Source organism: Pinus tabuliformis, chromosome 5_2 (assembly GCF_031772625.1).
Source record: "Pinus tabuliformis cultivar Carrire ecotype Pingquan chromosome 5_2, CPIR1, whole genome shotgun sequence".
NCBI classification, from domain to species: Eukaryota; Viridiplantae; Streptophyta; class Pinopsida; order Pinales; family Pinaceae; genus Pinus; species Pinus tabuliformis.
Genome location: NC_142306.1, coordinates 560725309 through 560797397, shown reverse-complemented (window position 1 = coordinate 560797397; position 72089 = coordinate 560725309). Strand labels below are relative to the sequence as shown.

Below are 72089 nucleotides of genomic sequence, written 5' to 3'. Positions count from 1 at the left end.
GTTGTCAAAGCAGGCCAACTCCTTCAGCAGGGAAAGTGGCTCACCAGGGAACAAGTTCAGCAGAAGTTTCCTCATCTCATGGAGGAGCTCAACGCAATGGGGACCATTGCTTCCTAAGGGGGGAGGAATGATCCAGGTGGATATTGGTGGCCACCTACCAAGTCCACCTGGACCCCCACCATTGTCTTTCTCAGCATTTTCAGTTTCCTTAATTGTAGCACAACTTACTATTTTTAGCAGTTTTTCGGGTCCTGAACTTCCGGAGCCGTTTTGAGGCCCTAAACGACGTTTTTTGGGGAATCCATGGGCAACATCGGTCCATGGAATGGACCGATGTTGCCCATTCCAACAATGATAGTGCTCGGATAGATCTTTCTAATGAGCTATTGTACGCGTCAAACGGAGATCATATGCCAAAGTTACGACCCCGGGAAGTTGATGTACCAACTTACCCCCAAACGGGGCCCATAGTTTGGCGTTTCATCTCCTAGGGTTAGGTTTTGGAATGTTAAGGGTTTTCCATTGTTTCTCAACAATAAATAGGCCTTCGAGCCTCATTGTAACACAGTTCAGAGGCATGTAGCCACCACATCTCTTCTCAGAGATAAGCTACCATCGCCCTAGCTGGTTTATTTCCATTTCTGGTTGTAAGCATATTTCAGTATTTTCCATTAATGAAATGAAGTATTATTTCCGCTGCATCTTTGTGTATATGGTTATCTCTGTAATTTGTTGCGTTCCTGTTTAAATCCGGATCATTCTCCCTCAAGAACTCATCCACCTTCTCCTCTGTTTTTGCCTTGATTGCCTTGGTTTTAGCCCACTTAGTCAGATAGTCAGTGCACACAATGATATACTACTTTTGCTTGGAAGGAGGGTCAATAGGCCCAATGAAATCCATGCCCCACTTGTCAAATGGCTCGAAGGTCACTTGAGGTTGCAAAGGCATTTCATCCTTTGGAGTAGGCTTTCCCATCCTTTGGCACCAATCACACTGACTAGTATATCTTTTCACATCCTGATGAAGAGTGGGCCAATAATAACCAGCTTGTAACACCTTGAATGTTGTCCTCTTTGCTGCAAAGTGACCCCCACAAGGCCCATCATGACAGGTCAGAAGGATGTCAAAGACTTCCTCCTCCCTGACACATCTTCTCAGAATTTGATCCAGACCTAGTTTGAAGAGGTTGCCCCCAATCCAAGTGAATGGGGTGCTCTTCCTCACAATCTTTCTTTTCTCTTTGGAAGACAAGTTCGGTGGGAACTATGCAGATATAAAATAATTTGCTATGTCAGCGAACCATGGAGATATAATTGAAATGGCGAATAAGTGTTCGTTCAATAACTGATCATCAACCATTCCTTCCTCACCTACAGGAAAAGTTAATCTAGACAAAAAATCTGCAACAACATTTTCCTTGCCAGGCTTATCTACAATAGTTAGATCAAACTGTTGTAATAAAAGTAACCATCTAATAATCCAGGCATTCACATCAGGTTTATTCATTAAATATTTGATTGTAACATGGTCAGTATGTACAAATGTTTGATAACCTGTAATGTAATGCCTAAATTTGTTTAATGAATGCACAACAGCCAGGAGCTCCTTTTCGGTCACTGTGTAGTTCAGTTCAACCTTTGACAAATTCTTATTGATAAAGTAAATAACATAAGGCAATTTTTCATCTATCTGGCCTAGAGCTGCTCCTATGGCTTTGTGTGAGGCATCAACATGTATATGAAAAGGAAGGGCCCAATTTGGGCCTCAGAGAATCGGTGCAGTGGTTAACTTGTCCTTTAGGGTGTCCAGGGCCTCTTAACAGCTTTTTGACCATACAAACTCAGATTCTTTGGCCAACAACCCAAATAAAGGAGAAGCTAACTTGCTGAAGTATTTTATAAACCTTCGATAGTATCCAGCTAATCCTAGGAAACTTCTGACATCTCTCTGCTTTTGTGGAGGTGGGACCCTTTGGATGATAGCTATTTTGTTTGGGTCCACCTGCAGTCCTTGCTGGGATATTGAATGACCTAGCATAGTCCCTTCAGTCATCAAGAACTCACATTTTTCGGGACTAAGGGACAGGTTCATTTCAATGCATTTGTTCAGCACCTTACCTAAGTTGGATAGAGCCTCCTGGAAATCACATCCATAAGGTGTAAAATCATCCATATAGATCTATATTGCATCATGGACTAACTCAGCAAAGATACTAAGGAATGCTCTCTGGAAAGTGGCTAGAGCATTGCATATACCAAAAGGAAGGACCCTATAGGAAAAAGTACCCCAGGGACAAGTGAAGCTGGTTTTATCCTCGTCTTCTAAGCTGATCTGGATTTGATTGTACCCGCTGAATCCATCTAGGAAAGAGAAAAACTTTTTCCCTGCCAAGCCATCTAGCACTTGGTCGATGAAGGGTAGAGGGAAATGGTCCTTCTTTGTGGCTTTGTTTAACTCTTTGTAATCGACACAAATCCTCCACTTACCATTTTTATTTGGGACCAACACCAATGGACATACACACTCACTGTTGGAGAGAGGGTAAATGAATCATGCATCTAGTAGCTTTTGCAGTTTTTCTCTGACTATATCTCTGAGAGTTGGATTCATCCTCCTTTGGGGTTACCGGACTGGTTTGCAACCCTCTTTGATATAAATGTGGTGAGTACGCACTGAGGGGTGCACTCCCTTCATTTCCTTGTAACTCCAATCAAAGGCATCGAGGTGTTCCTTTAGCAGGTTGCACAACTTTTCTTCTTGGTGAACAGAAAGAGATAGGTCGATTTTCAAAGTCCTCTCAGGGCCGAATTCTATGGTTTTGACATGGATAGGGGTGGAATTGACTAAGCGTAGATCAATTTGATGGTTGTTCTGGGTTTCCTTTACTACTTTTTCTAAGGATAATGTACTGGGATTTGAACTTTGGAGTATGTGTTCAATAAAATCATCTTCATTCAGTTGTCCCCCTCCCATGGTTGTTTCTAAGGTATAGAGTTGGGCAGAATAAACTTCATCTTCTTCTTCCTTTTCCAGCCATAAAGGTAAGTCATGTTCTAGAGATGGTTGGGTAGGAGGATATAGGACTAACTGCTTGGACATATGCCCATTCTTGATAGTGATATTCCTAGCCCTGCAGCTAATGTAGGCATCAACAGTGGCTAGCCAGGGTCTCCCAAGGATGATAGGGTAGCCAGTAAGCTTGGCCTTAGGCTGGAGAACTAGGAAATCTGCAGGGTATTCCCAAGAGCATGGTGTCCTTGGTCATAACATTAATGGCAGCCCCAAGATCAATCAAAGTGTGTGGGACAATGATGCCATTTAAGTGCACATCTACTACAGGGCTTCCAGTGTCCAAATACTTTGGACAAATTACCTACCCTAGCATTAAGTTGGACAGTTGTCCAATGACATTAATGGTAGAGGCATCTCTTCTTTGCCTCCGTAGATGCTTGAAGCACTTCTCCTTGATCAACTTGTTGTAAATAGGTACATCTTTTATAGCTTGGCGTAGTGGAATTCTAATAGAGAGGTTTTTAAATTCTCCCAGAAATTCAGTCTCTTCTGGCTTAGGCTGGAGTGGTTGGGTTAATATCTCAGGAAAGGGTGGTGGATTTACTTTAATAATTCTTTCCTCTCTTTATTCCTCAACCTCTCTAGGTGGAGGTAGAGGTTGGTTGTCTGGGAGTACCCTCCCAGATCTCAGGTTTATTTCCTGAATCTCCACAACATAAGCAAGATAGGATGTCTCTCCATTGTATACTTGTTGTGCATGTCTGTTGTTCGGGTTCGGATTTGGCTGGGCAGGCATTTGGGGTTGTTTAGGTGGAGCAAGGTGTAAAAGTTGTGGTTGAGCAAGTGGTGAAGGTAATAAAGCTGGAGCATTGTTGTATGGGGGCCTCCACCCCTGGGATGGTGCATTCCACTGAGGTTGTGGTAGAGCATATGGTTGAAATGATTGGTTGGTTGGCTAGGAATGATACTGAGGTGCAAAGGACCAAGGAGAATGTGTAGACCAGGAAGGATGAGCAGGGGGGGGCCCAATAAGGTATGGATGTGGTCTGGTTGGGGTTGTAATATGCATGGGATGACCCTTGCATGCCCTGCTGGTATGGCCTAGGCCCATGAGGTCTCCTTTGGTTTATGTAGCAGAGTTGTTCAGTTACCCCTTCAGCTCCTTGATATACAGCTTTTAGTCCAGGGAGAGAAGGGCACTTGTCTGTGGAGTGGTTTTCTTCACAGACTAAGCATATTTCAATATAATTCAATGGGCATTCATTCCTAGGGTGCCTCCTAGTGCATCTAGGGCAGAAAATGGCTAAGGCTCTCTCTGCTTCCTCCTGTTTTCTCTTAATGTGCATAGTGTCCATTTGTAGGGCAAGGGTTTGCAGCATCTCACTCTTGAAATCCTCCAGCATGTTTCCAATTTCACCTTTAATGGATGTATTGGAAGAGGATGGACTGACCATAGGTTTACTATCCCTACCATTTTTCCTAGTTGCCCTAGAATGGTTTCTAAAGACATTCTTGATATCCTCATAGGGTAACTGGTAGATGTCCCCTCCTGCTAACAAGTTTAGGGTATCTAGAAGATCTTCCCTTACTCCTCTAAGAAGGACTAGCTTTAGTGACTCAGGGTCAAGTGTACACTTGGCCCTTTTGTAGCTAAGCTGGAATCTTTCTTCATAATCTTCTAGGGATTCATCATGCCCTAAGGTCATCCTAAAAATTTCCTCTTTAGTGTATTTAGACCTACAGTAGTCTCGATACTTGTTGTTGAAGGCTTGCTGCATCTGAGCCCAAGTTTTGATGCTATCCCCAGGTAAACCCATGAACCAGCGCAAAGCTGCATCCTTGAGAGTGGATGGAAATAGTTTCAACTTCTGCTCATCATTGGTGTAGTCATAGGTTCGGCATATGACAAAAAATTCAAACAAGAAAGTGTTTGGGTGATCCAGGTGGATAATGGTGGCCACCTGCCAAGTCCACCTGGACCCCCACCATTGTCTTTCTCAGCATTTTCAGTTTCCTTAATTGTAGCACAACTTACTATTTTTAGCAGTTTTTCGGGTCCTGAACTTCCGGAGCCGTTTTGAGGCCCTAAACGACGTTTTTTGGGGAATCTGGGCCATGGAATGGACCAATGTTGCCCGTTCCAACAATGATAGTGCTCGGATAGATCTTTCTAATGAGCTATTGTACGCGTCAAACGGAGATCATATGCCAAAGTTACGACCCCGGGAAGTTGATGTACCAACTTACCCCCAAACGGGGCCCACAGTTTGGCGTTTCATCTCCTAGGGTTAGGTTTTGGAATGTTAAGGGTTTTCCATTGTTTCTCAACAATAAATAGGCCTTCGAGCCTCATTGTAACACAGTTCAGAGGCATGTAGCCATCACATCTCTTCTCAGAGATAAGCTACCATCGCCCTAGCTAGTTTATTTCCATTTCTGGTTGTAAGCATATTTCAGTATTTTCCATTAATGAAATGAAGTATTATTTCCACTGCATCTTTGTGTATATGGTTATCTCTGTAATTTGTTGCGTTCCTGTTTAAATCTGGATCAGTGGTATCAGAGCGGTCTGTTTTTTCTCTGTTTTTCTTTGCATGTCCCCAACAAGGTCGGGATATAAGGAGTTAGGGCTTGAACTGGTTGAACCTTTGCAAGACCGGCCTCGCAAATCCCGACGGCCTCCCATGGCGGACGAGAAGAAAGACGAGGGGGCAGGAGATCCCATCAAAATCTTGCTCGAAGAAGCCCTCGAGCGACAACGGAACGCGATGATGGACAGCTTTGCCCAGATCCTTCAGTGGCTACCCAGAAGCAACGCATCGGCTTCCAGCAGCTACTCTGGAAACGCCACACCCTTTAAGGTACAAGTTAATTTTGAAATCCCCATATTCGAGGGTCAGATAGACGCAGATGCCGTAGATAAATGGTTAAATCTGTTAGAGGGTTATTTTTCTGTTCATGAATTTTCGAGTCGGGAAAAGATTGTTTTTGCTCTCCTCAAAGCAGCCCCCCACGTCAAGGACTGGTGGGAAACCTACTGCGAGCAGAAGGATGAAAGTACTGGCTCACTATTTTCAGCCGCACCCACCTGGGATTCGTTCCGGGATTCCATCAAGGAGCAGTACTACCCTGTCGGGAGCTATGAGGATGAATACATAAAGTGGACCACGCTGCGGCAGGGAAGGGACCAAGACGTGCCGGAGTTCACCAATCTTTTCCATACCCTTCGCACAAAGTTGGGTATCAAGGATTCGGAGCAACATTTGATACTCAAATACCGTGGCTGCCTGCACAAGTACATCCAGGAAGAAATACAATTCCTAAACATCCCCTCGCTCGGCGCAGCATACCGGTATGCCGTCAAGGTCGAGCAGAAGTTTAAACAAAAGAAGCGAGACTTTGGATCTGCGAATCCAAAGCAGGGGAAAGGTGCCCCTAAACCACAGAACAAAGGACAAAGCCAAGGCGGGACAGCCCAAGACAACCAGCCGAAGCTGCAAGCAAAGAACAGCGCCGCGAAGCCGAGAAAGGACACTGGAAAATGGTGCGAGTTCCATAAGAGCTCCACTCACAACACAAGTGAGTGTCGGGCCAAGCAGTCACTGGTGGCTGAGCTAAAGGTTTCGGAATCAGATGCATGTTCCGACTCTGAGTCAGAACCCGATAAGGGGTATGAAAAAGGGAAGCAGATCATTGATGCGGACCCCAGCGCCACTGTTGCTACCGCAAAGATCCAGAAAAATGAACCCGAAGATCCAGAGGAGGAGGAGCGTCTCTTCCACTCCCAGATGTGGGTAAAGGGCTCCCCGATACAGTTCATTGTTGATAGCGGGAGTCAAAAGAACCTCATTTCGGCAGAGGTCGTGAAGCGGTTGGGCTTACCGACCACAGCACATCCACAACCATACACCATTGGGTGGCTTCACCAAGGACGAGATCTTCGCGTGAGCCAGCAGTGTCGCCTTCCATACAACATCAAGCCCTTCACGGATGAGGTATTGTGTGACATTGCTCCCCTTGAAGTTTGTGATGTATTACTAGGACAACCATACTTGTGGAAGCGACATGCTGTGTATGAATCAAGGCCCCGTGCTGTTATTATTACATTGGGAAATAAGTTTTTCAGGATACCAGAGGTAGCACCACCTGCCGCCCTCTCTTTGATTACTGCAAAACAATGCAGTAAGATCATTTCCAAAACCAGGAAATTTGTTTTCCTGATGATACGCCCTCAAGGAAAGAAGAAGACAGTGGCTGCGGCCTCCAAACGGGGCCCCTCTGCACGACAACTACAGATGGACAAGATTGTGGAGGAGTACGAGGACATCTTCACCTCCCCGGCAGGGGTTCCTCTGCACTGTCAAGTCAAGCACTCCATCGATCTGACCCCAGGTGCGCCGCTACCCAATGGACCAATTTATCGCCGCTCCGTTCTGGAGAACGATGAAATCAAGAGGCAGATTCAGGAGCTCCTGCAGAAAGGTCACATCCGTCCGAGTTCATCGCCCTGTGGGAGCCCGATCGTGTTGGTACAGAAGAAGGATGGGACGTGGAGACTCTGTATTGACTATCGGGCGCTGAACAAGATCACTGTCCGTAATAGGTACCCGATCCCGCGGATTGATGACCTCCTAGACCAACTAAAGGGGGCGAAATATTTCAGCAAGATCGACCTGAAGTCGAGATATCACCAGGTACCAATCGAACCCTCCGATGTGTGGAAGACTGCCTTCAAATCCAAGGAGGGCCTCTTCGAATGGTTGGTCATGCCTTTCGGATTGACGAATGCTCCTGCAACCTTTATGAGGCTAATGGATGACATCTTGCGTCCATTCACCAACTCCTTTGTAGTAGAATACTTGGATGACATTCTGATCTTCAGCCAGAGTTGGGAAGAGCACCTCCACCACATCCGACAGGTTCTCCAAACACTGCGGCAACACAAGCTATGTGCCAATTTGGAGAAATGCACTTTTGGCATGACCCAGGTTCAGTATCTGGGATACATCATTGATGAACAGGGGGTGCATGTCGATCCAGCCAAGATCCAAGTCATTCGGGATTGGCCCTCTCCAACCACTCTAACAGAGCTCCGCAGCTTTCTAGGTCTTGCCAACTTCTACCGCAGGTTTGTGTTGGGGTTTTCTCATATTTCTTGGCCCTTGAGTCAAGTCACCAAGGGCGGGGCGAAAGCAAAATTCTTTTGGTATGAATCTCAACAGAAGGCATTCAGGGAGTTGAAGGATCGCCTTTGCACGGCACCAGTGCTCGCGTTACCAGATTTACAACAACCATTTGAGGTCGAGACAGATGCCTCTGACTATGCTATTGGGGCAGTCCTTACTCAACATGGACATCCAGTGGCATATCACAGTGAAACACTTTCAGACACAGTCCGGAAGTACCCCACTTATGATAAAGAGATGTATTCCATTGTACAGGCCTGCCGACAATGGAAGCATTACATTCTGGGGAAGGAAACGGTCATCCACACAGACCACCGACCTCTGCAGTTCATACAGGCCCAAGGGAAATTGCAGAATGATCGCCATCAGAAGTGGTCTACATACCTGCAACAGTTTCACTTGAATATCAAGTATAAAAAGGGCAGCACCAATAATGTTGCAGATTGCCTCAGTCGACCACCGATCATGGCGCTAACCACCGTGCTCAACTCTTGTGGGCACGAGACTTCTGATTGGCCACTTCTCTACAAAAGCGACCCAGAATTCGGCCACACATACCAGACACTCTTGGAGGGTCGGCAGGTTGCAGATTTTCACCTCCAGGATGCCCTATTATGCCACCTCGGTCACCTTTGTGTTCCTTCAAGCGAGCGTGCCAAGATGATTTGGGAAGCACACTACAGTCGGGCTGCTGGGCATTTCGGGGTCGAGAAATCAGTGGCAGTACTGCAAAATTATTTCTATTGGCCGAATCTTCGACAGGATGTTGGGAAGTACATCCGATCATGTACTGCCTGTGCCATTGCCAAACCGGCCATTAAGAAGCACAGCCTCTATACCCCGTTGCCTACCCCTAGTCGACCTTGGGAATCCATCTCCATGGATTACATGTCAGGCCTTCCTTCCACTAAGCATGGAAATGACTGTGTTTTTGTGGTCGTCGACAGGTTCTCGAAGATGGCCATTATGGTGGCCTGCAAGAAGAATATCACAGCAGAAGCCACTGCTAAACTCTTCTTTGAATGAGTGTGGGTGCACTTTGGGATCCCACAGTCTATCATCTCAGATCGGACAGTCGGTTTCTCAGCACATTTTGGTCCAGTCTCTGGTCAATGCTGGACACCAAACTCACGAAGTCCACAGCCTTCCATCCTCAAACTGATGGCCAAACAGAGGTTGTCAATAGGATGATTGTGCACATTCTGCGCATGTATAACTCAAAGCATCCACGCACATGGGACGAGAGCCTCCCCTATGTTCAGCACAGCTACAACCGAGCTCTTCACAGCTCCACTGGCCATAGCCCTTTTCAGGTGGGTTTGGGATTCCAGCCACTATGCCCCATTGATGTGGCCATGCCACTTGCAGCTACTCACATGAATTCAGCTCATGTCCAGTCCGAAACAGATAAGGCCACCAGCTTCATTGAGCGCATCCAACATATTCGCCAGCAGGTCCATGACATTCTTGAGAAATCAAATGCCAAGTACAAGCAGCGACATGATCAACATCGGGTGCCACACAAGTTTCAGGTGGGCGACAAAGTCTGGTTGCATTTGCAAAAGGAACGCCTGACTGGAGCCTATCGGAAATTGAGACCACTCCGATATGGTCCTTACACCATTACTAAGGCTATGGGAGACAATGCATTTGAGCTCAGCATTCCCCCATTCCTTGGCCTGCACCCATTGTTCAATGTGGACCGCCTTCGGCCATACTTTCCACCATTGCTAGACACATCCGACATTGCAGAACAGCTCAAACCCACAGAATTAAATCCAGATTGCATGGAACAAGCTGCAACTGATCGGATCATGGACACACAGATCAAGAACACTCGCCAACAGAATATCCAACTGTATCAAGTTGTCAAAGCAGGCCAACTCCTTCAGCAGGGCAAGTGGCTCACCAGGGAACAAGTTCAGCAGAAGTTTCCTCATCTCATGGGGGAGCTCAACGCAATGGGGACCATTGCTTCCTAAGGGGGGAGGAATGATCTAGGTGGATATTGGTGGCCACCTGCCAAGTCCACCTGGACCCCCACCATTGTCTTTCTCAGCATTTTCAGTTTTTTTAATTGTAGCACAACTTACTATTTTTAGCAATTTTTCGGGTCCTGAACTTCCGGAGCCGTTTTGAGGCCCTAAACGACGTTTTTTGGGGAATCCGGGCCATGGAATGGACCAATGTTGCCCGTTCCAACAATGATAGTGCTCGGATAGATCTTTCTAATGAGCTATTGTACGCGTCAAACGGAGATCATATGCCAAAGTTACGACCCCGGGAAGTTGATGTACCAACTTACCCCCAAACGGGGCCCACAGTTTGGCGTTTCATCTCCTAGGGTTAGGTTTTGGAATGTTAAGGGTTTTCCATTGTTTCTCAACAATAAATAGGCCTTCGAGCCTCATTGTAACACAGTTCAGAGGCATGTAGCCATCACATCTCTTCTCAGAGATAAGCTACCATCGCCCTAGCTGGTTTATTTCCATTTCTGGTTGTAAGCATATTTCAGTATTTTCCATTAATGAAATGAAGTATTATTTCCGCTGCATCTTTGTGTATATGGTTATCTCTGTAATTTGTTGCGTTCCTGTTTAAATCCGGATCATTGGGTCTTCTGAGGTCAGGCCATGGAAATGAGGAAGGGTAGAGGGGCGTATATTCTTCATCTTAGTATCCCCATTGGTTTCCCTAATGGGGAAGGCACCCTCAACTCTTCTATTCCCTCTGTAATTTCTATTTTTAGCCATTGGATCAGTAGGAATGGGTTCTTCTTCTTCTTTTTCCCTTGTAGGTTCTTCAAATATTTCAGGTTGCTCACTTAAGGGTTCCTCCAATTCACAGCCACCGAAGAAGAGGGGAGGTTGGTTGTTTGAAGCAGTGGGGGTATTTGGTAAAAAATTGCCTAAGTTATCCCTATTCCTATGAGGCATGAAAAAATGTTTTTGTTTTGTATTGAGTTTTTTCAAACTTTGAAAGTGATTGCAGAATTGAAATTGCAGACTGAATGAAAACAAACTAATTGCATGAAACCTTACTTGCAGAATGGAAAGGAAAGTAAAGAATGAAGAATGGAAAATAAAGCAACTAAATTACTTGCAGAAACGAAACTACTAGCAGAATATCATAAACAAGAAATGGAAGAAAGAAAGCAGTAATCACATCTTACTCAGACACCTCCCTGGCAACTGCGCCAAAAAGTGATAAGCACCATTATTGTAGCAAGAATGATGCAACTCCTGGGGCTACCAACTTTACTTTATCAACCTGGAGTTCGTACAAGCTTGTAGGTGACAGTGTTGTATACACAAGTAAAAGTGATGGTTCTGCCTTTTGTCACTGTTCAGTTGGCGAGAGACCACTAGGGTTTTTCAAGCCAGAATTCTATGGATTCAGAAGAAGCTTGATTACTAATGAGGGAAAGATAAATCTATTCTAAGAGGAAGCTTGTCTACTGCGGTAAGGAAAAAGACTGAAATCCAATGCTAAAACACACCATTTCCTACCTAATTGCTAAGAGACTATGTTTAATAAATAATGCTAGATTAACATGGATGAAATTCAACTATCTTAAGCATGTAAATTCAAAGCATCAACATTCTACTACTGTGCATGTAAATAGCTACAACAAATCTATTTTTTTCTTTTTTTTCTTTTTATGGAAAAACAAGTGAAAGCTAATCTCTTTCGGTGATGTGGCAAGTGGCTTACAGATGTTGGTGGATGGTTGGAAGGTTTGTGAGACCTTTAGGTGACCTTGTGTGTCTTTCTAGAGGTTTTCCCTCAATTCGGCCTCAACACAGGCCACTACAGGGAAGCCTACAGGATGTCGTAAAACCCACAAAATTCCCTGTATTTCTACAGGATACAGCCGAGAGAAAAATTATGGGTGCTGAAGGTGATGGAAGGCTTAAGGAAGGTGGTTGGTGGATGGAATGGAGTGAGAAAATTCCTAGGATCACTCAGAAATTAAAACCAAGGTTGGGAGATGGTTGGATTTGCTCGACATGCTTGGAGAAGTTTCCTTGAAGAATGATGAAGTTGGTGAGGGCCTTAGTGAAAGTGAGGAATGATCATGGATGGATGAAGTTGGAAGGAGGTTGCTTGCTATGAGGTCTCTCTCTACTTTTGAAACACCTGAACTACATTAAATAATGATATTTGCCCAAAAATCATGTAAACAAGAAGAATTTCAATAAGCTATAAAAACATTGTTTTAATGAGCTAGCTGTCTACTTCATGCATGAGGAAAATTTGCAGAATAAGACGAAGTCATTTATGAGATCTACTGTAAGACTAAAGAGGTGAGAAATGATGGCTAAATCCTACACTTGCAAACTGATCAAATGTTGGCTTAAGCACAATAAACTCTAAATTCTATAAGAAAGTAGAATTTTGTCTTTTTGGGGCTGCATGGGGGTCCTTTCCTCAAATCATGATCCCTGAAGGAAGAAGTGAGGTAAAAAAACCTACTGACAGCTTTTTGATGCTCCTTTTATACCTTCTAACCTATTGCTGAAGTAAAGCACCAATGGAAGCAAACTAATAAACAAACTAATCAAATTTACACTACTTGCAATGAAATACTTCTAAGGACAATTTAACCATGAATATATGAAATTAATCTAAGCATACAGATACAATAAGAGGAGCCTTTGCTGCTAGGATTGGGCCCTAACCCAAGAGCTTCATCCCTCTAAGTTAACTCAGTATTGGATCAAGAAAAAGCTCATTCTCATTATCGCAATAGAAAATTACATAACAATGTCTTCCACAAGTCTGGAGCTCAAAAATAACTAGTGTTTTTACAACAAAAATTTGAATCCTAATGAGGCTCTAGGACTCTTTATTTATACAACTGAAGTCTCCAACGACTTCCTTAAATATAGGGAGGCTCGGCTCCCAAACTCGAGATGAACTAACTCTTTGACTATCACTTGCTCAGCTGCCTTTTGATCTTCATGACTTGGTTGCTTGTACTCCGAGCTAGTGTGATTGATGGAGGAATATTCAAATGAGGGAGGAGTAAATGAGGAGGATTTACCTCCTACAATCTCTCTTCCTTGTCCCATTCGAGTTTCAGCCTTTAATCTTGCCAAAATTCCCTGATTTTCTCTCACAAACCTGCATTTAATGCACATTAGTCCACTAGGCATAATATCTCACTTTGACTCATCTCATTAAACAAAATATAATCAAAACATGTAATAAATTGTGAGAAGAGTTGATTTGACTAAGATAGGAGGTGAATTAAGGTCCATATAGTTACCCAATGATGAGGCTCATCATCACCCCCCTACTGAAAGTGTTGCTCATCCTCTGAGCAACTCAATCAATATCCATATCTTTCATAGCTCTAGTGGCTTCCCTGACATCCCATGCTTTTGCTGTGGGTTCTTCTTCTTGTGCATAGAATCTTGCCTTCCTTTCTATCTCCTCCCACTACTTTCTTTCTTCCTCTTCCTTCCTTCCTTCTAACATCCCCAAGAGTAGTGGTGGATTGAGTCTCAAGCCAATCCAATTGACTTTGAGCCTTTGGATGGTTTGCTTGTACATGGGTGTCCTGTTTAGTGCCTCTCTCATTCTTTGAGGAGAATGGTACTATCTGATTTTAAAACTATATGGCAGAGTATTCCATCTCCTTTGGCAAGCTTGCATGCTGTCATACCCTAACAGCCTAAACATATCCTCAAAATGTGTAATTTCTTGCTCTTGGGCAGAAAGATACCTGGGTGCAAGTTGAGGATCATTTGCAGTTAAAGTGTGTTGATGATAACCATTGGGTTTGACTACTCAGCTCTTATCATGAGAGGTTGTGTTTGTTCCCTTGTCAATATCTTCTTCATTTTTGTAGCCCTTGCTTCCTCACAGTTCATCCATGATGCCAAGGCCATCCATGGTTTGTAGAGGTGGGACCCTTTGGATGATAGTTATTTTGTTTAGGTCCACCTGCAGTCCTTGTTGGGATATTGAATGACCTAGCACAGTCCCTTCAGTCATCAAAAAATCACATTTTTCAGGAATAATGAACAGTTTCATTTCAATGCATTTGTTCAGCACCTTACCTAAGTTGGACAGAGCCTCCTGGAAATCACATCCATAAGGTGTAAAATCATCCATATAGATCTCTACTACATCATGGACTAACTCGGCAAAGATACTTAAGATTGCTCTCTAGAAAGTGGCATGAGCATTGCATATGCAAAAACGAAGGACCTTATAGACGAAAGTACCCCAGGGACAAGTGAAGGTGGTTTTATCCTGGTCTTCCAGGCTGATCTAGATTTGATTGTACCCGCTGAATCCATCTAGGAAAGAGAAAAACTTTTTCCCTTCCAAGCCATCTAGCACTTCATTGATGAAGGGTAGAGGGAAATGGCCCTTATTTGTGGTTTTGTTTAACTCTCTGTAATCGACACAAATCCTCCACTTACCATTTTTATTTGGGACCAACACCAACGGACATACCCACTCACTGTTGGAGAGAGGGTAAATGAATCATGCATCTAGAAGCTTTTGCAGTTCTTCTTTGACTATATCTTTGAGAGTTGGATTCATCCTCCTTTGGAAAGGTTATTTGCTATAATTGCAGGACACCAGGGCACTACGCGTGGGAGTGTCAGAATCAGACGCGCCTATCATGCCAATATTGCACTCAGTTTGACCATACGATATAAGAATGCCTTGTGTTGATAGCCAAGATGTATGAGAAGAAGGCACAGCGTCAACACCCTACATAGAACTTACAAATGATGAGGATTGAGCCCCGCGAGGAGGATCCAAATGTTAATATAGTGATAAGAAGCGAAGTAACGACTAGGGACGACCAGGGAAAACAGCGTGAAGAGAATGGATGGGTCCGTAAGGACCCAGAAAAGGAAGTCGACTTCGATCTAGAACGCGTGAAGGAAACATTTATGGAAGTGAAGAAAAGCTTCATTGAGGCATCTACCTCATGAAGTTAGGACAAACTACTAGAAACCAATGCGCCTAGAGAGATTGATCCCTCTGTACTCACCACGTTCTTGGAAACCTGCTTGAAACTTCTGTGCAATAGTAAGGCTGTGAAGGGCTTACAGGAGTTGATAAACAAGTGTGCTGGTAAAGAAAATGCTCTTGATGGACACCGCATAGTAAAAAATATTGGCAAACATAAGGCAAGGATAGGGCATGAGATGAGGCTCACCGTGAAAATCAGAGATTATGAGATGGACCAGGTTATTTTGGATCTGGGGTCTGACACGAATGTTTTGCCTAAACAGATATGGGAGAGAATGGGGAGACCTACACTGCAGTGGTTTCTGTTTCAACTGAGGGTGGGGAATCAAGAGAAGATTATCCTTGTGGGACGTTTGCATGGAGTCACCGTAGATATAGAAGGTGCGAGTGCGCTAGCTGATTTTAAAGTGATAGAAATTGTTGATGACAACAATCCATGCCCCGTGCTCCTTGGAATTTATTAGGCTATTGATATGAATGGTGTCATCAACTTGAAGAAGTGGACAATGTCATCTGAAAGGAAATCGCTTCGCGTTGTAATACCATTGAACCCTGTAGAAGGGCCGCGCTATACTGAACCAGTCCGTGACTATTAAGAAAGTGATGATGACTTGGATCAGATTTACAAAATAATAGTGTGAGACCAAGACTAGATTAATCCAACAGTTGATGGATAGATCATGTGGGACCGCGAAAGTTCCTGTACATCGGATTCAGATGAGGAATTGGAACACTGGAAGAATAGGCTGCATGAAGTATCTACACTATGTTGCAACATGATGACTAAATTGTTGCATTGTGTGTCATCGGAGGTAAGAAATTTACCCTATTATGATGGTTTAACTGATGTAGATAAGTTTTTGGATGCCTTTGAAAGAGAAGTACCTGAGGATCATCGCTTTCAAGCACTGGATTTGGCGTTGCGCGCTACGCCTGCACGATGGTGGGGTACGCACAAGGACAACTTTGATGAATGGCGCGATTACAAGAGAATGATGAGGTTGCAATTTGGTCGTCCAAAAGTACGATTAACTGAGAAATATGATGGGAGAAATGATCCGCGCAATCATTTGGCAAGATGGACTAAATTCTACATAACAGAGTCACAACCAAAGTGGGTGCACTTATTCTGTCATACTCTAGATATAATCCCCATGAATTGGTACCTGGAAATGGAGCTCTGCCATGGCACTTTGGAGTGGGATATATTAAGGGAAGGATTTTTGATGACCTTCAGTTTTGAGGATGGGTTTGAAAGCATTGATGAAGCTTTGTAGGAGGTTAAGGTGACGATCTTTAGAATTCCACAGGATCCTTTGGAGTTGGTTCAACTAGATTGGAGCACCCAACTGCGCCATGCACTAGAATGCTATAATGTGACTGTTGAGGGGGAGGATGAAGATCCAAGTAGTATTAAAATCCTCAAGGTAGAAGGCCATCGCGAGGTCGAAGGTCCACAAATAGAAAATCCGGACATCACTGCGCCACTGAAAACCAGGCAAGTGAACATTGGTACTGAAGCAGAACCAAAATTTGCGAAGATCAGAGATTACTAGGATGATGCCACAGTGGATAAAGTTGTTGAGTTACTCCGCGAGTACCAGGATCTTTTTCCTACAAAATTTTCGGACTTAAAAGGCATCATAGGTGACTTGGGTGTGATGAAAATTACCTTAAAGCTGGATGTGAAGCCTATTAAGCAGAGGCCATATCGCCTTAATCCCAAATACAAGGAAAAGGTCCACTTGGAGTTAGACAAGATGCTTGAGGCAGACATTATCAAACCTGTGGAGGAATCTGATTGGGTGAGCCCAATGGTGGTTCAAGAAAAGAAACAGAAGGGAGAAATAAGGATTTGCGTAGATCTAAGGAAGCTTAACGATGCCTGCGTCCATGATCCTTTTCTAACACCGTTTACAGATGAGGTACTGGATAATGTTGGAGGGTAGGAGGCCTACTCATTCACTGATGGATTCTCTGGATATCATCAGATCAAGATCGTGCAAGAAGATAGGAGCAAAACAACCTTTACAACTGAATGGGGTTGTTTCCAGTATACGGTGATGCCATTTGGACTCAAGAATGCGCTAGCGATATTCTCTCACGTAATCATCGTGAAATTCAAGGAATTTATTAACAAGTTCTTGGAGGTGTATTTTGATGACTGGATAATGTTTGGGTTAGTAAAGCGCCATGTAGCTAGTCTATGCCTAATGTTGGATACGTGCCGAAGATATCAGATCGCGTTGAACCTGAAGAAGTGCTTATTTTGTGTCCCCTTTGGGATTTTGCTGGGTCATGTGGTGTGCAAGCAAGGGTTGATGGTGGACCCTACCAAGATCGTGGTGAAAGTAATTTTGGAGGCCCAGAGGAGTGTCAAACAACTACGTGTAACGCTGGGCCATTCTAGATATTATCAAAAGTTCATCAAGGCTTATGCTCAGATTACTGTGCCTATGGAGAAGCTATTGAAGAAGGACGCTACATTCCATTGCGATGAAGAATGTCACTGCAGTCTGGATGTATTGAAAGAAAAGATGGTTACCACGCCAATTTTGGTCTTCTCGGATTGGAAGAAGGAATTCCACGTGCACATTGATGCCTCGTGTATTGCGTTGGGAGCAAGGCTAACACAGGTCGATGAAGGAGAGATGGACCACCCTATAGCATTTCTGAGTAGGAAATTATCCAAGGCTGAGAATAATTACTCAACGACAAAGCACGAGGGATTGGTTATGGTGTACGCGCTTCAAATGTTCAGGCATTATTTGTTGGGTGGACATTTCAAAATGTACATCGACCATTCCGCATTGAAATACCTGGTCAATAATCTTGTGTTGGGGGGGAAGATTTGTCGATGGTTGTTGCTATTTCAATAATATGACTTTGAAGTAATTGTGAAGCCAAGAAGGTTGAATGCAAGACCTGACCATCTGTCGCAAATTGAAACGGGGAAGGAGCCTACTAATTTGGAGGAGGGATTGCCCGACGCACCGATCTTCGTGGTGCGCATAGCGGATAATCATTTTGCGGATATTATCCACTTCTTGACTACCAGAGCGGCTCCAGAAGGATATACCAGCCAACAAAATAAGGAACTAGTGGTGCTCGCGACCGATTTTTTGGTGATCTCCAGCCATTTGTTTAAGATGGGTGCTAATGAGATATTGCGAAGATATGTGTCTGATTTTGAACGAAGTAGCATCCTAGTTGAAGCTCATGGCGGGGTTGTAGGAGGACATTATGTAGGAAAGGCGACAACACAAAAGATCTTGCACGCAAGGTTGTGGTGGCCTACGTTGCATAAGGATAACAAAGTGTATTATAAAGCATGTGATGCATGTCAGAGAACAGGCAGACCATCGCGGAGGGACGAGTTTCCCCTTAAGTCCTCAGGTATCATTGCAGCCATTTGAAAAATGAGCAATTAACTTTATGGTGCCAATCCAGCGTCCAAGAAAGAAGACATGTGTGTGCTATATCATCACCGCGACAGAGTATCTGACCAAATGGGCAGAGGCACAGCCTGTGAAGTATTGAATAAGAGCCACAATAGCTAAATTCTTGTTTGAGTACGTGTTTACCAGGTTTGGCTGCCCAAAAGTGTTGATAAGTGATCGGGGAACACACTTGCTCAATGAAACGATCAGTGCACTAACTAAGGAACTCCAGGTTTATCATCAAAAGAGCACACCATATCATCCTCAGGCTAACGAAACAGTTGAGGCCTTCAATAAAATCTTGGAGAACGCACTGATAAAGATTTTCAATGCGCAACAAAATGAGTAGCATGTGCGCGTACCTGCAGTGTTATGGGTGGATAGGACTACTTGCAAAAAGCTAACATGTCAGATACCTTTTAGATTGGTCTATGGTGTAGAAGTTGTGAGGCCTATGGAATATATTGTGCCCAGTCTACACATAGCAACTTTCACGGGAATGGCGAACCGCGGAGCCTTGGAAGAGTGGATCACGCAGCTGATGGAGGTCGAAGAAGATATATTCTTAACTGGATTCCATCAAGAAGTGCAGAAGGAGCGTGAAAAAGCATGGCACGATCGACACATCAAGTTGCGCACGTTCAATGTAAATGATTTGGTTTTATTATATGATAGTAAGTTCGCTAAGTTTCCAGGGAAGTTTCATATGCATTGGCTGGGGACATATGTCATCAAAGAAATCACAAATCGGGGCGTGGTTCAGATCGCAAAGTTGAACAGAGAACCTTTTCCGGAAAGGGTGAATGGAAGCAAATTGAAGCCATATATAGGAGATCTAGCTCAATGACTATATGACGACAGGATAGTCTTAGTGCTCTGAGCAACTACAATAGAGCATGGGACTATAAACTACACTACCAGGTTTGAGGAACTACGCGACAGGGGGGCTGCGCGCAAAAGGGTGATGTTACACTATTAGACGTTGCACGAAGGGATCTGCACTATGAAAAGAGACACCACACAACGCAACCAAAAAGTGACCATTAGAGTCATTGTTCATGATTTGACAACCAGGAGACAGTTAAGAGGAGAGGGCATCTGACATTTAAGGCCAAAATCTTTGAAGATCTGCCACCAAAACAACATTAATGGATGAATTTTGGGGGGAACAGTCGGATTTGAATTCAAAATTCCCTATAAATTATGGGTGTCGATTCGACAGAGGACACTTTACACCCTTAGAGTTTTTGAGTTGTGTTGCCTGTCACTTATGAATCATGAGTTCTTCAAGGATTTGGTCGTAAGCCCTGCATTCGATAATTTTCCAGAGTTAACCTGGAAATTCATCTGTGATACCATGTTAGGACAAGGCCCCATTGAGACTACAAGCACTCGAGGAACTGTCGCCTCCAAAGGAGCTGTTCCAAAGGTAGTGAGCATTGAAGCTTTGGTTCCTGTGCCTACTGCGTCGAGGTCACCTAGGCTAAAACCTAGACATGTGCGAGAAACCCAAAAGAAAAAGAAAGACAAGCAGAAGAGGTCTGTGCCAATGCACGAGCCACCTAGGAAACATACTACCACTCAGACGCAGAAGAAGGACAAGTAGCCCGAGAAGGTGGTGGATTTGGAAGCTAAACAGGGCACTGAGGATATAGATGCTGAGGGAGAGGAGCCCATCACCAAGTTGCTTGAATATATCCCTCCGCATAAAGGGAAGGCGAAGGTCCCCAAGGACCCAGACTTGGACAAGTTCCTCATTCACACGCCCCTATTGCTAGAGAAGATAACTTTTGAAGGTCCACGCCTTGCACGAGTTCCCCTGTTAAAAATGGAGGATTGGGACCTGGCTGACCATGAGCGGTTCCCTCACTTAGCGACAGACAATTACATGAGGCGCGTGTATTACCCAAACTCAGGTGTCACTGAGTTGGAGAGAGTTGAATGGATCCGCGGAGTGGAGAACTCTGGGTTGCTGAACCTGTTGTGGGTGCCCCACTACCACCAAACTAATACTAACACCACCTGTGTGCAGAAACTACTTAAACTAGTCCATGATGGTTTCTTATGGCTTGGCACAACTGCATGTACTGTTGCTCGAATTGCTGCAACAGTTCGATTGTAGTGTTGCGCACCTTGTCACCGATCTCGTCAAGATCGCCCTCTATCAGGGTGATGGGATCCATCTACGCTTTAGCTGACTTCGTCTTCTTTCAGGAACCCTCCTACTGCTACTGTTCTCTCCGCTTCCTTAGCCTAAATGAGGTGTTATTCCCCTTATTGCTGCCACCACCCTGTGCAGACAGCTCTTCCTCCTCGGTTTCGAGTGAAGGGGATTTGTCACTTTGCTCAGAGTCATGTTGTTCTTGTTCAACCTGTTCCTTTGCAACATGCTTCTTTTCCATTCGAGCCTTCTCTTCGGCTTCCTTCTTCCGCTGCACGGCCAACTTTGTGTCCCTTGTTTTGCTATATCCTTCTATTTCTTCTCAGCTAAGCTCCCCGTGCCTTTACTGGTACCTGCATCTAAGTCGGATGGGGTGTGCCAATCTGCCGGCCAACGCTTGATCACTTCCTGTATGGCATCATTGGTGACCAAATATAGAAAATCGAACCACTTCTGTTGCGGGTCCTTCTGCGCCTGAATCTAAACGCACTGGAAATCTACCTTGAACTTAGCATCCGTAGATAGGTACTCATACAAGGTTGGGGACAACCTTAGGCGCTGGTTGATGGCCATGTAGAAGCTCGCTTCCATCAACACCCAAAAAATCTTCGTTTCTGTGACCCGTGCGGGGTCCTTCGTGGCCCAGAGGGAGGTGAATTGCGCGACCACCGGTAATCCTTCCTTCAACGGAGGAAAATGACTGTCCTCCAGCAGATTCCATGCGACCAGAACGATGGAGAGCAGTAGCCATGCATAGTGGAAGGGCTTGCTCTCATCCTAGACCTCATGGAAATTTGTAAGAAATTCACTACATAAATACCGCGACCAATTAAACTGCACGCCCTTCGTGCATTCTGCAACTAACGATATCCAGGCGCTGGAATGTCATCCGCGTGGCACTTCCTCATAACCTTTCTGACCAATATCTAGGTAGCAATCTTCACCGCAGGATCGTTGATGGATGTGATGGAATAGACGCACAACTTTTTGATAAGCTCAAATTTCTTTTTCATCTTCTCTGCCAAGTCTCTTTCGCCTGCCTTTCGGCCAAACTCCTTGGCCCGATTCAAACCCTCATGCGCCAGGTGCATGATCTTGTGGATGAGCATATACGTGATGGGTATAGGCACGCCAAACCATAAGCACCCATCATGCACTAGAGTAAGTAGTTGTCGCACACAAGTGGTGTTAATATTAGTGCTGTGGTAGTGGGGCACCCACAACAGGTTCAACAACCCAGAGTTCTCCACTCCGTAGATCCATTCAACTGTCTCCAACTCAATAACACTTGAGTCTGGGTAATACATGTGCCTCATGTAATTGTCTGTCACTAAGTGAGGGAACCTCTCATGGTTAGCCAGGTCCCAATCCTCCATTTTTAACAAGGGAACCTGTGCAAGGTGTGGAGCTTCAAAAGTTATCTTCTCTGGAAATAGGGGCATGTGAATGAGGAACTGTCTGAGTATGGGTCCTTGGGGACCTTCGCCTTCCCTTTACGTAGAGGGATATATTCAGGCAACTTGGTGATGGCCTTCGCTCCCTCAGCGTCTATATCCTTAGTGCCTTGTTCAGCTTCCAAATCCACCACCTTCTCGAGCTGCTTGTCCTTCTTCTGCGTCTGAGTGACAGTATGTTTCCTAGGCGACTCGCGCACTAGCACCAACCTCTTTTGCTTGTCTTTCTTTGTCTTCTAGGTTTGTTGCGTAGGTGTAGGCTTCGACCTAGGTGACATCGACACCATAGGCACATGAGTCAGAGCTTTCACGCTCACTAACTCTAGAACATCTCCTTAGGAGGCGACAATTTAGAACATCTCCTTAGGAGGCGACAATTCCTCGAGTGCTTGCAGTCTCAGCGGGGCCTGGTCCTAACATGGTATCGCAGATGAATTTCTGGGTTAACTCTGGAAAATTATCGAATGCAAGGCTTGCGACCAAATCCTCGAACAACACACGATTCATAAGTGACAAACAGCACAACTCAAAAACTCTAAGGATGCAAAGTGTTCTCTACTGAACCGGCACACGTAATTTATAGGGAATTTTGAATTCAGATTTGACCGTTCCCCCCAAAATTCATCCATTAATGTTGTTTTGGTGGCAGATCTTCAAATATTTTGACCTTAAATGCCATCCACCCGGTTCATCCTAACCATCTCATGGCTGTCAAATCATCAACTGTGACTCTAACGGTCACTTTCTGGTTGCGTTGCGCGATGTCCCTTTTCATAGCGCAGCTCCCTTCGTGCAATGTCTGATAGTGTAAGATCACCCTTTTACGCGCAACCCCCCTGTCGCGTAGTTCCTTAAACCTGGAAGTGTAGTTATAGTCCCATGCTCTCTTGCAGCTGCTCGGAGCACTAAGATTGTCCTGCCATCATATAGTCATTGAGCCGGATCTCCTGTATATGGTTTCAATTGACTTCCATTCACCCTTCCCGAAAAAGTTTCTTCGTTCAACTTTGCGAGATGAACAGCTCCCCCATCTGTGATTTTGTTGATGACATATGGCCCCAGCCAGTGCATCTGAAACTTCCCTGGAAACTTAGTGAACTTACTATCATATAATAAAACAAAATCATTTACCTTGAACGTGCACAACTTGATGTGTCGATCGCGCCATGCTTTTTCATGCTCCTTCTGCACTTGTTGATGGAATCCAACTAAGAATCTATCCTCTTCGAGCTCCATCAGTTGTGCAAGATGCTCTTCCAAGGCTCCGCGGTCCACCATTCCTGTGAAAGCTTCCATGCATAGACTAAGCACGATATATTCCATAGGCATCGCAACTTCTATGCCATAGACCAATCTAAAAGGTGTCTGGCCTATTAGCCTTTTGCAAGTAGTCTTGTACACCCATAACACTGTAGGTACGCGCACGTCCTAGTCATTTCGATCCACATTGCAAATCTTTGTCAATGCGTTCTCTAAGATTTTATTGAAGGCTTCAACTGTTCCATTAGCCTGAGGATGATACAGTATTCTCTTTTGATGATAAACCTGGAATTCCTCAGTCAGTGCGCTGACCGTTTCATTGAGGTAATGCGTTCCCCGATAACTCATCAACACTTTTGGGCCACCAAACCTAGTTAACACGTACTCAAACAAGAATTTAGTTGTTGTGGCTCCTGTAAAATCCTTCACGGGTTGTGCCTCTGCCCATTTGGTCAGATACTCTGTCACAGTGATGATATAACGTGCACCTGTCTTCTTTCCTGGAGGCTGGATTGGCCCCACAAAGTCAATTGCCCATTTTTCAAATGGTTGCAATGATACCTGAGGATTTAGGGGCAACTCGTCCCTCCACGATGGTCTGCCCATTCTCTGACATGCATCACATGCTTTACAATACACTTTGGTATCCTTATGCAACGTAGGCCACCACAACCCTGCGCGCAAGATCTTCTACGATGTTGCCTTTCCTGCATAATGTCCTCCTGCAGCCCTGCCATGAGCTTCAACTAGGATGCTACTTCGTTCAAAATCAGGCACATATCTTCGCAATATCTCATCAACACCCATCTTATACAAATGGCCGACGATCACTGAAAAATCGGTCGCGCGCACCACTAGTTCCTTCTTTTGCTGACTGGTATATCCTTCTGGAGTCGCTCTGGTAGTCAAGAAGTGGATAATATCCACAAAATGATTATCCGCTACGTGCATCGTGAAGAGTTGCGCGTTAGGCAATCCCTCCTCCAAATTAGTAGGCTCCTCCCCCGTTTCAATTTACGACAGATGGTCAGGTCTTGCATTCAACCTTCCTAGCTTCACAATTACTTCAAAGTCATATTCTTGAAATAGCAATAGCCATCGGCAGATCTTCCCCCCAAACATAGGCTTATTGACTAGGTATTTGAAGGCAGAATGGTTGGTGTACATTTTGAAATGTCCACCCAGCAGATAATGCCTGAACTTTTGAAGCGCGTACATTATAGCCAATCCCTTGCACTCTGTCATTGAGTAATTATTCTCGGCCTTGGATAATTTCTTGCTCGCAAATGCTATAGGGTGGTCCATCTCTCCTTCACCGGCTTGTGTTAGCACTGCCCCAACGCAATACACAAGGCATCAACGTGCACGTGGAATGCCTTCTTCCAATCCAGGAAGACCAAAATCAACGCGGTAACCATCTTTTCTTTCAGTACTTCTAGAATGCGCTGACATTCTTCATCCTAATAGAATGTATCGTCCTTCTCCAATATCTTCTCCATAGGCGTAGTAATCTGAGCATAATCCTTGATGAACTTCTGATAATATCCAGTATGGTCTGGCATTGTGCACAACTATTTGACACTCCTCAGGGCCTCCAAATTTACTATCACCGCGATCTTGGCAGGGTCCACCATCATCCCTTGCTTGCACACCACATGACCCAACAAAATACTAAAGGGGACACAAAATAAGCACTTATTCAGGTTCAGCGCGATCTGATATCTTCGGTATGTATCCAACATTAGGCATAGACTAGCTACATAGCACTTTACATCAAAATACACCTCCAATAACTTGTGAATAAATTCCTTGAATGTCGCAATGACTACGCAAGATAATATCATCGGCGCATTCTTGAGTCCAAATGGCATCACCGTATACTGGAAACAACCCCATTCTATTGCAAAGGTTGTTTTTCTCCTATCTTCTGGTGCAATCTTAGTTTGATGATATCCAGAGAATCCATCAGTGAATGAGTAGGCCTCCTGCCCTCCAACATTATCGAGTACCTCATATGTAAACAGTGTTGGAAAAGGATCATGGACGCAAGCATCGTTAAGCTTCCTTAGATCTACACAAATCCTTATTTCTCCCTTCTATTTCCTTTCATGGACCACCATTGGGCTCACCTAATCAGATTCCTCCACAGGTTCGATAATGCCCGCCTCAAGCATCTTGTCTAACTCCAAGCAGACCCTTTCTTTGTATTTGGGATTAAGACAATATTGCCTCTGCTCAATAGGCTTCGCATCCGGCTTTAAGGTAATTTTCATCACACCCAAGTCACCTATGATGCCTTTTAAGTCCGAAAATTTTGTAGGAAAAAGATCTTGGTACTCGCGGAGTAAATCAACAAATTTATACATTGTGGCATCATCCTAGTAATCTCCGATCTTCACAAATTTTGGTTCTTCTTCAGTACCAATGTTCACTTGCCTCGTTTTCAGTGGCACGGTGATTTCCATATTTTCTATATACGGACCTTCGACCTCACGGTGGCCTTTTTCCTCGGGGATATTCATATTTCTTGGATCTTCATTCTCCCCCTCAGCAACCACATTATAACATTCTAGCACATGGCGGAGCTGGGTGCACCAATTTGGTTGAACCAACTCCAAAGGATCCTATGGAATTCTAAAGATCATCGCCTTAACCTCCTATAGAGCTTCATCAATTCTTTCAAACCCATCCTCAAAACTCAAAGTCATTAAAAATCCTTCCCTTAATATATCCCACTCCACATTACCATGGCAGAGCTCTGTTTCCAGGTACCAATTCATGGGGATTATATCCAGAGTATGACAGAATAAGTGCACCATCTCTGGGTGTGGCTCTGTTCCATAAACTTTAGTCCATCTTGCCAAATGATTGTGCGGATCATTTCTCCCATCATATTTCTCAGTTAATCGTACTTTCGGACGACCAAATCGCAACCTCTTCATCCTCCTGTAATAGCACCATTCATCAAAGTTGTCCTTGTGCGTACCCCACCACCGTGCGAGCATAGCGTGCAACGCCAAATCCAGTGCTTGAAAGCGATTATACTGAGGTACTTCTCTTTCAAAGGCATCCAAAAACTTATCTACATCAGTTAAACCATCATAATAGGGTAAATTTCTTAGCTCCGATGACACGCAACGTGATGATTTAGTCATCATGTTGCAGCGCAGTGTAGATACTTCATGCATCCTATTCTGCCAGTGTTCCAATTCCTCATCTGAATTTGATGTACAGGAACTTTCGTGGTCCCATGCGATCCATCCATCAACTGTTGGATTAATCCAGTCTTGGTCTCACGCTGTTATTTTGTAAATTTGATCCAAGTCATCATCACTTTCTTCATAGTCACAGACCAGTTCAGTATAGCACAACCCTTCTGCAAGGTCCAATGGTATTACAATGTGGAGCGATTTCCTTTCAAACGACATTGTCCGCTTCTTCAAGTTGATGACCCCATTCATATCAATAGTCTAATCAATTCCAAGGAGCACGAGGTATGGATTTTTGTCATCAACAATTTCTATCACTTCAAAATCAGCCAACACGCTCGCACCTTCTATATCTACGGTGACTCCATGCAGTCATCCCATAGGGATAATCATCTGCCAGTTCACCATCCTCAATTGAATCAGAGACCAATGTAGTGTAAGTCTCCCCATTCTCTCCCATATCTGTTTAGGCAAAACGTTTGCATCAGACCCCAGAGCCAAAATAACTTGGTCCGTCTCATAATCCCTAATCTGCTCGGTGAGCCTCATCTCATGCCCTGTGCTTGCCTTATCTTTGCCAATCTTTCTGACTACGCGGTGTCCATTAGAAGAATTTTCTTTACCATCACACTTTTTTATCAACTCTTGTAAGCCCTTCACAGCCTTACTATCACGCAGAAGTTTCATGCAAGTTTCCAGGAACGTGGTGAGTACAGAGGGATCAATCTCTGTGGGCACGCTGGTTTTTAGTAGTTTGTCCTGACTTCCTGAGGTAGATGCCTCAGTGAAGCTTTTCTTCACTTCCATAAATGTCTCCTTCGTGCGTTCTAGATCGAAGTCGACTTCCTTTTCTGGGGCCTTATGGACCCATCCATTCTCTTTAGGTTGTTTTCCCTTGTCATCCCCAATCGTTACTTCGCTTCTCAGCACTATATTCACATTTGGATCCTCCTTGCGGGGCTCAGCCCTCATCATCTGTAAGTTCTATGTAGGGTGCTAAGGCTGTGCCTTCTTCTCTTGCATCTTGGCTATTAGCATAGGGCATTCTTCTATCATATGGTCAAACTGAGTGCAGTATTGGCATGATGGGCGTGTTTGATTCTGACACTCTCGTGCGTAGTGCACTGGCATCCTGCAATTATAGCAAATAACATGTCCATGACCTCTACCAGGTCCTCCTCCTCCTCGGCCTCGTTTGCACCCCTGATATCCTCCACGCGCTCCCCCAACGCCTTGATCCAGAGGCCGAGTTTCTGCTTGCATTCGATAGGTAGGTGTTCTTTCCATCATAAATTCATAGCTACGACAGTGGCGCTCATCATGGCCCATCGATTTGCAGAAATCACAGAACAATTTATGTGGTGTTTGAATGAACTTTTGCAGCAAATGACAATTATCTGTTACATGTTTTCCAGCCACCTAACAAATAGCGCACCATAGCACGGGCCCCATACTTGGTCCTGTTGGAGCTTCTTGCCTGAGGGGGATTGGTCCCCGCCGCGATATAAATCGCAAAGACAGGGCAATGATCTTTATCATGCCCCTGGTTCTTACACTTGAGGCACCAGACTTCCTCGCGTACCTCCGACCTAGCCTCCTTTTCTTTTTTCAAGCTCTGCAATTCCAAGTAGAGGTTCTGCAACTATGAGTGAATTTGTTGAACTCCCAAAGACGTGTCCTGAATAGGCATTTCATGCAATCTCATCGTGATTTCTAGGGCTTCCGCCTAAGTCCCTATCTTCTACTGCGATAAAGAAATCCTTAGGTGGGGCAGGAGTGAGGCTATAAACCACTCGCGGTGCTAACTATTTGTGAGTTGCATATTAGCTTCACGGATCACACATTTCAATCTTTGATCTAACTCCCAGGGTGTTTCACTAGCCCTCATCATGATTTCCTTGAACCCAACTACTGATTGTGAGTCAGACTTAGGTTTACTGAATTCTTTGTTCAAAGCGGCCTTAGTGTCTGCTAACGATGCCAAAGGGTTATTAGTGCAGTACTTAATGTACCAGGTCAGCGCGCGATCTTGCAGAGTGGTAACCAACTGCACTTTCTTTATACTGTCATCAGTGATCTGCTGCGCGACCCATATAACAGTCACGACGAACTAGAATTGATATGTATCTTCACTCCCTATACCTTTGAAAATCAACAGCTTTAATGAGTTTGACATGTTGAACAACGATGGTGGTGGTGGTGTGGGCGAAGGTGTATGCTGTGGAGGTGAAGGTGGTAGTGGAGTGGATGGATGATGTATCCGTGGAAAACCTTGTCTTATCAGCTAGACCGCACTCCATGGTGAGGCCTGTACCGCTCCTTTGTCGTCACTCGAAGGAGGTCCAATCAACGGGCTATATTCAGGACTTGTTTTCCCTCGATCCCTGAAGAGTTTTCCACTTCGCGTAGCTCCGAACATCAAGGCAATGACATAACCCATTTTTCACACAACAACATCTTAATCCAAGTATTCAAAGATTTTAGGTACTTACCTCGCGGTCCTTTGAAGAAGCACCACTCTGCTTCGCTGTAGCTGACTGAGGTATCAACTGCGAATTTTGTAACAAATCCTCCTATAACACGATCAAGCCAATGATCAACAGCGCAAGTGACCTTATCTTCAGAAGCTTCCAACCTCTACACTAGCTCTGGAGTCCACACTATTGGTTCGTCAAGCCTCCACATTCCTTAGTCGTCTATCAAATTAGTTATCCACTCGTATAGCTCGATCTGGAAGTTGCAGAACAAAAGTTTGTGTATTTCTGCGTACAAATATCTATCCAACCACTGCTCTTTTGATAGGTATGGATTTCTATTCTCTTGCATCACAAATTCGTGGATCTTCCTATCCAACCAGTTCTCAATTTCCTTCTTTGTCGGATTCTAATGATGCGACTTCACACATCTCTTTATGCATCCTGGTCCGAGAAACAGAACCATTTGTTGGCTTAGTGGGTCCTGACCCAAGTTCAAAGTTAGTTGCGCCAAACAAAACCCTACACTACTGGCCCTTTCGACATCAACCTGCTTAGCATGGACTGAAGTCTCACTCAAAGCAGTATGGGGGGATGCTGGAACCAAGTTTCCACATCCAGAGATTAGTGTGATGTCTTTTTATGCCCTAGATCTACCTCTGCGTAGATCTATAAGCCCTTAGGGCTTGGTACTGTAACTCCCTTCGGACGGCCCCTAGACCTCCGCAAAGGTCGACGATCAGCTTTTGCGGACCCTGAACAGATGAATTACCTACTTACACACACCATAAATTATCCTTAGATCAGAATCTACTCAGATCTACTTAAGTGCTTGATAAACGTAACATAATGTATTATGATCTTCGTGTAATTACTTAACATGAATTGCATTAAGTTAATAAGACTTATCCAATAGTTTCGTGCATCAATATATCATTGTTTCATAAAGACATTATCTCATCACAACATATATCACAAACATAAACAACAGAAGGAAACAGATAAAACATATGAATTTCTCCAACAGTCTTCTTTATTGATCTTCAGTATAAGGTTACAGACTCAAAACTTCCCTGCGCACTCAGCTGTAGGGGTCCGCGCACTCAGCTGCGGACACTATTCTAGGCCTCTGCACACTCAGCTACAAAGCCTTTTCCCCCTCTAAGACTTAGTTTCCTGTGCTAACTCTCTAAGACTCCATTCGTCCTACCCATAGACATAGACATAGATATGCCTTAGACTCTCTAAGACACACCTATTTATACGATAGATCTCAAAAACTGACTCAACTTTACATAAACGAGGGTGAAAACCCTTTTTGACTGCTAACTAACTACGCACTCCGCATCCATAATTCGTGGAGACTTTACATCTTTTTATCAACCTTTTCATCAAAACTTGGGTTTTTAACCCAAAAATGACCCAGGGGACCCCATCCCAACAAACATGCATTGTGAGGTTATAGTATGCATTTTAGGTCATCATAATGCTATTGGTATGTTATGAGGCTAATGTGTTGGCTGAGATAGAGCAAGAGACGCAAATGATTAGAATGAGGTTGATGCATTAGACCTTGGGTTAAGTACATGTATTGTACGTTGGCATGCATGTATGTTAGTTAATGGATTGTTATACACATTAGGGTTATATACATGTTTGTCGTCTATTGTTATTATGGTTACATGTATGATAAATGCTAGTTGATTAGTGTAGTCATATGCACATGTGTAGGATAAACATGAATGATAGTAACTTGTTGTTATATGAATTGTTGTTGTTGTTGTTTTATGTTAGTTAACTTGATGATTATGCTATATGTTGTTGATGAGCATGATATATAACTTGTTGTTGTTATATGCTAGTAACTTGATGATTATGGTTATTACATTAAGATCTTGATGTTATATGTATCATACTGATTTGGATTAGTCTATGCAAATGGTTAGGGTTATGACGTTCATGTATGAGTTAATATAATTGTGATATTGTGTTTTACTAATCTAGATTGATTGTATATAAGCGATTGTTATGCATGCACAACAAATGTTTATGAGCTTATGATGTGAACATGTTAGTTAGTTACTGTTATGGATATCATGATCTTATTTGTGTTTGAGTTGATGTGTTGTGAAGTTATATCATGCTAACTAGATTGATTGTGCAAACAAGATAGCCTCCCCTTATATACATTAAGGTATGGGCTTGCTTATGTCATCTAATTTGTGCTTGAATGTTTGACTATGTTGTCTATTTAATGTTTGAGTGTTGGTGTCTGTTATTTCGTCTATTTGTTGTTGAATATTTGATTATGTTGTCTATTTGATGTTTGAGTGTTGGTGTCTATTATGTCATCTATTTGTTGTTGAATGTTTGATTAGTCGCGTGATATGAGTATGTGTCTATAAGATTACATCAAGAAATGATCTTGTTTTAATATGGTTTTACTCACATGTGTTGAGATAGCTGACATGTACTTGAGTGTAATAGGTGACAGTTGTAGCATTATGTCTAACGACTATAAGTTGACTATGGATTATGGCATGATTGTTAGTCATGGTAAAAGTTGATTTCAAATTGATAGATATGATTGTCTTGATATTTGGAACATGTGGTTAACATGTGTGAGTAGTGGAAGGGTAACATGCTTGGCATTAGTATGACAAGGTAAGGCAACTAGTATGTTGTTATGTTTACTTATGCACTGACAGTTATGTGTTTATAATAGTATGATGCAGGGGATTGCATGGAAAGAGAGATTGCCATGAAATCTTGAAGAAGGCTCGGGTTGAGCTTTCTTTGGGAACCATGGGGATTGAGTCATGGTGTCTATTGTTAGTCATGTGCTTTTGGTATTTTATGATTTGTTGAGCTTGATTTGAGTTTTTATTTATGTCTAGTGCAAGGCCTTTCCACTTCGTTTGCGGTGTCATATTGTTATTGCTTTTCATGGTTTTCTTCTTGTTGTTTCTTGTTTGGACTTTTATGTTTTGAGCCTTGGGAATTGGTTTAGGAAAGAGGAAAGTTAATGGAGTTTGGGGAGATTTGTGTGGTACCCAAAAGGTGATGTAAGGCTTGGTTGAAGCTCAGTCCATGTATAAGGGCAACTGAAGGCAAGCGTATGACCACTAGTTGGATTGGTTGGGTCCATTGAGGTAAATGGACGGTGACAGGGAAATCATAAGAAAGGTAACAAGAAAGGTAAAGTAAATGGGCTTACGGTAAGAAATGCCTTGGCTATGTTGGGACATTTTTTCTCAATATTGTGCATGTTGTGCACAAATGAAGGAAGTTCTCTTAACCTTGACCTTGAGATCTAGTAAATATGTTGTGACCATGATTGATTTATGCTAATGTTTACATGCATATATGTATGTATGTACATTGTTATCTGACAGGGACATCAGAGATCATGATTATGTTGATGTTTATATATGTAAGTATGTGTGTATGTATTTCATCTGACATAATCATGATTGTTTTATGCTAATGTTTATGTATATGTATCTATGTATCTAAGTCACTGTCCGACAGGGTTGTCAGGGATCATTCTCGTGGAGGAATGATTGCTTATGAAAGTGAATGGATTGAAGAGGTTCCTGGTCTTACAGGGAATCAAGGGGAGAGTATTCAAGACAAATATATGAGGTCAATACCATGTGGATATGAATTGATGTTGTATGCTTGTATTATGTCGATGTTATATTATGACAGGTAACTCTGAGGGATACATCAGCTGAATGAAAGCAATGAGATCCGTGACATGCTAGGATAAGCATGGATGGCAGAGAGACACTAGACGCAAGGTTGCTTGGTAGAGACAGTGTGGTTTTGGGTGTGCAGTGCTATTGTTGTGCATATCTTGTATAGGTTGTATAGGTGCATCTTTGATGTTGTGCGCATGCGCTGTTGTGTATATATAGTGTGTGTACATGTTGTTCATGCAATGTTATGTACAGGGTGGTACATATAATGTTGTGTGAATATTGCATATACAATGTTGGGTATAGATGGTGCTATGTACATGTTGGATATGTGGTGATGTGTACATATTGTATTGATCTCACAATGGATATATAGTGTAGTGTGCATATGGTGTTGTGCGCATGTTGGACATGCAGTACGGTGTACAGATGATGCTATGTACATGTGGTGATATGTACATATGGTGTTGTGCGCATGATTGTACAAGTGGTGTTGTGTACATGTTGTACAAGTATGTTGTGTGCAGGTGGTGTTGTGTACATGTTGTGCATGTGGCACTGTGTATATGTGGTGTCATGTACATGTTGTGCAGGTGGTACTGTGTACATGTGGTATTGTGTACACTTTGTACATGTGGTGTAGTGTACATATGGCGTTGTGTACACATTGTGCATGTGGCGTTGTGTACATGTGATGTTGTGCACACGTCGTGTAGGAGTACAAGTGGTATTGTGTACATGTTGTACCTATGGTGCTGGTGTACATGTGGTATTGTGTGCATGTAGTATATGTTGTGTTGCAGGCATGCAATAATATGTATGTGCATTGTGTAGTTGTGGTATCGTGACATGTGTAATCATTGTGTTGTACTCTGTGTGGTACATGTATTGTGTTGTGTTGTACACCAAGTGTGGGTACATGTATTGTGTTGTGTTGTACACCAAGTGTAGGTACATGTATTGTGTGGTGTTGTACATTGGGTATAAATGTATTGTGTTGCATTGTACGCCACGTGTAGGTACATGTATTGTGTGGCATTGTACATTGGGTATAGATTTATGTGTTGTGTTGTATATCAGGTGTAGGTGTATGAATTATGGGGTGTCGTACATTGTATGTGGATGTATGTGTTGTGATGTACATTGTGTATGTGTATGTGATTGAAGAAAATAAAAAGGCATTGGGTGTTTGTTGGGTGTGGCAATTGATCTGGTGTGCGTACAGAAAGAACAAAGGCGGAAGTAAGGGTCGATGAAGGATAAGTAGCAGTATTTTATTTCAATTTTATTATATATGTGATCTATGATTCTGACTTATGATGGTTACATGTGATTTATGATTATGGTTTATGATGATTTCATGCAATTCATGATTTTAATTTATTATGGTTGAGTTTGAGCTAACTGGTTGTGATATGTTTATTCGTGATGATGTGATCAAAGATGATAGTTTGACTTGTTGTGACAGGAAATAAACAATATTGCAAGTGTACCTTATTGACGGGCCACTAATGTGGTTTGATTTGAAGATTTTAATTTATTTTGAATCTAATTGGAGTTATGTGCTTGGTACAAGAAGCACATAAATGCTCGGTTGGGTGGTTGAAATTGACTGCATGAATTAGAAACAACAAAAGGAATTATAACAAACAGTAGTATGCTGGTAAAGTACTTAAGGAATAAGGACATTATGGAACTGGTACCCAATAGTGTCCATTGATTACCATGAGCATGCTATGACTGGTACGATGGTCTTGAGGTAGGTATATGCCTTGGTCATTTGACCTTCCGATGCAAGGAAGCCTTGCCAAGGGATGGATCGCTCGGGATAGGGGATGCCAGGGAACTTGGAAGGTGAGTGACTGTGCGAAAGGGGTGACTAGATTGCTTGAGGGACTATGTAGCAGACAAGGGAAGGCTGGGGATGGATTTGTTTTGGTCATTAACATTGCCAGATGGAATCAAATGCACATTGGGAGTACGCCTTGGAATAATGAGCCGATAAATATTCACTAAGACGATAAGTGGCGTAGGATTGTAGCACTAGACATTCAATGCAATTTGACTTTGGCAGTGGATTATGGACTTCCTGCGAAGGAGGTGAATCCTGGTATTACTTTGAGGGTGAAGGTTTGAACCTATGGATTCCCTTGTTGGTTGATATAAGAATTGTATCCTTTTATTTGTTGGTTTAGCAAATGTGCATATGTGTATATGTGGTTATTGTAAATACCATAATGAGTTGTGCTATAAAGCTCCAGTATGCAGTATGTTGTCATGTTGTCATGATGTTTTGCTTTTGAGCAAGTCATTCATTGTAAATACTGCAACGAGCTAAGTTATAAAGCTCCATGGGAAGTATGTTTTCTTTTCAATGGTTTTGCTGAGGTCTTGGTGTGGTTTAACAACGAGGACAGTGTTCCCCAAGGGGGAGGGGTCTATAACAACCCTTGGTTAAAAGTTCACGTAATAAAAGTAAATAAAGGCAAAAATAAGACCACAGTTAAGGGACACGTATTCCAAGTTGAACGTTGGGCAAATATATCCTTGTGGACATCACTGGATGTGTTTATGGCTAAAGAAAATTGGCAAAGGCATTAAAAAGGCAAAAAGGTATTTTTGGCACATTTATTTATGAAAATAAAGGAAAATAGTAGAAAATGAAGGTAAAATGATCAGGTGCTAGTATTTAGCTCAAAAATAAAAGTTCTCAGATTGGCTAAAAAATTGTACGATTGCGTTTGTCTCGTCAAGACGATTACAATGCAATTCGTTTCATCGAAAATGCAGTCCGGATGAAGGAGAAAAGGCCTACTGTTCGTTTTCCTAAACAGCGAAAAAAATTGCAGAATGGGATAGAATGATGACATGGCAGTGCAGTCAACAGTCCAGTCAACAAGGGGAATCTTCTTTAGTTTTCGCCCAATGGGGCTGTGACAAGTGTCACCTCTGGATTCGCCAGTGTGGTTGTGTGAAAGAGAAATTGCCTAGTTGGCTCCAAGGTGGAATTCAAATTTGTTTTTATTTAAATATTATTATATATTATATATAGTTATTATTTATATTATATAGTTTTTAAACTATATATATATATATATATATATATATATATATATATATATATATATATTAAACAATATCAACCAAAGTTCCAAAATACATTAAGGTCAACGGATAAAATTTGTGGCAATGTTTTTTAATATATGGTTTTGAACTATATATACATATGGTGTATACAAACTATATGGGAAAAGCATATGGGTTGGGTAGAGGCAGGTTTTAAACTCGTAACCTTCCCCACCCAAACCATATGCCATACCAACATACCACTACAACGGAATTTGAATTGTATAGCCGTGTACCAATAATTAAATGCACAGTTAGGTCTGATGGTGGGGGTGGTGGGAGCCAGCCCACACCCCATGTGACCTCAAGTATGCGACCGAGGGCCAACAACGGATAGCGCTTAGTGCTAATCATGTTTATTAAACTAATTCTACTTAGCATTTAATTAAACCATTGATTAAGTTGGCAGAAGATTTGGCGGTGCGCCAAATTAGGCGGAAACTGCCAATTTTGGCGGACTTAACTGGGGTCTCTCCAGATTTAGTGGGGTTTCCTAGGAAAAATTGAATGAAGCATAACTTGCTCAATTTTTGACCAAATTGATATAAGAAAGAAGTGTTCTTGGCTAATTTGGACCTTCTGAACACATTAGTGCAGGTATCAGGAGCCATAGAGTTTTGTAAACAACATTTTCTCCACATTGAGCTAATATAGAGGCCTAAGCCATAGAAGCTGGACCAAGGAGATGTAGCCCAAGATGGGTGAACTCCTTCATCAAAACACTATGTTAATGTGTCTCTTTGATAGTTTGTCATAATGTACATGTTTGCTATTCATTATTCATTTTTGAAGTTATTTTGCTCATGAATGTCTTGTTTAACTTAAGGAAATTTCCTGCTTGTAAGCACCAAAAACTAAGGAAACCTCAGCACAAAAAGCAAGAAACAAGCACATATTTATAAATTTGTAATTTTTATTAGCACAACAAAACTAATCATACAAAAACAGATCATGAAAGGTCACAGGTTGCATGTGAGGAGGAAATTGAAGGAAAATAATGGAAAATGAAGAAAATAGAGGCCTAAATGATAAAAAGGCTTCTGAGGATTAGTTGGCAAGCTTTTGTCAGTGTTAAGATTTTGCTCAGCTTTGGAGCAAGGAAGGAAAAGCAAGCAAAGGAAGGACAAGGAAAAGAAAGGAAAGCAAAGATCAAGCAAGGCAGAGCAGGATCAAGTAGCTTCAGTAGGAATACTTGCAGATAACATATTGCATGTGTGATTTCCTAGCTGGCTTTGACATGCATGGATTTGCATGTTGGTATATGATTCTCTTACTATTGGTGGCATGGTTTTGTCGAGTTATGACAGTGGTTTTCAGCTTAGCCTTGCCTTTTTCTGGATGGCCACGGTGTGATGGGATTGTTTTCTCGGTTTTGGGCTTTGGAATTGCTGGATGGTTTCAGAATCTGGGGCGGAGGTGGTCTCAGGAAAATCCCAAAGGCCTAGGAATCCCTTGACCGATTTTGGTGGGATACACGGTAAACCCTGAGGGTGGAGCCTCAGTTTAGGGCCTAGTAATCTGGTATGGATTGCGGTAAAATTTGAGAGACTGGTTTCTCGATTTAGGGCCTAGTGATCTAGTGTGGATTGCGGTAAAGCTGAAGAGACAAGGAGATAGAAAATTCCTCAAGGATAGTGAAGGAGTCCAGAGGAATTCCAAAACCTGTTTGGTTTTGTGATCTCGGTGTCAGTTTTGGTGAGATCGCGGTTTGGTGAGGGTGGAGTTAGTGTAACCTCTCGATTCCCTCGTTTTTTTTGGATTGGTTTTCATGCTTGGAATATGGCACGGGGGTGACTGGCTGAAAGAAAGGTTTGATTCAGCCATGTCTATGGTCGAGTGGTATGTGGAAGTCCCGAACTTAATCGGATTTGCCTATGTTTAATAAAAGCTAAGTTCTCTTGCTTTTATACTTGTTAATATGTGGCTTTAATGGATGTTATCTCATTAGTATTTTCATGGTTTAATGTTGGTTATAAGCATGGTTATATGACTGGTTATTGTCCTAGTTATTTCATGTACTTACTTGTAACTGAAAGGATAATGGATGCAAGACCTAATTGATGTCAAAATAGTTAAGGGAAGAGGGTGGTGGTCCTTCTTGTCAAGTATCATATGAGTTATCAGTAATTTATGCTCTGTCTTGTATTCATTTCCTGTAGATTGCATTGATGCCAAGTGTTTGATAAAATGTCAATCCTGGTTGGGGATGGTCAGGCCTAGTCCTGGAGTCAGTTTTGATTTGTAAGACTTGTTATTATGTAAATCATGGATTCTAAAAGTGTCATTGAGTGTTGGGCATTGACCTGGGCTTTGGGCCTAAAAAAGTGGCTCAAATCCCGGGGACCGTGGCACACTACTGAGCAGAAAAGTCCCTGGACACTGGCACACCATGTTATGGGAGTGCCCAGAGCCTTTTGGATGCTGGCATCCCCATATCATGGGAGCATAAGGGGATTAATTGGTCTAAAAACTAAGTGGTACCCAAGGGATGGTTACGTGACAGGTAGTGGTGGTTCTTGGGAGTCCTATTACTTATGTGGAAGGTCTGTATGGTGTGTTACGATCGATTCCACTTCCTTAAGGTGACTTAGGAGGTCGAACCATAGCATAGTAACTTCTCATCACATATTTACCTCAGTTGGCCGGTTACTTTCGTAGATGTGGGATGAGGGCATTACATTCATGTACTTTAGAGACAAATTGGGGCTCGTGGATATCACCCATCTCATTGAGAGGGAGTGTTGATTCGTCTGCAACATGGATGGAAATTCTCCCAAAAGGGAGAATGGGTCTAAGAGAACCAAAGGGCTCAACAGGCAGTTTTGAGTGAGTGTCTCTTGGAGGAAGACCCTAATCACACACCATAGATAGTGGAGTGAGGTCTTAGAGCCTGATCACACATCAGAGATGGTGGAGTGAGGCCCTGGACCTTGATTGCACATCAAACATGGTGGAGTGAGGTATTTCAACATATAGATCCTGATCACACATCAAAATGGTGGAAGTGAGGTCTTAGACCCTAATCACACACCAGGTAGCGTGAAGTGAGGTCCTTCAACATCTAGACCCTGATCACACATCAAAAGGGTGGAGTGAGGTCTTGGATCCTGATTACACACTAGGTAGGGTGGAGTGAGGCTCAGTTCAACATGTAGAACCGATCACTAACCAAGAAGGGGTTGAGTGAGGTCTTGACCTAGAGTGCTCACCAAGAAGGGCGAGTGAGTGCTTGCTAGTTGAGCGTCTCGACATTTTGGCCTTAGTGATGTCCATGGGATTCAAGGACTGATCACTTTGGAGGAGTGATTCCTGATATGCTGATGACATTGCCATGGGTTTGGTATCGTCTCGAAAATGGCCACTAGCAGATGCTGGTAATAATGGTTAACCTTTTTCATTAGGGAAATTTGTTCAATTTGAGAACACCTATGACAGTGATTATGGATACCTCCCTAGTTAAGAGGGAGTGTTGAATTTGTAACTATGGTCGGTCTTCATAATGTACTTTTGGTCACTTGATGTAATTGTATTTATCATTGTAAAGCATATTTATAAATGCTTGAGTCAAAGATAAATTTATCTCGAGTCAAAGTCTCATTGTGACTTTTAAAATATGTAAATTTAAATTTTTGAAATGTAATTATTGGCTCCAAAAAATGACAAGTTGGCTTCCCTCCAAGTCAAGTCGTCGTTGGCCAAGAGATGCACCTATTCGCCCTAGACAAACTACTATATAAAGGTAACTTAAGCTCTTCATTTGGTAGATTCACATTCTTCTCTCAAGACAACTTTTGGGCAAGCGAAGGAGGTAAAAAAGGACGAAGAAGGACAAAGAAAGAAGGTTGAGTTTCTCTCTCTCCTCTCTCATCAACTTGCACATGTGGATAGAAGTCTCTCTCTGTGATTCACATCTTTCTGGGGCAATAGCTTCAGGAGGGCCGAAATTTTCTGGGTTACTAGGCAACTTCAAGGGGCTGAAATTCGAGGCTACTAGATAGTTGTTGGGAGGCCAAAATTTCTAGATTAGGCAGACAGAACGAAGTGCAGGATTAGTTTGGGTGACTTGACTTGGAGGAGAAGACCAAGTTTGACCATAGGTCTAGGTGTGTCTCTTATTGAACATAAATAATTTCTCTATACAAAAGGTTGCTGAGTTTTTCCTCGTAGTGGGTTTTCCTAGGGTAAATCTTGTCTCTCTTTTGTGCATTGTGATCTCTACTGTTCTAATGTTGAATTTCCGAAGTATAATTGTTGAATGATATATTGAAATAAGATAAAAGAAGACCTACATCAAAAGTAATTATCAAATTTCAGAAATTCTGCTAACCCTAATTACACTTGAAAATCAACACCCAATTAGTCCTTCAATTTGATGTTTAAATCAAGCATGGATGGACCCTGAAACCTACATTCCTCAATCTGTCCACTTTTTTGATGCATTGCTAAGTCATGCCTAAATTAAAAGAACTTACAACCTTTGTATTAATATTTGCATTTACATATTTAATAAAAATGCACAAAATTGTATTAAAGCAACCATATTTATGTGAAGCAACACAAGATACTAAAAAAATCCCTAGTAAACTAGATTTAAAAAAACATCATAAACACAACATTAATAAGTAATGTGGATCTCAAAAAACACATATAAACTTCTAAGTGATTTAATAGCAAAATAAAAAAGAAAAATATTATCACATCAAACTAGTAACTTACACCCTATCACTAAAAACTTTTAAATTAATAAAAATATAAGCACATATCATACCTAATAAACCACCAATATTTCACAATTATCATGTATATAAAACTATTACACCTACTCAATATATTCTTGGGCTAACCTAAAATAAAATATTAAAACACTATTTTAATTAGTAATCCCATAATTAAAAAAAATAATCACATTATACAACAACCACATGGAAACAACATGATTTTTTACCTTGGAATAATTAATCCAAATGCACATGATCATTGATACCCTGATTCTCTTTTCATCATATATACCTTTTTACTAAAAGTTAGGTTATTAATGATTTACTTGCACAGCACTCATTATAAATCGTGTACCAACAAATATCATTAAGGGAACTTTATATACAACTCCCCACTTGCTGGCATCATAAAGAGATGCACAAGTGATCAATGGAAATGTTAGGATAGTCATGATATTTCTTCATGTTTTTTTTTCCGCGGAGAGATATGCGTTCATTTTTGCATTAATGTGATAATTTATTTTGATGTGGTAGTGTCAAATTTGACAACTCATATACACCGTCAACATTAAAATTTTCTGACTTTTGATTATTTCTTCTCAATTATTACATAGTATATAACATATAAAACACAATAAATTTGTCACACATAGTTTATAAAGTACAAAGCCTAGATTTGATGTCTAACTGTTGTTCTAGGAATAAGTTAAACAATAGTGGAAAATACACAATCCGGGTTTTTAATATACACCATCCAAATTTTTATGCTTAGTCAAAATTTTAAATTTTGATTATCCTCCTCTTTGTCATTTTATATTATTTATGATTTATATTAATTTGTCATATATTATACCCATGGATAGAATATAGATAAGGTTTCTATGATTTTGCAATATCTATATTATATTGAATCAAATTAAATAATAATAAATTTATTATTTATTATTTAATATAAAAAATTATAAAATAATGTTTTTAATGAATTAGGTTAAATTATAAAAATATTGGATTAGTTTTTGAGTAGGTGAATAATATTAATAAATAAAATATTAAATTAATTTTTTTTCCTTGATTTTTATTTGACTATTCAATAAAATTTTGAAGATAATTTGATTTTAAATTAATTTGATTTTTAATAATTTTTATCATATTTTTTTAGTTTGCTGGTTTAAAAGGAATATTTCTATTTTTTCTTAAATGATTTATTTTTTTGCTTGTACCCTAAAACATTGTTACTTGGAGAGAAATAGGTGTATTAAAATCGTTTTTCTTCCTTTTCTTATATTTCAGTTAGAATTATCTCCAATCTCATCATGTTGTAGATTAGGGTAATTTGTGATATTTGTTAGTTATATGTCATCTATAAGAAACTACTAAGTGATCTAGCTTTAAACAATTCTTAAAGTTAAGATTGATGTAGATTCAAATAATGATAGAGATCATTTTCACTTTGTTCTCATGGACTAAGGTAATATACCCAATGACAATATAATTGTTGGCTATGAGAGAATTTTATATTAAAATCCTATGGAGAAATTTTACTTAGATCATAATTGATGAAAGCAATTGAAAGTGTAGATTGAAGCTATGAATCCATTACTAAATAAAAGACTCACTTTGCTCATGAGACATGGACCTACACCATGAATGGTAAAAGCATTGAGCATTGTGAAATTTTTTGTAAGACAATAACCCTTAAAGGAGAAATGCTTCCCATGAACAACACCCATATGAGGAGAGTCTTTTTCCACAGAGGTGTAATGAAACATCTCTTTTTGTGACATGCAAAAATCACTCTCATAAGAAGTAGATGCTCCCTTCAAATAGTTGTCTTCCATGTGTGCCTTTTCCAAAGGGTTCATGTCACTTTCTACAGTGCTCATAATAGACAATAGAGGATGATGTTAAGGTTAGAGATATCAAATTTAAGCAATGAGGGAGAAAGCTTAACCACAAACAAACCTTATTGCGCGCGCGCACACACGCATATAAGATACTTTCTTGAGTATTTATAAATATGTATTTGCACATTTTATATAAAAGAAAGGTGTGGGGCTTAACAAAGACTATAAGTTATCTCAAAATTGGGTAAAGATCTATTTGATCAAATTCATAAAGGTAGAGTATGTACACTTCCATAAACTTTAATAGTCAAATTGCTATATAAAAACAAATCCCTTTTCACAAATAAAAAAATTCTATACACCAATTAACCTAGCTTAATTGATTTTAAATTATTATTATTATTTAATAACACTAAAATTAATTTACCTAACACACAACCCTTCAACACAAATATTAATAATTATAGTTCATACCATTTACAAAATAAGGGATAAGGTAAGCCATTGTTCTTCACACTTAGCCTAGACTAATCATTAATTAACTTTATATGTAGTTTGTCAAATTCCCAACCTACATTATCTTACTTAAACTCCTTGGAAATAGTAAAAACAAGTTACAATAACTTATCATTATGGTATTGTAGTTGAAAAGACTTACATATAAAATTTATAATTTAATTTTCCATATTATTTATAATTTTAAGTTAATGCAACTTAAAAATCAAAACATATATATATTTAATAATAAACATTTATTTTTCAGCATTCACAAACAATTTTCAATTTTCTAAAAAAAAATTTAATCCATAAATTAATTATCCCTACTTTTCCACTTTTCCATAAAGGAAAATATATTTTAACCATTTCTTAAAAAATTAGTCCATAATTTATAGACTTTTTTCAAAATATTGTCTAAAAAATTCACTTTAAATTTCAATTTTTAAAATTCTTTAGAAATATATTTATTTAATTTTTTTAAAATAACAATAATCTTTGGAGTAATCTACAAAAGCGGAGAAATAACCTAATTTTTTTTCGACCATTCATTTAAAATAACAATAAAAAAAAACGCCGTAGTCTTTAACGCGACTTTTTGAAAGCCTTTCCGGCGATTTTTTCCGGTGAAAATCCGGCAGTGATTTATGGAAATCCAAGTTTGATAACTAATTTCTGCACAATGAAACTGTCCCAGGGGTTTTTCAGGGTGCTGAATCCGAATATGCAGTTAAAAAACCATTTTAACTGCAACAAATCATGATTTCAGCTCAATTTCTTCGGCCGGATTCCGTCACCGGAATCTCAAAAAGTCGCATTATAGACAACTCCAAAAAAAACGTCCGTTACAAGGTATTTTTTCTGTCACGTATTCCAATTACGAAAGGTCCCGTCACATCAGTTAAAAATATCGCGTTAACCCAGTATACCAGCACACATCACGAGTGACCAGGCTTACTCTTCTAAACATGACCGACACCAATAAAAATGAAAATACGAGTAATAAAAATACTTAAGCCGACCATTTCCGCATAAGAACAGACACACACGTTATACAAATTCTTTGAAGGATGACATCCTCAATAAAATAAAATTACAAAATCTAACTTCTCCCTATTCTCGTTCGCATGATTTCCTTATAATGGGACACGACTATTTTATCTTGGGTTCTTTTACTTTTCCTTCTGTGGCTCCTTAAATGCTCCTTTCCTCGTTGGTATCTTCGTGTATCTTCTTGCTGTAGTCGGTACGCCCATCTGTGTCTGGGCAGGAACAAGTTTGGATTTTCCTGATCCACTGCCCACTCTTCATCGTCTTGGTGCTAATCACAACCATATTCTGCTTCAGATTCTATTGAATTTGGATAACTTGGGTCGCTTATATAAGCCCCCTTCAGGTCATATTTGGTCTCTGTAAAGCCCGTTTATCTATTGGGGGTTTGCCTCTGGGTAAACTCCTGAAGGGTATTCTGTTTCAAGGCTTTGCATAACAGTTTTAGGGAGGATTGATATCTGAGTATGTTGGCAGGAACAAGTTTGGATTTGCTTGATCAATAGTAATAGAAGGCTTCCTGATGGAAAAACAGACAAGTATTCTGGACAGAGATGTAACTTACAGGTAAGTCTTTGTTTTATTGTATTTTGGGTGTGTTTTCTCTGCTATATATCAAGGGAGTTTCGTTTTTACTGTTCATTCTTTTCGGGGCAAAACCAGTGGCAAAGCTCAGGACTCAAATATAAGTCGTGTTAATCAAGAATTTTCGTTGATGCTTACAATTTCGCTTATAGCTGCGTCGGTAACCCAGTGAACTCTCCAAATCAGCTCATACTCGCCTTTTAGGGTGAACAATTTTAACTCATAAGTTTGCCTTTGCTTGTCCTGAAGATAAGGCAGATCCTACCCTTGAGTTAAGTGTTATTGTTCTACTGTTTGAATTGGGTCTTTCTAAAGGGCTTTCTTTCTTTTACTGTTTTTGGAGTTCGGAGATTTCGAGAAACAAGTCTCAAATTTCTGTGGACCTCTGTGAAAAGGGTGTTTCCAAGGTGCTTCTCTTTCCGTGTTAGTTTTGATAAAGGTTGAAGTTAGTCAAGGGCCTTTGTAGTCCATATGAAGTCGGTGTCTTTAACGCTTTATGCGTTCAACGTGAATTAATCAGCCTGCTTTTTAAATTGAAGTGGTTGGAGGAATATGTCCCAAGGGACTGTACATTACATAGTGGACTTCCTCTGGCTTGGCTGCCAGTTCCGAGGGGTAACTATTCTTCCCAACTTGCTTTGTGACTTGCACCTGGCGTTGAATCTCATCCCAGGGTAGACCATGGTGGGAATGGAACCTTGGTGGATGGCTGAATCCTCTGTCAACCTGATAAACATACCAAATCCCCATTAGCAGTCTGAAGCTGTTTTACGTTTGTGGAATAGATCTTTCATGGGGTTACTCTTTTGTTAAATTATTTGTCTGTTATCTTTTTCTTCAGAAAACCATATTTCAATCTGAAGTCGCTCCACTCTGATTATGAAATGGGTGTTTCACTTGTCCACAACATGTTACTTTCTAAGATTATCTGGCAATTCGCTAGGATTAGTTATATCAGAGTGTTGTGCTATTGGATTGGTGGTTGTTTCCAAAGGTCGGTACATCCTTATTTAATGGTTAATGTTCAGTGTATGAGAAGGATTGTGCTATTGGATTGGTGGTTGTTTCCAAAGGTCGGTACATCCTTATTTAATGGTTAATGTTCAGTGTATGAGAAGGATGGATGCCAATCTGAAGTTTTTGTACAGCTCTGTGAAATCGTTACTTACAAAATTTATGCACATCTTGGGGAATTATACTGTCGGTGGCACTGTTCCTGACATGTGCAACGCTGGCACTCATATCCCTTTTTGGGCTCCACTTAGCTGTCTAAAGGAATGATCCATACACCTGCAATGAGGATTCTTCATAGGACCCTGAGTTGCACTATTACTTTACATGCAGCATTAGCATCCATATCCTAAGTTTTTGTATATCCTTATTTAATGGTTAATGTTCAGTGTATGAGAAGGTGGATGCCAATCTGAAGTTTTTGTACAGCTCTGCGAAATAGTTACTTACAAAATTTATGCACACCTTGGGGAATTATACTCTTGGTGGCACTGTTCCTGACATGTGCAACAAAATTTATGCACATCTTGGGGAATTATACTCGCGGTGGCACTGTTCCTGACATGTGCAACGCTGGCACTCATATCCCTTTTTGGGCACCACTTAGCTGTCTAAAGGAATGGTCCATACCCCTGCAATGAGGATTCTTCATAGGACCCTGAGTTGCACTATTACTTTACATGCAGCATTAGCATCCATATCCTAAGTTTTTGTACATCCTTATTTAATGGTTAATTTTCAGTGTATGAAAAGGATGGATGCCAATCTGAAGTTTTTGTACAGCTCTGCGAAATCGTTACTTACAAAATTTATGCACATCTTGGGGAATTATACTCTCGGTGGCACTGTTCCTGACATGTGCAACGCTGGCACTCACATCCCTTTTTGGGCACCACTTAGCTGTCTAAAGGAATGATCCATACACCTGCAATGAGGATTCTTCACAGGACCCTGAGTTGCACTATTGCTTTACATGCAGCATTAGCATCCATACCCTAAATTGGGCACCATCTAGCTGTCCAAAGGAATGAGCCACACCCATGTTTTTAGGATTCTTCATAGTGTTCCTTATCAGATGGTTATGACTTTTGCACTTAATATATACTGTTTTTTTTTTTTTAAATCTTTTGGAGATTAAATAAATTATTTCTTTAGGCCCCTCTTATTTTAGGCCAGTAATTTCATGCTTCAAGAGTTGCAAACTTTATTAAACTAGGAAATTAGTAACAGAGGTCTCAGGTGAAAGAGGTAGTGCAAAGAAACTAATGAAATTGATATTTCAGTTTCACAGACCTTCTCCACTAAATACTCGTAGAATTCGTTTATACAAACAAACATTAGAGTCCAGTTCCTTGACTATATGAAATACTAGGCATTAAGTGAAACATGGCCTTGGTGGAGGACTTATTTTCCAGTTGATGACTGTTGTCAAACTGGGTTGTGCAAGATTATAAATAAGACACTATATCATGTCCATTCTGACAGGCATATCAAAACATTCTTTTACCCTTCTGATTACAGCAAAGAACCTTTAGATGTGATTCTTCAAATGTTTTGGAACAAATCATGTTGCTAGAACACACTCATTGAGTTCATGCACTAGATTGTTATGTTTGGACATACCCAAAAATTCTATTATGAAGACATGTAACTGTATCTAGAAAATTGGATTAAGTTTTTAGATTTCTTTATTGTTTCTGATTTCTGGTCGAGCTTTTCTGGCATATCTGACTGAAAAGGACGAACTTTATGAAATGAGTAGTGAGTTTTATTCTGAAATGAACTCTATTGTGTATTTGTTGAGTACTTGTTTTGAAGGATAAACCTGTAAAACGAGTGCTTATGTGAAAAATAGAACAGAAGATCTTGACTGCATTTGTGACATATTTGCTGGAGTTCTTTAGTGTTGTCTCATAAATAAAGATCACACTGTAATGATTACCCACAACTTGCAAGAAGAGCCCTGGATTTTAGTTGTTGAAGATTATCGTTTGGGTGTGATGCTTAAATTCTATAAGTTGATCAGAAGAAATGCCAAAATCACAATGCAGATCTAATTTCAAACAGTGTTTGGTAATAAATTTTCTGGTCTCCAGCTTCTGCATTAAGAATTGTTTGAGTTTACTGCTCCAGGATTATCTGTGTGTAGAATTTCCATACTTGATGTTTTGAATCACACTTGATTTCGTTTTCAGGAAGGAATAAATCATGGGAATGATAACAGAATGACAGTTAATTAGTATTGATAGTGAAGGAAATAGAAGCTTACTTGGGTCTTAAGTAAAGCTGCTCTAGAGGGTTGTATCAGTTGGTTGAAAGCTATGTTGCACTGGTTTTGGGGATGGGGGAACGACGGGGACGAGTCCCCGAAATGGCTAGAGTGCACCCCCAAATTTTCACGGGACGGCGGGTTGGGCACGACAATTATATTTATAAAACATTTGTTGTTGTTTCAAGCTTGTAAGCATAACAAGCTATACTTTATAGTATTATGCACATCCCTTGCACTCGCCAATTAAAATCTCAAACAATTTAAAAAAAGGTTGAATGATGTTCCATTATTGGCCACTAGACATAAGCTTTAGCTAGAGGAAACTTAAATGTGACTACTTTAAATTTGTAATAAGGTCCATGAACAATCTATCAGATAGAATTGTCTTTACAACAGTTTTTTTCCTCATATTTCTTGTTAATGATGACTATGTTAAACATAAAAGGCATTCCCTTTTCAATAGGTTTTGCAAACTTTTACAGCTATGTTGAAAACCACTATAAAATATTTTGGTTTTTTAAAGATATTAAATTCATATTTCAGATTAAGGGATTGAATAGGAATTTATATAAACATTTATAGTATGCAATCCAATTCACTACTATCTGATTGTTTTCACAATGCTTGGGGTTGGGAAGAAGGAAGCACTGAACTTGAATGAGTCCTCAAAACCCATATACAATATATAAAAGCTGAGATGATCCAAAAAGAGAAGAAACAAGAAAAATAAACACAACGATCAGCCTTTTAAAACATTATATTTTTCGTTTTCTTGACATGGAGGCTATTCTTTGTAATTTTATCATTGAAAATACAATATCTAAAACCACTAGAAATCCAAAATGAAACCCATCATACAAAACCCATGTTTTGAGCTGCAACTTGTACAAAAAATTTAGACTCAATGCATTCCAAAAAAAATGAATGGGAAAAATGACCTTATTGTTCAATCATCATTGTCCATCAAAACTGAAGCTATATGCTTGGATTATCCCTAAAGATTCCAAAACATCCCAGAAATCTTCCCCAAAACCCCTTGAAATCTGCCAAAGACATCCCTGAAATCTGTCTGGAACATTCCTGAAATTTGTTCAGAACATCTTGGGGATGGCCAGCAAGTCCCCAAGTCCCTGATGGAGTCCCCAATAGTTTGGGGACGTTTCCTAAGGGCCCAAAAGTCCTCGAAACGTGGGGATATAGGGTACGTGAGTATTTTTTGGGGGGACGGGTCCCTGTGCAACATAGGTTGAAAGGCTTGAAGCAAAGTGAAAGATATTTTATTTCAACTTTGGCAATTTATCTTTTGTTTTTCCATTCAATAAAATTCTCATGTTATTTTTTTTTTGATGAAATGCACATGTTGTGAAACATATTGGGAACATTTCCACGTCTTGAGGATGGTACCTAGGGTAAATTGGCTAGTTGTAGTGTTGGCAACCTAACTTCGACAGGATATCAAGTGAGGTCCACAATATTCATAGGGGCAGCCTTCTAGGGGACTTGACCTTGTGACCTCTTGCTTGTAATTCACAACACTCAACCACTCAAGCTAACCCTACAAGCTAACAAAATTCTCACATTAAATTGAAATGACCATTAAAGCAGTGTTCATAAAGAGATTTATTGTTATAGCCTTTCTTATAAATGATCGCATAATCATACCCATGCATCTCAATGACCCACTAGTGTTGCTTTGCTAATGACAACATTTGCTCCAAAATATATTTTAAGCTATGATGGTTTGTTTGATGGAAATACTGAGAGGGGGTGAATCAATGTTTCGTTACTTTTAACAATTTTTTGCTTAGTTATTCTTGAAATGAATTCACATCACATAATCAATCATCCACAATGTATGAGCTCATAGATTAAAATGCAAATCAAGACTTGAAGAAGAAACACATGAAAACTATCTTCAATTTATTACAATTTACAACCACTTGTGAGGACAACAATCCTCTATAAGCAACAACTTACAAAAATATTGTAGGCTCCAACCTGTCAAGAAGATGAGAACACCAATCCCCAATAAGCACCGACTAATAGAAATTGTAGGCTCCAACCTGTCAAGAAGATGAGGACACCAATCCTTAGTAAGCTTCAATTTACAACTTGTTCATTTGTTCAAGAGTCAATATTTAGCCCTAGTAAGAGAAGGTCTGCCCTCCTAGTAGCTGCTCCTCTTTCCTTCACAAGTCTTTTGTCAACACGCTGAACTTGACCTCTCTTAGAACCAACAACTAGAACACAAGAACTCGGGCTTTAAACCAAACCTGAACTCAACCATAAAAACACCAAAACTTGGACTTTAAATTAGACTTGAACTTGGCTTTCAAGACACCAAGACTTGACCTTCAAACTAGGCTTGAATTCGATCTTCAAGTCACCAAAATTCGGTCCTCAAGAGGGAAAGAACTCAGCCTCCTTCAATTGTACTTGAAATTGGCTGCAATAGGGGCAAAACTTGGCCTCCTTCAATTATACTAGAACAAAACTTGGCCTCCTTAAAAAGCTTGAACAAAACAGAAAACCATTTCTTAGAAATGTTGCCAAAACAACATTTTACAGCTCAACAAACATATCCCATAGAGATTCCTTCGACTCAACTACACTTCTTTTCACTTGGTTCATGAAATACGAGCCTCATAGTTGCTCCTTCGCTACCCTAGAATAGACCCAAATTTGCACATGAGTGATGGCCTAAATGTCTCCTCCTCAACACCTATACATAGTGTGTTTGACCCCTAAAGTAGAGTTGACTTGTCTTCTAGCAGGGTCGACTTGTGGGCAAAGGCAAGATATTGAATATATAAATATCTTCCAAAAATCATCTCTTCAATTGTTAGGAGTTAGAGGGCATGTCACATGTTGTTGGAAAGGTCTTGAAATATGCTATTTGGCTATGTGACTTTCTCCTTCATTTAGACATCCTTTGACATCAACAACAATCATTTTCAATAATCTCCCCCTTTGTTATTGATGGCGATACTTTGATATTTGTTTCTTCTGACAACTGCTTCCCTTGTTTGCATACTTTCCATACTTCTTGTCAGTTGCCTCCCTTGTTTGCATTCTCTCTCCATTTGACTTTAATAGCAAAGGGTCCTCCCACTGAGTTTGTCTTTCCTTTATCGGGATGAAGGAGAGATCACTCCCAACATTTTCCCTAAGATATTCAAAGGTTTCTTTGGTTTGAGTTTTGGTAAAGATGCCAACAATCTGTTCTTTGGTGCCAATATATTCCATCTTGACATTTTGCTTGGCCACTTGTTCTTTGAGGAAATGGTACTTGACTGGAATATGCTTTGTTTTTGAGTGCATGATAAGAATTTTTGAGATATTGACTGCGCTAGTTTGTCTTTCCTTTATCGGGATGAAGGAGAGGTCACTCTCAACGTTTTGCCCTGAGATATTCAAAGGTTTCTTTGGGTAGAGTTTTGGTAAAGATGTCAGCAATCTGTTCTTTGGTGCCAATATATTCCATCTTGACATTTTGCTTGGCCACTTGTTCTTTGAGGAAATGATATTTGATTGGAATATGCTTTGTTTTTGAGTGCATGACAAGAATTTTTGAGATATTGACTGCGCTAGTGTTGTTGCACAAAATTAGCACCAGAGAAGTTGGGTACAATAGTTTGCTGCTGCTATGCATTCAACTTTAGCTGTAGAAAGAGAAACTAATGATTGCTTTATGCTTGATCAAGAGACAACGCAATCTCCTAGGAAAAATGCGCTTCCACTAGTTTTTGTATTTTTTTGTTTTTTGTTTTGTTTTGCTTTTTGTTTTTTGTTTTTTTTGTTTTTGTTTTTATCTGTCATCAATGCTACTTGCCCAATCAACATCATGCTAATAATGTGAAATCTATACTTTTAGGATTCCAAAGCCCAAAATTGAGTGTGCCCTTCAAGTATTGGAATATCCTTTTTACTGCTTGCATATGTGATTCCTTTGGTGTTGATTGAAATCTTGCAACCCTTCCAACTGCATGCATTATGTTTGGTCTTGAAGCTGTTAATTATGGTAGACTCCCGATCATAGACTTGTAAAGTGTTGAATTGACTTAAAGAGATTCATTCTCCTTTCTTAACTTGCATTTGGTAATCATAGGGCCTAGGGGGTACTAACTAGCGCACATTCTTCCATTCCAAACCACTTGGGCTAGGATCAAGATCAAACTAATTGGTTAACACTATAGCCTAAGAGTATGTCCAATTGTGCGCAAGCTAGATATAACAATAACTTAGGACTTAGCAAAGGTTGAGACTTTTGAGGATACAACTGCCCTTTGGGGGTTTCATTTGCGAGAGACTGCCTACCCTTCTAGCTTTATATCACAATCGGCTAGGTCCTATTACCGCTCAAACTAGCAGGGGTCCTAAAAGGGGATCCTTGAAGGGCTACTACTAGGCTATACGCAAAAATGGAGTGATAGCCCACTGTCACCTCGGCTAAGGCTCCCTACTCTTTACGAACTTTCATTGATGGGAGGAGACCCGTTATGATAAGGATCATGAAATGGATGGACCAATGATAAGGCGAGGGGTGATCTTGCAAGTCTATTCACAAGAAAGGCTCAAATATGTGGTTTGTTTGTCTTGGAAGACAAGATGGAAGTCTCTCAAAGGAAGGGCTTGGAGAGAATTTCAAGGGTTAGGTTTTGAGTATGTGTCTTATAAAGGAGACCCCTAAGCCCTAGAATTCTTGTGGAAACTTGGGTTCTAGGTGATTTTTGAAGAATTAACCTTGATAGTGCATTGGACCACACAGGACCAAGTGGACTCGAGGTTAGGTCAAGGGGATAGGATTTAACAACCAATGATATGCTTGACCTAATTAGGGAGGGGGAGGGATTAAGAAATGAATTTTCAATGAAAGGCTAATGCAAGGATCCCAGCGAGGTTTCTAGCCTAAGGGAAACCAAGGGCAAGAATTGGTCTTCGATCTAGGGCTTGCGATATCCCAAGATCCCACATTGGAATCTCTTGAAATTTGAAGGGCTTCTTGAGGACACACCATTGCAGTTGTGGACCAAAAATCGAAGTATTTGGATGGCTAGATTGTGAGATAATTGATGCCCTAGGTGACCTAGAGGACTAGACCTGAAGAAGAGTAGAGGGGAGAAGGAAAATATAAGGTGATCGCCTTATGGTGGACCAGTGCCTAATTCTTTGGGGAGATTTGGAGTCAAGAGTAATTATGACTATGGACATTGAATTTTCTATTTCAAGGAGGCCAAAAAGACATCTTCGCATAACATTAGGGCAACAACAAAAGCAACTTCAAGAAATTTATACTTCATTTTGTAAGATTGATGGCTTATCAAGATGAATTTCAATGAAGAAGCATGTCTAGGAACATTCATTCATAATACATGGCCTATACGTGAAGCATCACCATCTAGAAACGAAACTTCCACAACTTCGCATAAAACGATGTAGTAAATTAGCCCTAGTATAGCGAGATCCCAACAACAATGTATGTGACAAGAATAGAAAAGAAAATAACTGAATTGTACTTAACATGTATTAAGAGTATATCCAACCATCAAGAATTTTCCAATAAAGAAGCTCCAAGACTAAAGAAAATAATCCAAACATAAAAATTCATTCCATGCTCCAAAATTCATCCTCCAATAAGGATAACGAAATTCACAAGAGAGATACAAGTCCAATCCAAGTGATGATGCTAAATGAAATCATATCACTTGTATTTATACACTTCTAATGAGTTCGATTTAGCTAATTAGGCCTACATTAGCCCCTAAAATAAAATAATGTGCAAAATAACTAGCTTTTGGTGATAAGCCCACCAAACTAGCTCATAAACAAAAGAATAAGCCTCTCAAGAGGTCGAATGATCAATAGTACATGTCGTTGGGCCTTCTAAGAGGCTTGATGAAGTCCATAGGTGCCATAATGAGAAATAGGACTCCCAAAAGTAGCGGACAAGGGGTCGGCCTCTTGTTCTCCAAATAATAAATTTGTGGTGCTCCCAATGGGTGTGGGGGCACACAAGTGTCCTCATGGGTCTCCAAATAGATTGAAGATGTCTGTAAACCATCTGCAAGGACTCAAATGATGGTATAAGTGATGCCATATCATCATATAGGTCCTTGGTCAGCTGCCAAGTGCATGATACAACTGTGGGATCGGCTGGGCATGGTGAACCAGGTGCATCTTCCTCGTCCAATAGATGAAACTTTAGCAATCTTTGAACATCTTTGGGGATCCATGGAATACTGTCCAACTGGTGTGGAGGTCCATGGCTCTCCACACACACCCTACATGTGCCAATGTAGCCCTTTGGAGAGTTGGGACCCCGTATAGGGAGAACAAACCCAAAATGGAGACCATCTGCAATCCCGCATAAGATCTAATGCATCCCCTTGCCTTCCAGTACACGACGTCATTTAAAGCAATCCAGTTTTAGAGCTTACAAACCATGGATAACAGGTGGGCACTTCATAATGTCATGCCCTTCCATAGTGGGCTTTAGCATGTGCTAATGTCTTCAAGCTGGGGTTAACCAAGTACCCTATTAGGTGGTTTCTACTTTTAAAGGGGATGATATGTCCAAGGTACATCCTTTAAATGCTGGTGGCGTGTGATAAAATAATGGAATGTGGTAGGGGATGAAGGGGACAATCCTGGGTCACATGCCAAGATACAAGGGTAGCTAATAAAGGGGAAGCCCACACTTGGGTATAATGTATAAGAGGGAGAAATCGTGGTACATGAGTTACCCAGGCCTTGATTTTTCCACCCTTCTTCATACGCCTTTTTCCTTTTATGATTTTTCTTTGGTTACCTTCTTGGGGCTCAAGGAATAAGAGCATGATGTGTAAAGTATAACAATGGATACCTCTTTTGAGGTGGGGTGGTTCATTGCCCACCAAGGGTTGGCACAATCATGGGCTCTTGCATGATAAAAGAGGCTCATCTAGGGCCTATAGGAACCAGGGCGATGGCCATGAGAATGGGGTAGAGCTCATGCATTGGCTTTTGCCCACGTGCTAAATGTGTTTGTCTTGACCATATTTTGCATTTTGTGGTATTTTTTTTTGTTAATTCTTTCTATGTTCTTTTGTTGTTCTTTCTTTAATTTATCCGTTGAATATGGCCAATTATGCCTTTACTTTTCTTTTCTGCATCAACCTCCGGGGCATTGTTCCAGGCCTGACCCAAGGTGTGTGCAAGGGGAAGGGGAGGCTAACCCTATGTGGACCCAGGTGGGAGAAATGATGAATGGGGTTATAAGGAATGGAGGTGGAGTGATATATGTGGATGAGGGAGTGGGGACCACACAACCAAAATCAGGGTTTCCCATGAAGTACCATCCCTAGAGCCCAGAGGCTAGTAAAAGAGATCTCACAGGACTAGGGTCCAAAGGTAACATCCAAAGGAGGTCTAGGGATAAGAGCACATACCTAGCCCACTCTTTTCGCTGAATCCCACCATTAAGCCATGCCCAAAAGTTTTTATGTCCAGAGGCCAGTAAAAGAGATCTCACAGGACTAGGGTCCAAAGGTAACATCCAAAGGAGGTCTAGCGGATAAGAGCACATACCTAGCCCACTTTTCGCCGAATCCCACCATTAAGCCATGCCCAAAAGTTTCCATTATAAGTAAACTACAATACTCGATTACCAAATTACAAGGCATACATTTAGGTTTGGGAGGCCCACCTTCAAACATACAATCATGGCAGATGGGTGAGGGACCACATGGCTAGCTTAGGTGGTGGAGAAATGACCCAACGAGCTATTTGGTGGCTGCAAGGGTTTGCCGAATGACGATCATCTTGGATAACTTTTTTCTTCTAGGGATATCACCCACAAAATGGTTGGTAACAGGTCCCATTGAGGATTTGAACCTGGGGGGGAGAGTACAAGACCCACATTCCCACCATCTGAGCCGTCGCTCGTTTGTGTACCAATTGACGAATTACTAAGTACCCAAAGTAGGGTGGTTAGGGTAGGACTGTAACATAATATTTGAGATGTAATCAATTTTGTTGGAGTAATTAAATATTATGGTCCAAGTTATTTTGTTGTCTTGGGGAGGAAAGCGAACCAGAATTAACAAAAGATATCAAAATGTCAATATTGAAGAGATGATGAAAGCAAGAGTTCATTTTTGGGGCATAAGACTAGGAAATGGAATCCTAAGGTAACACCTTAAATTTTTACCAAAGATATCAAAATGTTGATATGGAAGAGATGATGAAAGCAAGAGTTCATTTGGGGCATAAGACTAGGAAATGGAATCCTAAGGTAACACCTTAAATTTTTACCAAGTGTAGAGACTTCATAAATTTGGTTAAAACTGCATGTTCATCATTAGAAGCTTATGAATGATTTAGCATTCGATATTAGCAGTTAGAGGAACACAATTTGTGATTGGCAGTACAAACTATCAAGCAGCTGATTTAGTAGCATCAGCTGTTACAAAAGATCAATCTCATTATGTAAAGCTTGGTGATATGTTAACTAATTGGTCTACTGCAGAGATGAGACCCAAAAGTTTTGAGGTTTTAAAAAAGCAACAAGATATTGGTATGATTCAGTCAACATCCAAAGAAAGAAGCACCAATGTTGACGAGACAATTGGACAATTGCAGAAATCACATTGTGGACATTGCAGTTTCTCCACACAGTTTTTCCAGAAATTTTGTCTCCAACATGAATTTGAACTGTGAAAATCTGTATTCTAAAACTGCAGAAATATTTAGTTGGGATTTTAGATACATGAACACTTACCCAATATTGATATAATTACAGATCAACAAACCATTACTTGTGAGGAATGTAGAACTGTTTTCCTTCATTATCTATATTAATTACTTCTGTCATTCTGTGATTTTTCTCATGATTTACCCCTTCCTGATGGCGAACTCAAGCACGGTTTGAAACGTCAAATATAGAAAATATACATGCAGTAATCCTGAAGCAATACATTCAAAATATACATTTTCTGTTTGCCTGTTTTCTTTGAGTGTTTCAGATTGTTTTATCTTTAATTAGAGCTGATGCAACTTCTTTTTACTGGTGGCAACTTTTGTTGTTTCTCCAATTATCTTCCCATTCAATTGTTTTTCCTGGGAAAGAAGAGGAAGAAAAATAATGTGTTTTTGAAATCTCCCGTGATTTGATCTGTCAGAAGCTTGAGTTCAGTTTGCAAGTAAAATTTTTAGGATCTGTTGTTTCAAGATAGGAATGTTTAGGAAAGAAGAATAAGAGCTGAAGCACATCTGTGGACGCGAAATCAGTTTGATTATTGCTTTAAGTGCAAAAATAAGAAGATGCAAATAGAGATTTGACTGGTTGATTCTGTTCAAGTTTCTGATCTTGGAAATACTCATCCTAATCTTTTGTTGAAGAAAGAAAATACCATCAAAATAGAACCCAGACAATGCTACAAAGCAACCAAAATACCTAATTATGGACTGTAGTTGTTTTCCATGAAATCCCAGAAAGGGTGGCCAAATATTTCAGATAGAAATTTTGGGTAGTATTATCATCTCATGTGAAGGAGATTTTAAAGATTTGTCTGCAGTTATATGATGCTATATAGCCCTCCTGTTTTCTTTTTTTAATATGGTTAGGTTTAGACCATGAAATATTCAAGGCTGCATTCCAAACACTAAATCATAAACAGTTTAGTTTCTGCACAGGGGTTGGTTTCTGTTGGTCTTCATACATTCAATACTTTCATATGGGCTTTGAAGTTTCCTTTAATCTGAGTGTTTTTTAAACTCATTTAGCATCTTATTGGTTGATGCATGCAGCTGTGGATCTTGTGGATATCCTTTGAATTTGACCTCCTCAAATCGGAACACATCAAAAATTGGTTCACAGTACTGCAAGGCCATCAAGAAGGGAATGATGTCATTTTTGGCCATTGATGAGAGCAGATTCACTCAGATTGAAGAGTTGAAATGTTGGCCCTACTTTGTAACAAAGAATTCATGGGGTTTTTTCCGACCTAGGACTAAACTCCTTTGCCGCCAATGTGGCATGTGCATTGGCCATGGCTATGAAGATGGTGCAGTCTTTTCTGGGTCAGACAGTTCAGATTCAGGCTCGGGTTCAGGGGTTCCTGGCTGCAGGAAATATAATGTCAAGATCCGGGCATTGCAGCCCTCAGATGAAACGTATGGAGCTCTTCTGACATGATTGGATGGTGATTTCTTTAGATCTGAAAGGTATCTGACACCATCAAACGTGGAAGTAATTTGACTTTAATTCCTCTCGACTTTTGTCCTTTATAACGGAAACTTGTATAGAACTTGTATATTGAAAAAGCAATTCTTTATATGACGGCAGAATCAAGATGATGTACAACCCTATAAGATGTGTATAACTGAAAGTGTTTATAGGATATATTCTAATCAAGTTTAACTTTCCAGTATGAGTAGAGCTAAAGCTGGAAAACTGCAACGATGTGTTTAATTTCGAGTATAATAGTTATATCTCTCACTGGGTTTCAATGAACTTCCTACTTACCAGGTTATAGAAGCAATTGATACAGAGCTGAATTGTCAACTTATTATGCGGCAGTTTATGGACTGTGCTTGGTATTGATGCCCTAAACTTACATCTGTTCAAGTTTAAAAGTGTCTTTTGGGTGGGCGTTTGGAATACTTTCTGCTAATATGTTTGGTACTCTATATTGTTTGGAGTGATAGGCTACTTTGGATGAAGTTGGGCTCTGGCTGTTGCTAGCATGGAAGTCAAGTGGTCATTCCAAAATTTTTGTTTCTTAGGTCATTGTTAAAGCTATATCCTCTCTCTTCCAATGCGCCCTGTTGTTCCTCTGCATTGTAATAAGTTGTATATGCAGAAGACACTTAAAGCACAGGTTCCACTGTATTGTATATCTAGAAGCAGGGGTCAGTATGGCAATCAAAGGATTGGGTCATATTGAAATGGATTGTGCTACTATTTGAGCCTTCATTATTGTAATGTGAGCAATAAGTTCTAAGGATGCCTTTTAAATTTCGTTTAAGGTGGTGAATATTCTATGTTTTGGATAAAAAACAGAATTACCTTTTGAAGGACTTATCTCAGGTGTGTTTCAATTCAACGTATCTGTAGCTCTCTTGGGGGGGTTTCCCAATGTGGTTTATATGAATATATGATTTTATATGATGAAGCGAGGCACCTCTTGGTTTGATCAGATATGAATTCACTGAGACAGCAGGATTTAACTATCAATTTTTGCACCTTTCAGTTTTCTGTCTTATATAATTTGGTTGTTCATTAGGATTGTAACTGTATTCTTTGTTGAAGATCTAGTCTTTGCTGGTTTCCGTGCAGCAGTCGGTGGAGGGTGCTGGCAGGTGTTTGATAGCAATTTTTATACCTATTTTTGTTAAATCTTGGCAAAGAGTTGTGTAATAGACTTACCTTTTGTTTTTCTTTCAATTGATATTTGTAACTTTCTTGGTGGAGGGTGGCAGTGGATGCCCTTGAGGTGTTCATCCCCGAAATTCAGGGGATGCATAATTTATTGAACTTTAGGTAACTTTCCAGGTGAAGCAAGGCCTTTAGTTCTGTTTTACTAAGCGACATGGGATGTTATTGGAGAGGGAATGGGATGTTATTGGAGTCGGACGTTAAACTAGATATGTTGAGGTGGCTTTGTTTTGATAAAATGTTCAAATTAATGGTAAATGTTTTCTTTCTGTGGCCTCTGTCAAGGTGCAAGTGAATGGGCATATCAAAGATTAATTTGACAAGGTTTGCAGCGGTCCTGTCTTCTATCTGTTACTGTTGCAAGTGGTCCGGGATATTTAATAAAGGGACTTATCAGGGTCAAATTTAAGCGATTCCCTTTTAGGGTGTAGTAAATGTCCTATTCATTTTAGGGTGTTTGTGTGATCCTTCTTGCAATTCACTATTTGTTGTTTTCCTGGATAGTTTCTCAATGCCCTATCATCCCAAAGTAGAAGCACATTTTTGCTGCAACTACTTTTGGAGAAAACTAAAGAGGGAGATGCGGCCCATTTTTGGTTTCTTGGGATATTTGTACTACGGAGAAGGGGGTTTTTTGGGATGGGGTGTTTAATATTACACGAATTAATATCCCCACATCTCAATGCCCATTGACAAATTCTTTTTTGGGCACTAAATTATTTTGACTTCTCATATATGATATTTGATATTTGGTATTCAAAGGGAGTTATGTGGCAAACATTGTTAGATGTGTATCAAACTTTTGTATTTAGGTGTTTATTATGTTTGGAGATGATTGGGAGAGCATGGCAAGTGGCTTTGCGATACCTCTTTAGGAACTTCGACGGTCTTTGAAATGGGAAGGAATTGGGCTCCAGTAGCTTTTTGTATTTTCTAGACTTTAGTTTGTTCTCTTGCCTCCCTCCTTTAGACTGAAGTGATGTTTTCACCACGAAGGGTTTATCTTTATAATAAGACCTTTGGGACGTTGATCAAGGGGAAGGGGAGTGGGGTGTTATCAGAGTTTTTGAAGTTTTTGAAATTTTTTGGGCCATACGAACATAATACCCCTTGCTATAGATTTTATTTCCATATTAATTTAAGGGGATGGTTATAAATGTTATTTATATTGTTGTTAAGGTAAATGTACATGGAAACATTGGAGGGGAGAGAAATGTTTGTTTCTTTGTGATCTCACTTTTGGAAGCAATATACCATCAAACTTGTGGTTGGTTACTGCATGTATTTTTTCGTGTATCTGGATTTGATTGTTGATAATTCAAAATTTTGGAGACGGTAGGATTCTCACTTGGATGTTTGGTGGAATATTATAGCAAATTGGATGTTTGGTGGAATATTATAGCAATTTTTTGCTCGAACTGGAGTTCAAGGAATGGACCATACTTGTGTTTTATGTAGCGACCATGCTCTTTCCATGCCAAAGTGATGGGACACGGCCCAAGGGTGCCGTGTTCATATCACGTGGGTTGGACATTGACACGTTAGGACATGTGTCTTAAAACAGGACATGTGCCAAACATGTACTTCCAGACGTGTCCTACTTGTTAAGACTTTAGAAAACGATTTTTGATGCTATTTTCTCGTACCAGTTGGACTTTAGAAAACGATTTTTGCTGTTATTTTCTCGTACCTGTTGGACTTTAGAAAACGATTTTTGCTGCTATTTTCTCGTACCTGTTGGACTTTAGAAAACGATTTTTCTGCTATTTTCTCACTTTCACTTGCATGGAAAGAGCTCTTATAGTGGTAAAATTGAGATTGGAAGGGATTCCAAATTTTATTTTTTAAAAGTTTCATCCCATCAGCCATCCATCTATCCATCCATCTATCTATATACATAAAGAGCCCTCTGTTTCGTGTTCCGAGGTTTACAAGTTGTGTCTTCATCTTATGCAACTTAATTTATATTTATCTACTTTTCGTTAGTGAAATTATTAAATATTGATATAGATCAAAAAGACAATTGAGGTGCAGATCTCTCCATGCCTAATTTATATATATATATATACATAAAAGAGTTTTCTAACAAAGCCACAAATTTGCCTGGAAAATAGTAGAAATTTTGGCATGATTTTTGCTAAAATCTGGCAGAGATTTTGGGATATCTGGATTAATGCTGTCAAGCTTCAGGGTTTTGGGTGCGTAGGGGTTTTTGATTGTGCTAAATTCGTTTTCACAACAAAAAAAAGCTTAAAAAAAAAAAAAAAAAAAAAAAAACAAAACGTTTTTATTATCAGATATTTTGAGAAAAAAATCCCCTGATGCCAGCGAAAAATAACTTTAAAATAACTTTGTGACCTCTGTAGACAACTTATATATATATATGTGTGTATTTGGTATCTCATGCAACATGGGTTGATAAAAACCTGAAAAATGCGTGTTGATAAAAAACTGAAAAATTGTACCATGTCTCAGATTCTTCTTTCAATATTTGATATGATTTAGATTTTGTAGTGTTGTTTTATCTATACACAGATTTGTAAATGTATTGTTTAGTTTACTAGATTTATTTCATTATATTTTTAGTTTCGTATAATTATTTTATATTGTTCCGACATATGTTGACATTAGCGATATGGCACAAATATTACATCTCTGGATTATAAAATATACCTCAGTTTTCTTGGTACATTAAAATTGTCACAATTGGGAAATATATTTTTATTGGAGAACCAAAAAACATTTTACCAAAAAACCATTTTAGCCACAAATGAAAGATGGATATTATACCTGCCATAGTACATGTTTATAGGCTAATGGAAATCCATTTCAGTGGCTGCTTTCGAAAGGCGTAGGGCAAAAATGCTTGAAATTTTAATCTCTTTATTTATGGATTTTTTTTGGGAAATACTTGTGGAGCATTGGTTAATCACATTTGCTTCAACCTTATTTATTTTAGGGTTATTTTAGGGTTTTGATGTGGGAGATGATTATTTTTTGAAAATATTTATGGGAAAGTTTGAAATCTCAATCTGTTTTTGTATCACAATTTTTTTGGGAGATATTTGTGGAACTTTGTTTAATTTTGGAGTATGAAGTAACTCTTCAAATATGATCGTATTATCGATTCAGGTGTTTATTATTATATACAAGAAGGAATGACTGTTCAGTTTATTTCCCGACGACTTTTCATTTTCTCTATTATTTATTTATACTAATTATAATTGTTCACCCAATTCCTATGATTAGATGTCGAAATTACCCCCCTTAATCTGAAGGGATGTTGGTGAGTCCACGTATCGTTTTTAATCTTTCAAGCTTTTATCTTCCAAGCGCTTTGGTGAAGATGTCTGCAATATGCTCATTAATGGAACAATGACGAAGATGAATTGTTTTGGCCTCAACATGATCTCGAATGAGACGATATTTTGTATTGATGTGCTTCGTTTGATTTATGGAATTTTGGGTTTTTGGCGATCTTTATTGCGAGGTATTGTCAATCATGAGTGAAGTCGATTGTACTTGTTTTACTTGCAAATCTTTCAAAATTTTCCCAAGCCCCACAATTTCTTTTGTTGCCTCAACTGTTGCCACATATTCTGCCTCTGTTGTGGAATCTGCTGGAATTGATTGTTTGCGTGATCTCTAGGACATAGCTCCTGATCCAAGACTCATAGCGTAACCCGAAGTAGATACCCCAGTTTCTTTGTCTCCATCGAAGTTTGAATCAGAGTATCCAATTACGCTGAAGTCGCCCACCTGTGTATACTTAATTCCAAAGTCTTGAGTTCCCTTCAAGTGCTTTAGAATTCTTTTTGCAGCAGAGCAATGTCCCTCACAATGCTTTTGCATAAACCTGGAGAGGATTCCAACAACAAATGAAATGTCTGGTCTGGTAGTAGTTAGGGAGTTGAGAGTTCCTACACACTGTCTATACTTTGTTGCATCTTCAACTTCTTTTCTTTCAGTGGATGTGAGCTTTAAATTTTGTTCCATTGGAGTAGTTAGAGGATCGCATTTAGTGATGCCAAACCTGTTCAACAGATCTCAAATGTATTTCTTTTGAAAAAGGAATATGGACTTCGGATGTTGAGTTATTTCAATACTAAGATAGTAGTGAACATAGCCCAAATTAGTGATTTTAAACATTTCCTCAATTCCTTCTTTATGAATGCAATGTAGCTCTCATTGTTCCATGTCATCAAAAGATCATCTACATATATTATAAGATATACAACTGTTTTGCCAATCTTCTTGACAAACAAAGTTGCATCATCAAGATCAAAATGTTTGAAATTGAGTTTCAGAAGATGGTTAGTTAGTTTTTCATACCAGGCTCGCGGTGTTTGTTTGAGGCCATATAAGGATTTCACGAGTTTGCATACTTTATGTTCATGTCCTTTTACAGCAAATCTTTTAGGTTGGGACATAAAAACATTCCACTTTAAATTTCCATTAAAAAAAAACCATGTAAACTTTGAAACAGGCACTGATATTGTTACCCATTTTGTAGAGATAGCAAAAAAGTGACCCGATTTTGAAAAGGGGTGATGCAGAACGCACGTTTTTTTTAAAGCATAGTTTTTGGCACCATAAATTTTTTATGTACATTGCGTTTTAGAATGGTAGTGATTTTTATGCTGATTTAAAAAAGTGGTAATTCTACATTAGACCTCTTTTTTTTGTTGTTTCATTTTTAATTTTCTAATGTATGAAATGTAAATATTTTTAAATTTAATAATTTTTGAAGTGGTTTTTTCTTCTTCTTTTTTTTTTTGTAATGAGGTTTTTATTGTTTTGCATATTAAAAAAGTTTATATTTTGAATTTTCGATATTCTACATATTTATACATCGTTAATTAATTTTTCAATCTACATGAAATAATTGTCTCTAAAAAACAATATTTTTTAACAATTAATATAAAAATAACCAATTTTAACATAAATATAACTAAAAAATTACACGTTTTGATGATTTTTTGGGCTACAAATGATATGTCAAAATCACATTTTTTATAGGAAAATTTTAACTAAAAATGTTTAAATAATAAATTTTTTGGGGTTTTTTTTTTTTTTTTTTTTTTTTTTTTGTTGTTTTTTCAATGAATTTCATGCATTTTTTTTTTCAAAAAATAATGATTAATTTAAAAATTAATGTGAAAATCACATAATACAAATATTGAACGCATAACAATCTTAATTGAGTGTATATTCTTCTCATAAAATGTCAAAGTCAAAACATTACAAATATAATTAATTAGTAGTTATAAAAAATGAGTTTGATTTTTAAGCATAACTTAAATTTAATCAACAATGTCGTGTAATCCGAACTCTTCGTCCTTTAGAGTTTCATCAGTCTTTTTTCATAATATTTTCTACTTCATTTTGCTCATTTTTTTTTTTTCTAATGGATCTTTGATGTCTGTGAATCTCCTAATGTATGTCTTTCCAATCATTCTGTGTAATGGTAGTTGGGGTTCCTTTGTCTTTTTTGCTATACGTGATTCACTAAAGTCTCCTTTCTTCAACCCAATTTCTTGCATTGCAGTGGGAAGAAATTGAAGAGCATTAACATAAATATAACTAAAAAATTACACGTTTTGATAATTTTTTGGGCTAAAAATGATATGTCAAAATCACATTTTTTTAGGAAAATTTTAACTAAAAATGGTTAAATAATAAATTTTTTGGGTTTTTTGTTTTTGTTTTTTCAATGAATTTCATGCATTTTTTTTTTTTCAAAAAATAATGATTAATTTAAAAATTAATGTGAAAATCACATAATACAAATATTGAACGCATAACAACCTTAATTGAGTGTATATTCTTCTCATAAAATGTCAAAGTCAAAACATTACAAATATAATTAATTAGTAGTTATAAAAAATGAGTTTGATTTTTAAGCATAACTTAAATTTAATCAACAATGTCGCGTAATCCGAACTCTTCGTCTTCTAGAGTTTCATCATTGTCTTCTTTCACAATATTTTCTACTTCATTTTTGTTCATTTTCTTTTTCTAATGGATCTTTGATGTCTGTGAATCTCCTAATGTATGTCTTTCCAATCATTCCGTGTAATAGTAGTTGGGGTTCGTTTGCCTTTTTTGCCACACGTGATTCACTAAAGTCTCCTTTCTTCAACCTAATTTCTTGCATTGTAGCGGGAAGAAATTGAAGAGCATTAATTCTTTGCTAAATGAAATTGCACTGTATTGCATCTTTTTCAATTGCAATGCAATTTCTTCTTTTTTGAAGGCAACATGCTAGTGTTGTACCTAATTATCAAGCACAAAAGAAATAATGAATTTAATTAGTACAATGACATATTAATTAAGAAGTAACATATTGAAATTCAATTCCATATAATAAAACTTACCTTAGCCAGAAAATAAATCCAGAATCCAATCTCTTTCATTTGCACATATGTCTATAAGATAGTTAATAAATGTTAACTATCTCTTTTTTTGCTTCTTTGTTTTCATATGTTAGTTTTCTCACAGAAGCATCATAAGTCAGTGTTTGGCTATGACTCTTTCCATCTACCCGATTAAAAATCATAGACATATATCCATCATCTTTTGTCAAACTATCAATGTGGATGAACTCACAATTATTTATAAATAGTTTATTTTCACGGTTAAGAAGATTTGACTTTTCCGTGTAACATGAACTAGTAAAAATTCAATTAACTTGTACATAAATGAATTTTTCAATATTAATTAAATATACATTTAAAACGTCTTACCATGTAAGTTGCATCCTTCAATTTGTTTTCCCCTTGAAGCTTGACAATAACATTGCCAATTATGTGTCTGAATGAAATATCACAAATTTCCATAATGGTGATGACGTGACTTCTAGAAATCTTGCAACCACTTTACTAAAAGCTTGATAAGTATAAGGGTCACTATCATAGTCAATGTTTGGAATATTAAAACCATGGGGAATATCTGCAATAACTACGGCATAATACCTTTTAGGTATGAGTTTAACAATGTCTTTACAATCCCCTTGTATTACTTGATATCGAATAGTGTCTAGCACATTTCAAATGAAATGAGTAAGAGTTGGATCAAGTTAAACATTCTTAATACGTTGTTTTTTTAATGTTTCGATCTTTATTTTTCAATAAAAGTTCTAAAACTATCTAGTGCTCCATTATCATCCTTCTTCATCTTTTATAAAATAAACAAATATATTTGTAAGTTATAAATTAAAAATAGTACACAGATAAATAAAAATGAATGTATCAATCAACATACCTTTTTAAATGCGAGATAATTTTATTTTAATGTTGATTTAGAACTTGAATCTGGATAGCTGCGTACAACATCATTCCAACTATTCTCATTCAACAATTTAACCATTTGTTTTTGAATTTTCATGTAAATTTTGTGACTGCATAAATAAAGTAAAAAAAGTTAATATACTGATATATATAACAAATACTACCAAGAACAATATGTTATGTTTAAAAGAAAATTATAATCTATAAATAAATAAAAATAATTCAACAAATTTACTTTTGAAATTCCTCAGACATTTCTTCCAATGATAATTTCCTTGACTTCATATGAGATAATATTGCTTTGACAATTTTTCATCTTTCACTCCTTGCAATGCTCTCCAATGTGTGATAGTCATATCTTCTGGAAGCTGCTTCATTTCAGGACCTGATTTACTGCTGCTACATATCAATGGCTTAGAATTTTTGACCTTCTAGTTTTTAATGCCAATATTCTCCTACATGCTAAAAATATTATTAATCAACTCCCATATCTCTCCAGTTTTAAATGCCAACTGGAAAATGTTATTAACACCTCTGAATAAATAACTAAATTTGCTGCCTTTGCCACCTTTTGAATTGATTTTCTCTTCAATTAGATAACTTATTTCCATACAACATTCCTTTCGGAAATCTACAATAACATTTATTTTATCCCCACCACATTTTTCTTCAAATTCACTATGAATAAATCTAACTCTTTGGATGAAAGACATAAACATCCTATATTCATTATCTGAATTATGATCCCATGTCACTAACTTTGCTTTTGTATATGACAAACCAACATAAATAATACATTTCATTGTTTCAAAACGTGGGTATTGGGATATTCCTCCATCAATTGTCTTTGAATTTCTACAGAATGGTTCCCCCAAAACACATAATAATTGTATTCAAAACATTTTGACTTATCAAATGCTTTTTTGTTGAGAACTTGAACTGAATCAACAAGAAGCACATAACTAACCACATGAGCATATGGATTGTACATCATCAATGTTTTCAAGTTGTGAACATGTAGATGATGTGGCTTTCTGATTTGATATTGACATTGTCCTTCACTTGCCTTATAGATTTGTCTGACATTACGCTGAAATGTACGACCAACCTCAATTAAGTTTCTCTTGTCAAATTCTGTCGAATGGCATTTTGTTTTGTTTTGATAATGTCATCCTCTAAATCAGCCTCTGGTGTAATGATTTCTTTGTTTTTTTTGAAGTTTCATTAGGTTCTTGATTGTTGGTAATGACCACTTCAAAATCTTCAACTTTACTTTTCTTCTTCACAACATTCTCATCAATAACTGTAACATATTTATTCTTGGACATTGTTACTTTTGGTCTTTTACGACTCTTCTTAGTTCCATTGTTATCTTCAGTAACGACAACATATTCTTCACTGCCAGTTTCAACTTCATCGTCTTCAAAAGTAACTTGTCTACCCTTGCTAGATTTATCCACTAATAGGCATTTTTCTCTGATCCCTTGGATGTAGTTTTGTAGCATCATCAATTACTACATTTTGCTTGTTTGCGATATCTTTTTCTGATACCGAGTAGAAACTGCCGACAACTTTCATAATATCATGCTCCATGAAATGAATGCTTCCAATCTAATTGAACAACTTTTAACAAAATTCTGCCAAACAAAATATCATATGTCAATAAAACAAAGTGAAAAAAATATAGTGAGACAGTTACAAGAACACAAAATACAAATAAAAATAACAATACTTACGATATTTTGTTTCATCTCATTTACGATTTGTTTACACAACTTTGTAGATACCTCGCTTGTGTCATACAATGAATATGATATTTAATCATTTCATGTGACTTGGGCGGTTTTGTAAGTATGTAAACAATTTCACTTTCAAGTAGCGAACACATGTCTATGACTCTTCCCATCACGTCATAAATTCCATTATCGTTAGGTATATCAATATATAGATATGTTTGCACATTTTGATTTTCTCTTTCTTTCACATACCAGATTTTTGATGAAGGCTTTACTTCTTTTGATTTCTTCTAGTATGAAATCATCTTCTTATCATTTAAGGCACTTGAAATATTTGTGACTATCAGCTCAGGTAGAGTTCGTTCACCAATGTTTTTTGAAAATCCACCTTTAAGAATCTTTGGTCCAGAAAGATTCAGAAAAATCTTCTTTGATGCCATTTTCCTAAAAAAAGAAACACATAAATCACTGAATGATGAAAACATGATAACTTAAATTAACAACGAAAATGATAAATGATAATTAATTTTAGAAATCATAACAATTTCAAAAAAAATAAATTAAAAAATACATCGCCCTGCTGTCGCCCCCTGAAAATCGACTGGCAAACTGAGCCAGTGATTGGGGTCCGGCCCCCTAGCCCACCATAGTGGCCCAACCACTGCCCTTTGCCCATCCTCGACCCGTGCCACCTCAGCGGCTTGTGGGGTGGCGAGGCTACCCTCACCACCTCGGCGACGCGCTTGCCCGCGAGGTGGCGGGGCTACTGTTGAGTCGTCCCACCACCCCGTGGGCGCGCTGCCGTGGTGGCGTGGGGGGACACTGCAGCGCCCCTCGCGCCACTTCGGCGGCTCGCCCGCCCGCACGGTGGCAGGGTGATTCTCAGAATCGCCCTACCACCTTGTGGTCGGGCGGGACAGCTATCCCCATCGCCCCTAACCTACGGGTTCGTTTGGCTGCTGTGAGCATCATTGGGCCCGTTTGGCCGCTGTGAGCTTTACCGAGCCCACCATGCCCACAATGGACGTAGTGGGTAAATTTGGCCCGCAAAAAGTTTTAATTTAAAAAAAATTTAAACTTCTTTAAACTTATTTAATATTAAAATTTGCAAGGAAAAAAATTAACTAACATTTCAATTGCGAGAATTCTCTGTTGAATATGTTGTTGATAGCAATGTCGTTGTTTCACAAATTTGTTCCAAGTCTTTCAACAAACTTTAGAAAACCTTGATGTGATGTGAGTAATAGTGATAATGGAATTTATTATATAGGTGAAATTACAGAGATGTTTTATCGTACAGTAATGTGGGATTAATTTGTTTTAAGAAAAATTTAACATGTTAATTTTTTTATGGCGATATAAGAAACTATGATAACGTGAATATTATGGAATTGTTTTACAGTGGGGTGAATGTGAGATTAATTTGTTTTAGAATGTATTATAAAAAAAAAAAAAAAAACATTCAATTGTTTAGTAAATATTATATACTTTAACTATTAAAATAATTTAGGTAAAAGTTGTAGTGTACAATTTTAACTTTAAAGATTTATTTCATAAAAAAATTTAGTTTACATTTTTCAATAAATTGTAGAATTAAATAATGAAGGGAAATAAGTCTAACAAAATTTTTGGAGGGAAAATTTCATTCTCTAAGCTATATAATATCTTTAGGATACTTTGCATTTGTATCATTCAACCTCTTCTATTTGAAAGGGATGGATTCTCCTGATAGTGAAATTTTTCTTTGTATAGCATCAACATCTTCATTGTCTAACAACTCTATTCATATGGATGAATATAACAGAAATTCTTCCACTAAGAATAGAATGTCAATTCTTCCACTTAGTCTTAATCCTAAGGACTATGAGATAAGCACTGATGAAAGAGGGAATGGAAAATTTCAAATAAATAAAGAGTCACAGATTCCACTTAGTCCTAATTCTAAGGACTATGAGAGCAGCAACGACGAAGAGCGTGATGAGGAATTTCGAAAGAATGGAGTGTCACGGTGTCCACTTAGTACTAATTCTAAGGACTATGAGAGCAACATCGATGAAGAGCGTGATGAGGAATTCTGAAAGAATGGAGTGTCACGGTGTCCACTTAGTCCTATTTCTAAGGACTATGAGAGCAGCAGCGACGAAGAGCGTGATGAGGAATTTCGAAAGAATGGAGTGTCACGGTGTCCACTTAGTCCTAATTCTAAGGACTATGAGAGCAACAACGACGAAAAGCGTGATGACGAATTTCGAAAGAATGGAGTGTCACGGTGTCCACTTAGTCCTAATTCTAAGGACTATGAGAGCAGCAACGACAAAGAGCGTGATGACGAATTTCGAAAGAATGGAGTGTCACGGTGTTCTCTTAGTCCTAATTCTAAGGACTATGAGGGTCGCAGTGATGAAGGACAAGATGATACACTTAGTTCTAATCATAATGACTATAAAGGTAGCAGTGAAAAATGACATGATGTAGCATTTTCAGTAAGTAAGCAGTTACATTTTCAACGTATTCCTAATTCTATGGACTATGAGAGCAACACTGACAATGCACATGAGGAAGAATATCCAATAAACATCGAGTCAAATTTTCCATTCAGTCTGAATTCTAAGGACTATGACAGTAGCACTAAAGAAGGGGAAGATGAATAATATCCTCCAAGTCAGTATTTGAAAAGCACAACTGATCATAGCGTGGATAACATTCCTCTTAATGATGATAAAAATCCTTATACAAATGATGATCCAATGATGGAGATGTTGCCAAGAAATATTGTATCGAGTAGGAGCAGACCTTTTCGTATCAATGCAAGATGTTCTAGTTATACAAGGGGTAGAGCAGAATATCTGATGAGAAGAAGTTCTATCAGCGCTCTCATTTCAAGTGAATGTTGTCAAAAAGATTGCTTGAAACATATGGATTTCAAATTTGCATTAGAGAGTAGGAAGAGATATTTGTCAATGAATAAAAGCATGCAAAATTCATATTTAGTTGGGTGCATGCAATCTACATTGTTAGGTTATGATTATCATATTGGGTATTTATTTATCTGTAGAAAGGATTTCAAAATGTTTCATTCGATTGAGAATTTTCGTCTCTCGAGAATTCAAGAAAATTTGGAAAAAGATCCTACATTTTATTCAGAAGTACGTCATAAAAGACAGTTTGGGCCATTATCAAATACTGCAATGTCATGGACGAAAGATTTCTTTTCAAAGCATGGAGAGTGTATGCCAAATAAAGAGACAATACATATTCCATATAATTTTTCAAGACGAGAAATCTACAACTTATACAAAGATATGCAGAAGGTGCTGAGGGACATGGCCGGTTTATTACATATCAATATTTTGTGAAGGTATGGAAGAAAGAATTCAACAATGTCCGTATTCCTAAGAAGACAAGGATGGGGATTTGCAGTACATGTGCTTATCTTAAATAGAAAAGGGATAAATGTGAAGCGCCAGAAAGAGGTAAGCACTCATAACTTTAACTTTTAAAATTGAATAGTCATCAACTATGAAAACATATTTCTTAATGGCTTTCTTTTATGTTGTGTAGCTCCAATTGTCAAAGAACTTCAGGAGCATTGCGAACAAAAAACAAGTGAAAGGAAAAAGTTGTACAAGCATCGAAAGAAGTGTTAT

General features: G+C 39.4%; 1 protein-coding gene across 4 annotated transcripts; it reads left to right on the top strand.

Moving 5' to 3' along the window:
• The first annotated feature begins 44161 nt into the window (after nt 1-44161).
• On the top strand, nt 44162-59154 carry LOC149160202 (uncharacterized protein At4g08330, chloroplastic-like). 4 transcript variants are annotated; one of them, XR_016261787.1, is made up of 4 exons: nt 44162-44700; nt 57788-58204; nt 58509-58576; nt 58688-59154. XR_016261787.1 is itself a non-coding variant. In XM_089436663.1 (3 exons), the coding sequence occupies exons 1-2, from the start codon at nt 44657-44659 to the stop codon at nt 58173-58175; spliced, it is 432 nt and encodes a 143-aa protein (XP_089292789.1). In that variant the 5' UTR covers nt 44162-44656; the 3' UTR covers nt 58176-58204; nt 58509-59154. The 4 variants fall into 4 exon arrangements, 2 of the variants coding, with proteins under 2 accessions (XP_089292789.1, XP_089292788.1); XR_016261786.1 differs by having other exon boundaries at nt 57788-58576; XM_089436663.1 differs by having other exon boundaries at nt 58509-59154.
• Nucleotides 59155-72089: the final 12935 nt, after the last annotated feature.

What these genes read in the sequence shown, in the direction of transcription:
- LOC149160202 (XM_089436663.1), top strand. Translation starts at nt 44,657, where the DNA reads ATGGAAAAACAGACAAGTATTCTGGACAGAGATGTAACTTACAG. An exon ending in GACAGAGATGTAACTTACAG is followed by an intron (nt 44,701 to 57,787) that starts GTAAGTCTTTGT and finishes TGATGCATGCAG; the next exon opens with CTGTGGATCTTGTGGATATC.